Source organism: Schistocerca gregaria, chromosome 11, assembly GCF_023897955.1.
Source record: "Schistocerca gregaria isolate iqSchGreg1 chromosome 11, iqSchGreg1.2, whole genome shotgun sequence".
Taxonomy (NCBI): domain Eukaryota; kingdom Metazoa; phylum Arthropoda; class Insecta; order Orthoptera; family Acrididae; genus Schistocerca; species Schistocerca gregaria.
Window position 1 is genome coordinate 742,632 of NC_064930.1, and position 72,089 is coordinate 814,720.

Sequence of the window (72,089 nt, forward strand, 5' to 3'; positions counted from 1 at the left end):
TTCCTGGGAGACCAGTAGTAGTTTTCGAAATACATTTGGAGGCATTCTGTAATCTGTGGACGTTCAGAGTGTTGATGAAACACAGAAATTGCATCGGTATTGAATACAACACACACCACGAGCACTTTTCTCCATGGGAGTAATGTCTCAAACTGTCTACGCTTTTATCGATTCCTGGGAGACCAGTAGTAGTTTTCGAAATACATTTGGAGGCATTCTGTAATCTGTGGACGTTCAGAGTGTTGATGAAACACAGAAATTGCATCGGTATTGAATACAACACGCACCACGAGCACTTTTCTCCATGGGAGTAATGTCTCAAACTGTCTACGCTTTTATCGATTCCTGGGAGACCAGTAGTAGTTTTCGAAACACAATTGGAGGCATTCTGTAATCTGTGGACGTTCAGAGTGTTGATGAAACACAGAAATTGCATCGGTATTGAATACAACACGCACCACGAGCACTTTTCTCCATGGGAGTAATGTCTCAAACTGTCTACGCTTTTATCGATTCCTGGGAGACCAGTAGTAGTTTTCGAAATACATTTGGAGGCATTCTGTAATCTGTGGACGTTCAGAGTGTTGATGAAACACAGAAATTGCATCGGTATTGAATACAACACGCACCACGAGCACTTTTCTCCATGGGAGTAATGTCTCAAACTGTCTACGCTTTTATCGATTCCTGGGAGACCAGTAGTAGTTTTCGAATCACAATTGGAGGCATTCTGTAATCTGTAGACGTTCAGAGTGTTGATGAAACACAGAAATTGCATCGGTATTGAATACAACACGCACCACGAGCACTTTTCTCCATGGGAGTAATGTCTCAAACTGTCTACGCTTTTATCGATTCCTGGGAGACCAGTAGTAGTTTTCGAAATACATTTGGAGGCATTCTGTGATCTGTGGACGTTCAGAGTGTTGATGAAACACAGAAATTGCATCGGTATTGAATACAACACGCACCACGAGCACTTTTCTCCATGGGAGTAATGTCTCAAACTGTCTACGCTTTTATCGATTCCTGGGAGACCAGTAGTAGTTTTCGAAATACATTTGGAGGCATTCTGTAATCTGTGGACGTTCAGAGTGTTGATGAAACACAGAAATTGCATCGGTATTGAATACAACACGCACCACGAGCACTTTTCTCCATGGGAGTAATGTCTCAAACTGTCTACGCTTTTATCGATTCCTGGGAGACCAGTAGTAGTTTCCGAAACACAATTGGAGGCATTCTGTCATCTGTAGACGTTCAGAGTGTTGATGAAACACAGAAATTGCATCGGTATTGAATACAACACGCACCACGAGCACTTTTCTCCATGGGAGTAATGTCTCAAACTGTCTACGCTTTTATCGATTCCTGGGAGACCAGTAGTAGTTTTCGAAATACATTTGGAGGCATTCTGTAATCTGTGGACGTTCAGAGTGTTGATGAAACACAGAAATTGCATCGGTATTTAATACAACACGCACCACGAGCACTTTTCTCCATGGGAGTAATGTCTCAAACTGTCTACGCTTTTATCGATTCCTGGGAGACCAGTAGTAGTTTTCGAAATACATTTGGAGGCATTCTGTAATCTGTGGACGTTCAGAGTGTTGATGAAACACAGAAATTGCATCGGTATTGAATACAACACGCACCACGAGCACTTTTCTCCATGGGAGTAATGTCTCAAACTGTCTACGCTTTTATCGATTCCTGGGAGACCAGTAGTAGTTTTCGAAACACAATTGGAGGCATTCTGTAATCTGTAGACGTTCAGAGTGTTGATGAAACACAGAAATTGCATCGGTATTGAATACAACACGCACCACGAGCACTTTTCTCCATGGGAGTAATGTCTCAAACTGTCTACGCTTTTATCGATTCCTGGGAGACCAGTAGTAGTTTTCGAAACACAATTAGAGGCATTCTGTAATCTGTAGACGTTCAGAGTGTTGATGAAACACAGAAATTGCATCGGTATTGAATACAACACGCACCACGAGCACTTTTCTCCATGGGAGTAATGTCTCAAACTGTCTACGCTTTTATCGATTCCTGGGAGACCAGTAGTAGTTTTCGAAATACATTTGGAGGCATTCTGTAATCTGTGGACGTTCATAGTGTTGATGAAACACAGAAATTGCATCGGTATTGAATACAACACGCACCACGAGCACTTTTCTCCATGGGAGTAATGTCTCTAACTGTCTACGCTTTTATCGATTCCTGGGAGACCAGTAGTAGTTTTCGAAATACATTTGGAGGCATTCTGAAATCTGTGGACGTTCAGAGTGTTGATGAAACACAGAAATTGCATCGGTATTGAATACAACACGCACCACGAGCACTTTTCTCCATGGGAGTAATGTCTCAAACTGTCTACGATTTTATCGATTCCTGGGAGACCAGTAGTAGTTTTCGAAATACATTTTGAGGCATTCTGTAATCTGTGGACGTTCAGAGTGTTGATGAAACACAGAAATTGCATCGGTATTGAATACAACACGCACCATGCGCATTTTTCTCCATGGGAGTAATGTCTCAAACTGTCTACGCTTTTATCGATTCCTGGGAGACCAGTAGTAGTTTTCGAAATACATTTGGAGGCATTCTGTAATCTGTGGACGTTCAGAGTGTTGATGAAACACAGAAATTGCATCGGTATTGAATACAACACACACCACGAGCACTTTTCTCCATGGGAGTAATGTCTCAAACTGTCTACGCTTTTATCGATTCCTGGGAGACCAGTAGTAGTTTTCGAAATACATTTGGAGGCATTCTGTAATCTGTGGACGTTCAGAGTGTTGATGAAACACAGAAATTGCATCGGTATTTAATACAACACGCACCACGAGCACTTTTCTCCATGGGAGTAATGTCTCAAACTGTCTACGCTTTTATCGATTCCTGGGAGACCAGTAGTAGTTTTCGAAACACAATTGGAAGCATTCTGTAATCTGTGGACGTTCAGAGTGTTGATGAAACACAGAAATTGCATCGGTATTGAATACAACACGCACCACGAGCACTTTTCTCCATGGGAGTAATGTCTCAAACTGTCTACGCTTTTATCGATTCCTGGGAGACCAGTAGTAGTTTTCGAAATACATTTGGAGGCATTCTGTAATCTGTGGACGTTCAGAGTGTTGATGAAACACAGAAATTGCATCGGTATTTAATACAACACGCACCACGAGCACTTTTCTCCATGGGAGTAATGTCTCAAACTGTCTACGCTTTTATCGATTCCTGGGAGACCAGTAGTAGTTTTCGAAACACAATTGGAAGCATTCTGTAATCTGTGGACGTTCAGAGTGTTGATGAAACACAGAAATTGCATCGGTATTGAATACAACACGCACCACGAGCACTTTTCTCCATGGGAGTAATGTCTCAAACTGTCTACGCTTTTATCGATTCCTGGGAGACCAGTAGTAGTTTTCGAAATACATTTGGAGGCATTCTGTAATCTGTGGACGTTCAGAGTGTTGATGAAACACAGAAATTGCATCGGTATTGAATACAACACGCACCACGAGCACTTTTCTCCATGGGAGTAATGTCTCAAACTGTCTACGCTTTTATCGATTCCTGGGAGACCAGTAGTAGTTTTCGAAATACATTTGGAGGCATTCTGTAATCTGTGGACGTTCAGAGTGTTGATGAAACACAGAAATTGCATCGGTATTGAATACAACACGCACCACGAGCACTTTTCTCCATGGGAGTAATGTCTCAAACTGTCTACGCTTTTATCGATTCCTGGGAGACCAGTAGTAGTTTTCGAAATACATTTGGAGGCATTCTGTAATCTGTGGACGTTCAGAGTGTTGATGAAACACAGAAATTGCATCGGTATTGAATACAACACGCACCACGAGCACTTTTCTCCATGGGAGTAATGTCTCAAACTGTCTACGCTTTTATCGATTCCTGGGAGACCAGTAGTAGTTTTCGAAACACAATTGGAGGCATTCTGTCATCTGTAGACGTTCAGAGTGTTGATGAAACACAGAAATTGCATCGGTATTGAATACAACACGCACCACGAGCACTTTTCTCCATGGGAGTAATGTCTCAAACTGTCTACGCTTTTATCGATTTCTGGGAGACCAGTAGTAGTTTTCGAAATACATTTGGAGGCATTCTGTAATCTGTGGACGTTCAGAGTGTTGATGAAACACAGAAATTGCATCGGTATTGAATACAACACACACCACGAGCACTTTTCTCCATGGGAGTAATGTCTCAAACTGTCTACGCTTTTATCGATTCCTGGGAGACCAGTAGTAGTTTTCGAAATACATTTGGAGGCATTCTGTAATCTGTGGACGTTCAGAGTGTTGATGAAACACAGAAATTGCATCGGTATTTAATACAACACGCACCACGAGCACTTTTCTCCATGGGAGTAATGTCTCAAACTGTCTACGCTTTTATCGATTCCTGGGAGACCAGTAGTAGTTTTCGAAACACAATTGGAAGCATTCTGTAATCTGTGGACGTTCAGAGTGTTGATGAAACACAGAAATTGCATCGGTATTGAATACAACACGCACCACGAGCACTTTTCTCCATGGGAGTAATGTCTCAAACTGTCTACGCTTTTATCGATTCCTGGGAGACCAGTAGTAGTTTTCGAAATACATTTGGAGGCATTCTGTAATCTGTGGACGTTCAGAGTGTTGATGAAACACAGAAATTGCATCGGTATTTAATACAACACGCACCACGAGCACTTTTCTCCATGGGAGTAATGTCTCAAACTGTCTACGCTTTTATCGATTCCTGGGAGACCAGTAGTAGTTTTCGAAACACAATTGGAAGCATTCTGTAATCTGTGGACGTTCAGAGTGTTGATGAAACACAGAAATTGCATCGGTATTGAATACAACACGCACCACGAGCACTTTTCTCCATGGGAGTAATGTCTCAAACTGTCTACGCTTTTATCGATTCCTGGGAGACCAGTAGTAGTTTTCGAAATACATTTGGAGGCATTCTGTAATCTGTGGACGTTCAGAGTGTTGATGAAACACAGAAATTGCATCGGTATTGAATACAACACGCACCACGAGCACTTTTCTCCATGGGAGTAATGTCTCAAACTGTCTACGCTTTTATCGATTCCTGGGAGACCAGTAGTAGTTTTCGAAATACATTTGGAGGCATTCTGTAATCTGTGGACGTTCAGAGTGTTGATGAAACACAGAAATTGCATCGGTATTGAATACAACACGCACCACGAGCACTTTTCTCCATGGGAGTAATGTCTCAAACTGTCTACGCTTTTATCGATTCCTGGGAGACCAGTAGTAGTTTTCGAAATACATTTGGAGGCATTCTGTAATCTGTGGACGTTCAGAGTGTTGATGAAACACAGAAATTGCATCGGTATTGAATACAACACGCACCACGAGCACTTTTCTCCATGGGAGTAATGTCTCAAACTGTCTACGCTTTTATCGATTCCTGGGAGACCAGTAGTAGTTTTCGAAACACAATTGGAGGCATTCTGTCATCTGTAGACGTTCAGAGTGTTGATGAAACACAGAAATTGCATCGGTATTGAATACAACACGCACCACGAGCACTTTTCTCCATGGGAGTAATGTCTCAAACTGTCTACGCTTTTATCGATTTCTGGGAGACCAGTAGTAGTTTTCGAAATACATTTGGAGGCATTCTGTAATCTGTGGACGTTCAGAGTGTTGATGAAACACAGAAATTGCATCGGTATTGAATACAACACGCACCACGAGCACTTTTCTCCATGGGAGTAATGTCTCAAACTGTCTACGCTTTTATCGATTCCTGGGAGACCAGTAGTAGTTTTCGAAATACATTTGGAGGCATTCTGTAATCTGTGGACGTTCAGAGTGTTGATGAAACACAGAAATTGCATCGGTATTGAATACAACACGCACCACGAGCACTTTTCTCCATGGGAGTAATGTCTCAAACTGTCTACGCTTTTATCGATTCCTGGGAGACCAGTAGTAGTTTTCGAAACACAATTGGAGGCATTCTGTAATCTGTAGACTTCAGAGTGTTGATGAAACACAGAAATTGCATCGGTATTGAATACAACACGCACCACGAGCACTTTTCTCCATGGGAGTAATGTCTCAAACTGTCTACGCTTTTATCGATTCCTGGGAGACCAGTAGTAGTTTTCGAAACACAATTAGAGGCATTCTGTAATCTGTAGACGTTCAGAGTGTTGATGAAACACAGAAATTGCATCGGTATTGAATACAACACGCACCACGAGCACTTTTCTCCATGGGAGTAATGTCTCAAACTGTGTACGCTTTTATCGATTCCTGGGAGACCAGTAGTAGTTTTCGAAATACATTTGGAGGCATTCTGTAATCTGTGGACGTTCAGAGTGTTGATGAAACACAGAAATTGCATCGGTATTGAATACAACACGCACCACGAGCACTTTTCTCCATGGGAGTAATGTCTCAAACTGTCTACGCTTTTATCGATTCCTGGGAGACCAGTAGTAGTTTTCGAAATACATTTGGAGGCATTCTGTAATCTGTGGACGTTCAGAGTGTTGATGAAACACAGAAATTGCATCGGTATTGAATACAACACGCACCACGAGCACTTTTCTCCATGGGAGTAATGTCTCAAACTGTCTACGCTTTTATCGATTCCTGGGAGACCAGTAGTAGTTTTCGAAACACAATTAGAGGCATTCTGTAATCTGTAGACGTTCAGAGTGTTGATGAAACACAGAAATTGCATCGGTATTGAATACAACACGCACCACGAGCACTTTTCTCCATGGGAGTAATGTCTCAAACTGTGTACGCTTTTATCGATTCCTGGGAGACCAGTAGTAGTTTTCGAAATACATTTGGAGGCATTCTGTAATCTGTGGACGTTCAGAGTGTTGATGAAACACAGAAATTGCATCGGTATTGAATACAACACGCACCACGAGCACTTTTCTCCATGGGAGTAATGTCTCAAACTGTCTACGCTTTTATCGATTCCTGGGAGACCAGTAGTAGTTTTCGAAATACATTTGGAGGCATTCTGTAATCTGTGGACGTTCAGAGTGTTGATGAAACACAGAAATTGCATCGGTATTTAATACAACACGCACCACGAGCACTTTTCTCCATGGGAGTAATGTCTCAAACTGTCTACGCTTTTATCGATTCCTGGGAGACCAGTAGTAGTTTTCGAAACACAATTGGAAGCATTCTGTAATCTGTGGACGTTCAGAGTGTTGATGAAACACAGAAATTGCATCGGTATTGAATACAACACGCACCACGAGCACTTTTCTCCATGGGAGTAATGTCTCAAACTGTCTACGCTTTTATCGATTCCTGGGAAACCAGTAGTAGTTTTCGAAATACATTTGGAGGCATTCTGTAATCTGTGGACGTTCAGAGTGATGATGAAACACAGAAATTGCATCGGTATTTAATACAACACGCACCACGAGCACTTTTCTCCATGGGAGTAATGTCTCAAACTGTCTACGCTTTTATCGATTCCTGGGAGACCAGTAGTAGTTTTCGAAACACAATTGGAAGCATTCTGTAATCTGTGGACGTTCAGAGTGTTGATGAAACACAGAAATTGCATCGGTATTGAATACAACACGCACCACGAGCACTTTTCTCCATGGGAGTAATGTCTCAAACTGTCTACGCTTTTATCGATTCCTGGGAGACCAGTAGTAGTTTTCGAAATACATTTGGAGGCATTCTGTAATCTGTGGACGTTCAGAGTGTTGATGAAACACAGAAATTGCATCGGTATTGAATACAACACGCACCACGAGCACTTTTCTCCATGGGAGTAATGTCTCAAACTGTCTACGCTTTTATCGATTCCTGGGAGACCAGTAGTAGTTTTCGAAATACATTTGGAGGCATTCTGTAATCTGTGGACGTTCAGAGTGTTGATGAAACACAGAAATTGCATCGGTATTGAATACAACACGCACCACGAGCACTTTTCTCCATGGGAGTAATGTCTCAAACTGTCTACGCTTTTATCGATTCCTGGGAGACCAGTAGTAGTTGTTGAAATACATTTGGAGGCATTCTGTAATCTGTGGACGTTCAGAGTGTTGATGAAACACAGAAATTGCATCGGTATTGAATACAACACGCACCACGAGCACTTTTCTCCATGGGAGTAATGTCTCAAACTGTCTACGCTTTTATCGATTCCTGGGAGACCAGTAGTAGTTTTCGAAACACAATTGGAGGCATTCTGTCATCTGTAGACGTTCAGAGTGTTGATGAAACACAGAAATTGCATCGGTATTGAATACAACACGCACCACGAGCACTTTTCTCCATGGGAGTAATGTCTCAAACTGTCTACGCTTTTATCGATTTCTGGGAGACCAGTAGTAGTTTTCGAAATACATTTGGAGGCATTCTGTAATCTGTGGACGTTCAGAGTGTTGATGAAACACAGAAATTGCATCGGTATTGAATACAACACGCACCACGAGCACTTTTCTCCATGGGAGTAATGTCTCAAACTGTCTACGCTTTTATCGATTCCTGGGAGACCAGTAGTAGTTTTCGAAATACATTTGGAGGCATTCTGTAATCTGTGGACGTTCAGAGTGTTGATGAAACACAGAAATTGCATCGGTATTGAATACAACACGCACCACGAGCACTTTTCTCCATGGGAGTAATGTCTCAAACTGTCTACGCTTTTATCGATTCCTGGGAGACCAGTAGTAGTTTTCGAAACACAATTGGAGGCATTCTGTAATCTGTAGACTTCAGAGTGTTGATGAAACACAGAAATTGCATCGGTATTGAATACAACACGCACCACGAGCACTTTTCTCCATGGGAGTAATGTCTCAAACTGTCTACGCTTTTATCGATTCCTGGGAGACCAGTAGTAGTTTTCGAAACACAATTAGAGGCATTCTGTAATCTGTAGACGTTCAGAGTGTTGATGAAACACAGAAATTGCATCGGTATTGAATACAACACGCACCACGAGCACTTTTCTCCATGGGAGTAATGTCTCAAACTGTCTACGCTTTTATCGATTCCTGGGAGACCAGTAGTAGTTTTCGAAATACATTTGGAGGCATTCTGTAATCTGTGGACGTTCAGAGTGTTGATGAAACACAGAAATTGCATCGGTATTGAATACAACACGCACCACGAGCACTTTTCTCCATGGGAGTAATGTCTCAAACTGTCTACGCTTTTATCGATTCCTGGGAGACCAGTAGTAGTTTTCGAAATACATTTGGAGGCATTCTGTAATCTGTGGACGTTCAGAGTGTTGATGAAACACAGAAATTGCATCGGTATTGAATACAACACGCACCACGAGCACTTTTCTCCATGGGAGTAATGTCTCAAACTGTCTACGCTTTTATCGATTCCTGGGAGACCAGTAGTAGTTTTCGAAATACATTTGGAGGCATTCTGTAATCTGTGGACGTTCAGAGTGTTGATGAAACACAGAAATTGCATCGGTATTGAATACAACACGCACCACGAGCACTTTTCTCCATGGGAGTAATGTCTCAAACTGTCTACGCTTTTATCGATTCCTGGGAGACCAGTAGTAGTTTTCGAAATACATTTGGAGGCATTCTGTAATCTGTGGACGTTCAGAGTGTTGATGAAACACAGAAATTGCATCGGTATTGAATACAACACGCACCACGAGCACTTTTCTCCATGGGAGTAATGTCTCAAACTGTCTACGCTTTTATCGATTCCTGGGAGACCAGTAGTAGTTTTCGAAACACAATTGGAGGCATTCTGTAATCTGTAGACTTCAGAGTGTTGATGAAACACAGAAATTGCATCGGTATTGAATACAACACGCACCACGAGCACTTTTCTCCATGGGAGTAATGTCTCAAACTGTCTACGCTTTTATCGATTCCTGGGAGACCAGTAGTAGTTTTCGAAACACAATTAGAGGCATTCTGTAATCTGTAGACGTTCAGAGTGTTGATGAAACACAGAAATTGCATCGGTATTGAATACAACACGCACCACGAGCACTTTTCTCCATGGGAGTAATGTCTCAAACTGTCTACGCTTTTATCGATTCCTGGGAGACCAGTAGTAGTTTTCGAAATACATTTGGAGGCATTCTGTAATCTGTGGACGTTCAGAGTGTTGATGAAACACAGAAATTGCATCGGTATTGAATACAACACGCACCACGAGCACTTTTCTCCATGGGAGTAATGTCTCAAACTGTCTACGCTTTTATCGATTCCTGGGAGACCAGTAGTAGTTTTCGAAATACATTTGGAGGCATTCTGTAATCTGTGGACGTTCAGAGTGTTGATGAAACACAGAAATTGCATCGGTATTGAATACAACACGCACCACGAGCACTTTTCTCCATGGGAGTAATGTCTCAAACTGTCTACGCTTTTATCGATTCCTGGGAGACCAGTAGTAGTTTTCGAAATACATTTGGAGGCATTCTGTAATCTGTGGACGTTCAGAGTGTTGATGAAACACAGAAATTGCATCGGTATTGAATACAACACGCACCACGAGCACTTTTCTCCATGGGGGTAATGTCTCAAACTGTCTACGCTTTTATCGATTCCTGGGAGACCAGTAGTAGTTTTCGAAATACATTTGGAGGCATTCTGTAATCTGTGGACGTTCAGAGTGTTGATGAAACACAGAAATTGCATAGGTATTGAATACAACACGCACCACGAGCACTTTTCTCCATGGGAGTAATGTCTCAAACTGTCTACGCTTTTATCGATTCCTGGGAGACCAGTAGTAGTTTTCGAAATACATTTGGAGGCATTCTGTAATCTGTGGACGTTCAGAGTGTTGATGAAACACAGAAATTGCATCGGTATTGAATACAACACGCACCACGAGCACTTTTCTCCATGGGAGTAATGTCTCAAACTGTCTACGCTTTTATCGATTCCTGGGAGACCAGTAGTAGTTTTCGAAATACATTTGGAGGCATTCTGTAATCTGAGGACGTTCAGAGTGTTGATGAAACACAGAAATTGCATCGGTATTGAATACAACACGCACCACGAGCACTTTTCTCCATGGGAGTAATGTCTCAAACTGTCTACGCTTTTATCGATTCCTGGGAGACCAGTAGTAGTTTTCGAAATACATTTGGAGGCATTCTGTAATCTGTGGACGTTCAGAGTGTTGATGAAACACAGAAATTGCATCGGTATTGAATACAACACGCACCACGAGCACTTTTCTCCATGGGGGTAATGTCTCAAACTGTCTACGCTTTTATCGATTCCTGGGAGACCAGTAGTAGTTTTCGAAATACATTTGGAGGCATTCTGTAATCTGTGGACGTTCAGAGTGTTGATGAAACACAGAAATTGCATCGGTATTGAATACAACACGCACAACGAGCACTTTTCTCCATGGGAGTAATGTCTCAAACTGTCTACGCTTTTATCGATTCCTGGGAGACCAGTAGTAGTTTTTGAAATACATTTGGAGGCATTCGGTAATCTGTGGACGTTCAGAGTGTTGATGAAACACAGAAATTGCATCGGTATTGAATACAACACGCACCACGAGCACTTTTCTCCATGGGAGTAATGTCTCAAACTGTCTACGCTTTTATCGATTCCTGGGAGACCAGTAGTAGTTTTCGAAACACAATTGGAGGCATTCTGTAATCTGTAGACGTTCAGAGTGTTGATGAAACACAGAAATTGCATCGGTATTGAATACAACACGCACCACGAGCACTTTTCTCCATGGGAGTAATGTCTCAAACTGTCTACGCTTTTATCGATTCCTGGGAGACCAGTACTAGTTTTCGAAACACAATTGGAAGCATTCTGTAATCTGTGGACGTTCCGAGTGTTGATGAAACACAGAAATTGCATCGGTATTGAATACAACACGCACCACGAGCACTTTTCTCCATGGGAGTAATGTCTCAAACTGTCTACGCTTTTATCGATTCCTGGGAGACCAGTAGTAGTTTTCGAAACACAATTGGAAGCATTCTGTAATCTGTGGACGTTCAGAGTGTTGATGAACCACAGAAATTGCATCGGTATTGAATACAACATGCACCACGAGCACTTTTCTCCATGGGAGTAATGTCTCAAACTGTCTACGCTTTTATCGATTCCTGGGAGACCAGTAGTAGTTTTCGAAACACAATTGGAAGCATTCTGTAATCTGTGGACGTTCCGAGTGTTGATGAAACACAGAAATTGCATCGGTATTGAATACAACACGCACCACGAGCACTTTTCTCCATGGGAGTAATGTCTCAAACTGTCTACGCTTTTATCGATTCCTGGGAGACCAGTAGTAGTTTTCGAAACACAATTGGAAGCATTCTGTAATCTGTGGACGTTCAGAGTGTTGATGAACCACAGAAATTGCATCGGTATTGAATACAACATGCACCACGAGCACTTTTCTCCATGGGAGTAATGTCTCAAACTGTCTACGCTTTTATCGATTCCTGGGAGACCAGTAGTAGTTTTCGAAACACAATTGGAAGCATTCTGTAATCTGTGGACGTTCAGAGTGTTGATGAAACACAGAAATTGCATCGGTATTGAATACAACACGCACCACGAGCACTTTTCTCCATGGGAGTAATGTCTCAAACTGTCTACGCTTTTATCGATTCCTGGGAGACCAGTACTAGTTTTCGAAACACAATTGGAAGCATTCTGTAATCTGTGGACGTTCAGAGTGTTGATGAAACACAGAAATTGCATCGGTATTGAATACAACACGCACCACGAGCACTTTTCTGCATGGGAGTAATGTCTCAAACTGTCTACGCTTTTATCGATTCCTGGGAGACCAGTAGTAGTTTTCGAAATACATTTGGAGGCATTCTGTAACCTGTGGACGTTCAGAGTGTTGATGAAACACAGAAATTGCATCGGTATTGAATACAACACGAACCACGAGCACTTTTCTCCATGGGAGTAATGTCTCAAACTGTCTACGCTTTTATCGATTCCTGGGAAACCAGTAGTAGTTTTCGAAACACAATTGGAGGCATTCTGTAATCTGCAGACGTTCAGAGTGTTGATGAAACACAGAAATTGCATCGGTATTGAATACAACACGCACCACGAGCACTTTTCTCCATGGGAGTAATGTCTCAAACTGTCTACGCTTTTATCGATTCCTGGGAGACCAGTAGTAGTTTTCGAAACACAATTGGAAGCATTCTGTAATCTGTGGACGTTCAGAGTGTTGATGAACCACAGAAATTGCATCGGTATTGAATACAACATGCACCACGAGCACTTTTCTCCATGGGAGTAATGTCTCAAACTGTCTACGCTTTTATCGATTCCTGGGAGACCAGTAGTAGTTTTCGAAACACAATTGGAAGCATTCTGTAATCTGTGGACGTTCAGAGTGTTGATGAAACACAGAAATTGCATCGGTATTGAATACAACACGCACCACGAGCACTTTTCTCCATGGGAGTAATGTCTCAAACTGTCTACGCTTTTATCGATTCCTGGGAGACCAGTAGTAGTTTTCGAAACACAATTGGAAGCATTCTGTAATCTGTGGACGTTCAGAGTGTTGATTAAACACAGAAATTGCATCGGTATTGAATACAACACGCACCACGAGCACTTTTCTCCATGGGAGTAATGTCTCAAACTGTCTACGCTTTTATCGATTCCTGGGAGACCAGTAGTAGTTTTCGAAACACAATTGGAAGCATTCTGTAATCTGTGGACGTTCAGAGTGTTGATGAAACACAGAAATTACATCGGTATTGAATACAACACTCACCACGAGCACTTTTCTCACATGGGAGTAATGTCTCAAACTGTCTACGCTTTTATCGATTCCTGGGAGACCAGTAGTAGTTTTCGAAACACAATTGGAAGCATTCTGTAATCTGTGGACCTTCAGAGTGTTGATGAAACACAGAAATTGCATCGGTATTGAATACAACACGCACCACGAGCACTTTTCTCCATGGGAGTAATGTCTCAAACTGTCTACGCTTTTATCGATTCCTGGGAGACCAGTAGTAGTTTTCGAAACACAATTGGAAGCATTCTGTAATCTGTGGACGTTCAGAGTGTTGATGAAACACAGAAATTGCATCGGTATTGAATACAACACGCACCACGAGCACTTTTCTCCATGGGAGTAATGTCTCAAACTGTCTACGCTTTTATCGATTCCTGGGAGACCAGTAGTAGTTTTCGAAATACATTTGGAGGCATTCTGTAATCTGTGGACGTTCAGAGTGTTGATGAAACACAGAAATTGCATCGGTATTGAATACAACACGCACCACGAGCACTTTTCTCCATGGGAGTAATGTCTCAAACTGTCTACGCTTTTATCGATTCCTGGGAGACCAGTAGTAGTTTTTGAAATACATTTGGAGGCATTCGGTAATCTGTGGACGTTCAGAGTGTTGATGAAACACAGAAATTGCATCGGTATTGAATACAACACGCACCACGAGCACTTTTCTCCATGGGAGTAATGTCTCAAACTGTCTACGCTTTTATCGATTCCTGGGAGACCAGTAGTAGTTTTCGAAACACAATTGGAGGCATTCTGTAATCTGTAGACGTTCAGAGTGTTGATGAAACACAGAAATTGCATCGGTATTGAATACAACACGCACCACGAGCACTTTTCTCCATGGGAGTAATGTCTCAAACTGTCTACGCTTTTATCGATTCCTGGGAGACCAGTACTAGTTTTCGAAACACAATTGGAAGCATTCTGTAATCTGTGGACGTTCCGAGTGTTGATGAAACACAGAAATTGCATCGGTATTGAATACAACACGCACCACGAGCACTTTTCTCCATGGGAGTAATGTCTCAAACTGTCTACGCTTTTATCGATTCCTGGGAGACCAGTAGTAGTTTTCGAAACACAATTGGAAGCATTCTGTAATCTGTGGACGTTCAGAGTGTTGATGAACCACAGAAATTGCATCGGTATTGAATACAACATGCACCACGAGCACTTTTCTCCATGGGAGTAATGTCTCAAACTGTCTACGCTTTTATCGATTCCTGGGAGACCAGTAGTAGTTTTCGAAACACAATTGGAAGCATTCTGTAATCTGTGGACGTTCAGAGTGTTGATGAAACACAGAAATTGCATCGGTATTGAATACAACACGCACCACGAGCACTTTTCTCCATGGGAGTAATGTCTCAAACTGTCTACGCTTTTATCGATTCCTGGGAGACCAGTACTAGTTTTCGAAACACAATTGGAAGCATTCTGTAATCTGTGGACGTTCAGAGTGTTGATGAAACACAGAAATTGCATCGGTATTGAATACAACACGCACCACGAGCACTTTTCTGCATGGGAGTAATGTCTCAAACTGTCTACGCTTTTATCGATTCCTGGGAGACCAGTAGTAGTTTTCGAAATACATTTGGAGGCATTCTGTAACCTGTGGACGTTCAGAGTGTTGATGAAACACAGAAATTGCATCGGTATTGAATACAACACGAACCACGAGCACTTTTCTCCATGGGAGTAATGTCTCAAACTGTCTACGCTTTTATCGATTCCTGGGAAACCAGTAGTAGTTTTCGAAACACAATTGGAGGCATTCTGTAATCTGCAGACGTTCAGAGTGTTGATGAAACACAGAAATTGCATCGGTATTGAATACAACACGCACCACGAGCACTTTTCTCCATGGGAGTAATGTCTCAAACTGTCTACGCTTTTATCGATTCCTGGGAGACCAGTAGTAGTTTTCGAAACACAATTGGAAGCATTCTGTAATCTGTGGACGTTCAGAGTGTTGATGAACCACAGAAATTGCATCGGTATTGAATACAACATGCACCACGAGCACTTTTCTCCATGGGAGTAATGTCTCAAACTGTCTACGCTTTTATCGATTCCTGGGAGACCAGTAGTAGTTTTCGAAACACAATTGGAAGCATTCTGTAATCTGTGGACGTTCAGAGTGTTGATGAAACACAGAAATTGCATCGGTATTGAATACAACACGCACCACGAGCACTTTTCTCCATGGGAGTAATGTCTCAAACTGTCTACGCTTTTATCGATTCCTGGGAGACCAGTAGTAGTTTTCGAAACACAATTGGAAGCATTCTGTAATCTGTGGACGTTCAGAGTGTTGATTAAACACAGAAATTGCATCGGTATTGAATACAACACGCACCACGAGCACTTTTCTCCATGGGAGTAATGTCTCAAACTGTCTACGCTTTTATCGATTCCTGGGAGACCAGTAGTAGTTTTCGAAACACAATTGGAAGCATTCTGTAATCTGTGGACGTTCAGAGTGTTGATGAAACACAGAAATTACATCGGTATTGAATACAACACTCACCACGAGCACTTTTCTCACATGGGAGTAATGTCTCAAACTGTCTACGCTTTTATCGATTCCTGGGAGACCAGTAGTAGTTTTCGAAACACAATTGGAAGCATTCTGTAATCTGTGGACGTTCAGAGTGTTGATGAACCACAGAAATTGCATCGGTATTGAATACAACATGCACCACGAGCACTTTTCTCCATGGGAGTAATGTCTCAAACTGTCTACGCTTTTATCGATTCCTGGGAGACCAGTAGTAGTTTTCGAAACACAATTGGAAGCATTCTGTAATCTGTGGACGTTCAGAGTGTTGATGAAACACAGAAATTGCATCGGTATTGAATACAACACGCACCACGAGCACTTTTCTCCATGGGAGTAATGTCTCAAACTGTCTACGCTTTTATCGATTCCTGGGAGACCAGTAGTAGTTTTCGAAACACAATTGGAAGCATTCTGTAATCTGTGGACGTTCAGAGTGTTGATTAAACACAGAAATTGCATCGGTATTGAATACAACACGCACCACGAGCACTTTTCTCCATGGGAGTAATGTCTCAAACTGTCTACGCTTTTATCGATTCCTGGGAGACCAGTAGTAGTTTTCGAAACACAATTGGAAGCATTCTGTAATCTGTGGACGTTCAGAGTGTTGATGAAACACAGAAATTACATCGGTATTGAATACAACACTCACCACGAGCACTTTTCTCACATGGGAGTAATGTCTCAAACTGTCTACGCTTTTATCGATTCCTGGGAGACCAGTAGTAGTTTTCGAAACACAATTGGAAGCATTCTGTAATCTGTGGACCTTCAGAGTGTTGATGAAACACAGAAATTGCATCGGTATTGAATACAACACGCACCACGAGCACTTTTCTCCATGGGAGTAATGTCTCAAACTGTCTACGCTTTTATCGATTCCTGGGAGACCAGTAGTAGCTTTCGAAATACATTTGGAGGCATTCTGTAATCTGTGGACGTTCAGAGTGTTGATGAAACACAGAAATTGCATCGGTATTGAATACAACACGCACCACGAGCACTTTTCTCCATGGGGGTAATGTCTCAAACTGTCTACGCTTTTATCGATTCCTGGGAGACCAGTAGTAGTTTTCGAAATACATTTGGAGGCATTCTGTAATCTGTGGACGTTCAGAGTGTTGATGAAACACAGAAATTGCATCGGTATTGAATACAACACGCACCACGAGCACTTTTCTCCATGGGAGTAATGTCTCAAACTGTCTACGCCTTTATCGATTCCTGGGAGACCAGTAGTAGTTTTTGAAATACATTTGGAGGCATTCGGTAATCTGTGGACGTTCAGAGTGTTGATGAAACACAGAAATTGCATCGGTATTGAATACAACACGCACCACGAGCACTTTTCTCCATGGGAGTAATGTCTCAAACTGTCTACGCTTTTATCGATTCCTGGGAGACCAGTAGTAGTTTTCGAAACACAATTGGAGGCATTCTGTAATCTGTAGACGTTCAGAGTGTTGATGAAACACAGAAATTGCATCGGTATTGAATACAACACGCACCACGAGCACTTTTCTCCATGGGAGTAATGTCTCAAACTGTCTACGCTTTTATCGATTCCTGGGAGACCAGTACTAGTTTTCGAAACACAATTGGAAGCATTCTGTAATCTGTGGACGTTCCGAGTGTTGATGAAACACAGAAATTGCATCGGTATTGAATACAACACGCACCACGAGCACTTTTCTCCATGGGAGTAATGTCTCAAACTGTCTACGCTTTTATCGATTCCTGGGAGACCAGTAGTAGTTTTCGAAACACAATTGGAAGCATTCTGTAATCTGTGGACGTTCAGAGTGTTGATGAACCACAGAAATTGCATCGGTATTGAATACAACATGCACCACGAGCACTTTTCTCCATGGGAGTAATGTCTCAAACTGTCTACGCTTTTATCGATTCCTGGGAGACCAGTAGTAGTTTTCGAAACACAATTGGAAGCATTCTGTAATCTGTGGACGTTCAGAGTGTTGATGAAACACAGAAATTGCATCGGTATTGAATACAACACGCACCACGAGCACTTTTCTCCATGGGAGTAATGTCTCAAACTGTCTACGCTTTTATCGATTCCTGGGAGACCAGTACTAGTTTTCGAAACACAATTGGAAGCATTCTGTAATCTGTGGACGTTCAGAGTGTTGATGAAACACAGAAATTGCATCGGTATTGAATACAACACGCACCACGAGCACTTTTCTGCATGGGAGTAATGTCTCAAACTGTCTACGCTTTTATCGATTCCTGGGAGACCAGTAGTAGTTTTCGAAATACATTTGGAGGCATTCTGTAACCTGTGGACGTTCAGAGTGTTGATGAAACACAGAAATTGCATCGGTATTGAATACAACACGAACCACGAGCACTTTTCTCCATGGGAGTAATGTCTCAAACTGTCTACGCTTTTATCGATTCCTGGGAAACCAGTAGTAGTTTTCGAAACACAATTGGAGGCATTCTGTAATCTGCAGACGTTCAGAGTGTTGATGAAACACAGAAATTGCATCGGTATTGAATACAACACGCACCACGAGCACTTTTCTCCATGGGAGTAATGTCTCAAACTGTCTACGCTTTTATCGATTCCTGGGAGACCAGTAGTAGTTTTCGAAACACAATTGGAAGCATTCTGTAATCTGTGGACGTTCAGAGTGTTGATGAACCACAGAAATTGCATCGGTATTGAATACAACATGCACCACGAGCACTTTTCTCCATGGGAGTAATGTCTCAAACTGTCTACGCTTTTATCGATTCCTGGGAGACCAGTAGTAGTTTTCGAAACACAATTGGAAGCATTCTGTAATCTGTGGACGTTCAGAGTGTTGATGAAACACAGAAATTGCATCGGTATTGAATACAACACGCACCACGAGCACTTTTCTCCATGGGAGTAATGTCTCAAACTGTCTACGCTTTTATCGATTCCTGGGAGACCAGTAGTAGTTTTCGAAACACAATTGGAAGCATTCTGTAATCTGTGGACGTTCAGAGTGTTGATTAAACACAGAAATTGCATCGGTATTGAATACAACACGCACCACGAGCACTTTTCTCCATGGGAGTAATGTCTCAAACTGTCTACGCTTTTATCGATTCCTGGGAGACCAGTAGTAGTTTTCGAAACACAATTGGAAGCATTCTGTAATCTGTGGACGTTCAGAGTGTTGATGAAACACAGAAATTACATCGGTATTGAATACAACACTCACCACGAGCACTTTTCTCACATGGGAGTAATGTCTCAAACTGTCTACGATTTTATCGATTCCTGGGAGACCAGTAGTAGTTTTCGAAACCCAATTGGAAGCATTCTGTAATCTGTGGACCTTCAGAGTGTTGATGAAACACAGAAATTGCATCGGTATTGAATACAACACGCACCACGAGCACTTTTCTCCATGGGAGTAATGTCTCAAACTGTCTACGCTTTTATCGATTCCTGGGAGACCAGTAGTAGTTTTCGAAACACAATTGGAAGCATTCTGTAATCTGTGGACGTTCAGAGTGTTGATGAAACACAGAAATTGCATCGGTATTGAATACAACACGCACCACGAGCACTTTTCTCCATGGGAGTAATGTCTCAAACTGTCTACGCTTTTATCGATTCCTGGGAGACCAGTAGTAGTTTTCGAAATACATTTGGAGGCATTCTGTAATCTGTGGACGTTCAGAGTGTTGATGAAACACAGAAATTGCATCGGTATTGAATACAACATGCACCACGAGCACTTTTCTCCATGGGAGTAATGTCTCAAACTGTCTACGCTTTTATCGATTCCTGGGAGACCAGTAGTAGTTTTCGAAACACAATTGGAAGCATTCTGTAATCTGTGGACGTTCAGAGTGTTGATGAAACACAGAAATTGCATCGGTATTGAATACAACACGCACCACGAGCACTTTTCTCCATGGGAGTAATGTCTCAAACTGTCTACGCTTTTATCGATTCCTGGGAGACCAGTAGTAGTTTTCGAAACACAATTGGAAGCATTCTGTAATCTGTGGACGTTCAGAGTGTTGATGAAACACAGAAATTGCATCGGTATTGAATACAACACGCACCACGAGCACTTTTCTCCATGGGAGTAATGTCTCAAACTGTCTACGCTTTTATCGATTCCTGGGAGACCAGTAGTAGTTTTCGAAATACATTTGGAGGCATTCTGTAATCTGTGGACGTTCAGAGTGTTGATGAAACACAGAAATTGCATCGCTATTGAATACAACACGCACCACGAGCACTTTTCTCCATGGGAGTAATGTCTCAAACTGTCTACGCTTTTATCGATTCCTGGGAGACCAGTAGTAGTTTTCGAAATACATTTGGAGGCATTCTGTAATCTGTGGACGTTCACAGTGTTGATGAAACACAGAAATTGCATCGGTATTGAATACAACACGCACCACGAGCACTTTTCTCCATGGGAGTAATGTCTCAAACTGTCTACGCTTTTATCGATTCCTGGGAGACCAGTAGTAGTTTTCGAAATACATTTGGAGGCATTCTGTAATCTGTGGACGTTCAGAGTGTTGATGAAACACAGAAATTGCATCGGTATTGAATACAACACGCACCACGAGCACTTTTCTCCATGGGAGTAATGTCTCAAACTGTCTACGCTTTTATCGATTCCTGGGAGACCAGTAGTAGTTTTCGAAATACATTTGGAGGCATTCTGTAAACTGTGGACGTTCAGAGTGTTGATGAAACACAGAAATTGCATCGGTATTGAATACAACACGCACCACGAGCACTTTTCTCCATGGGAGTAATGTCTCAAACTGTCTACGCTTTTATCGATTCCTGGGAGACCAGTAGTAGTTTTCGAAACACAATTGGAAGCATTCTGTAATCTGTGGACGTTCAGAGTGTTGATGAACCACAGAAATTGCATCGGTATTGAATACAACATGCACCACGAGCACTTTTCTCCATGGGAGTAATGTCTCAAACTGTCTACGCTTTTATCGATTCCTGGGAGACCAGTAGTAGTTTTCGAAACACAATTGGAAGCATTCTGTAATCTGTGGACGTTCAGAGTGTTGATGAAACACAGAAATTGCATCGGTATTGAATACAACACGCACCACGAGCACTTTTCTCCATGGGAGTAATGTCTCAAACTGTCTACGCTTTTATCGATTCCTGGGAGACCAGTACTAGTTTTCGAAACACAATTGGAAGCATTCTGTAATCTGTGGACGTTCAGAGTGTTGATGAAACACAGAAATTGCATCGGTATTGAATACAACACGCACCACGAGCACTTTTCTGCATGGGAGTAATGTCTCAAACTGTCTACGCTTTTATCGATTCCTGGGAGACCAGTAGTAGTTTTCGAAATACATTTGGAGGCATTCTGTAACCTGTGGACGTTCAGAGTGTTGATGAAACACAGAAATTGCATCGGTATTGAATACAACACGAACCACGAGCACTTTTCTCCATGGGAGTAATGTCTCAAACTGTCTACGCTTTTATCGATTCCTGGGAAACCAGTAGTAGTTTTCGAAACACAATTGGAGGCATTCTGTAATCTGCAGACGTTCAGAGTGTTGATGAAACACAGAAATTGCATCGGTATTGAATACAACACGCACCACGAGCACTTTTCTCCATGGGAGTAATGTCTCAAACTGTCTACGCTTTTATCGATTCCTGGGAGACCAGTAGTAGTTTTCGAAACACAATTGGAAGCATTCTGTAATCTGTGGACGTTCAGAGTGTTGATGAACCACAGAAATTGCATCGGTATTGAATACAACATGCACCACGAGCACTTTTCTCCATGGGAGTAATGTCTCAAACTGTCTACGCTTTTATCGATTCCTGGGAGACCAGTAGTAGTTTTCGAAACACAATTGGAAGCATTCTGTAATCTGTGGACGTTCAGAGTGTTGATGAAACACAGAAATTGCATCGGTATTGAATACAACACGCACCACGAGCACTTTTCTCCATGGGAGTAATGTCTCAAACTGTCTACGCTTTTATCGATTCCTGGGAGACCAGTAGTAGTTTTCGAAACACAATTGGAAGCATTCTGTAATCTGTGGACGTTCAGAGTGTTGATTAAACACAGAAATTGCATCGGTATTGAATACAACACGCACCACGAGCACTTTTCTCCATGGGAGTAATGTCTCAAACTGTCTACGCTTTTATCGATTCCTGGGAGACCAGTAGTAGTTTTCGAAACACAATTGGAAGCATTCTGTAATCTGTGGACGTTCAGAGTGTTGATGAAACACAGAAATTACATCGGTATTGAATACAACACTCACCACGAGCACTTTTCTCACATGGGAGTAATGTCTCAAACTGTCTACGCTTTTATCGATTCCTGGGAGACCAGTAGTAGTTTTCGAAACACAATTGGAAGCATTCTGTAATCTGTGGACCTTCAGAGTGTTGATGAAACACAGAAATTGCATCGGTATTGAATACAACACGCACCACGAGCACTTTTCTCCATGGGAGTAATGTCTCAAACTGTCTACGCTTTTATCGATTCCTGGGAGACCAGTAGTAGTTTTCGAAACACAATTGGAAGCATTCTGTAATCTGTGGACGTTCAGAGTGTTGATGAAACACAGAAATTGCATCGGTATTGAATACAACACGCACCACGAGCACTTTTCTCCATGGGAGTAATGTCTCAAACTGTCTACGCTTTTATCGATTCCTGGGAGACCAGTAGTAGTTTTCGAAATACATTTGGAGGCATTCTGTAATCTGTGGACGTTCAGAGTGTTGATGAAACACAGAAATTGCATCGGTATTGAATACAACATGCACCACGAGCACTTTTCTCCATGGGAGTAATGTCTCAAACTGTCTACGCTTTTATCGATTCCTGGGAGACCAGTAGTAGTTTTCGAAACACAATTGGAAGCATTCTGTAATCTGTGGACGTTCAGAGTGTTGATGAAACACAGAAATTGCATCGGTATTGAATACAACACGCACCACGAGCACTTTTCTCCATGGGAGTAATGTCTCAAACTGTCTACGCTTTTATCGATTCCTGGGAGACCAGTAGTAGTTTTCGAAACACAATTGGAAGCATTCTGTAATCTGTGGACGTTCAGAGTGTTGATGAAACACAGAAATTGCATCGGTATTGAATACAACACGCACCACGAGCACTTTTCTCCATGGGAGTAATGTCTCAAACTGTCTACGCTTTTATCGATTCCTGGGAGACCAGTAGTAGTTTTCGAAATACATTTGGAGGCATTCTGTAATCTGTGGACGTTCAGAGTGTTGACGAAACACAGAAATTGCATCGCTATTGAATACAACACGCACCACGAGCACTTTTCTCCATGGGAGTAATGTCTCAAACTGTCTACGCTTTTATCGATTCCTGGGAGACCAGTAGTAGTTTTCGAAATACATTTGGAGGCATTCTGTAATCTGTGGACGTTCACAGTGTTGATGAAACACAGAAATTGCATCGGTATTGAATACAACACGCACCACGAGCACTTTTCTCCATGGGAGTAATGTCTCAAACTGTCTACGCTTTTATCGATTCCTGGGAGACCAGTAGTAGTTTTCGAAATACATTTGGAGGCATTCTGTAATCTGTGGACGTTCAGAGTGTTGATGAAACACAGAAATTGCATCGGTATTGAATACAACACGCACCACGAGCACTTTTCTCCATGGGAGTAATGTCTCAAACTGTCTACGCTTTTATCGATTCCTGGGAGACCAGTAGTAGTTTTCGAAATACATTTGGAGGCATTCTGTAAACTGTGGACGTTCAGAGTGTTGATGAAACACAGAAATTGCATCGGTATTGAATACAACACGCACCACGAGCACTTTTCTCCATGGGAGTAATGTCTCAAACTGTCTACGCTTTTATCGATTCCTGGGAGACCAGTAGTAGTTTTCGAAATACATTTGGAGGCATTCTGTAATCTGTGGACGTTCAGAGTGTTGATGAAACACAGAAATTGCATCGGTATTGAATACAACACGCACCACGAGCACTTTTCTCCATGGGAGTAATGTCTCAAACTGTCTACGCTTTTATCGATTCCTGGGAGACCAGTAGTAGTTTTCGAAATACATTTGGAGGCATTCTGTAATCTGTGGACGTTCAGAGTGTTGATGAAACACAGAAATTGCATCGGTATTGAATACAACACGCACCACGAGCACTTTTCTCCATGGGAGTAATGTCTCAAACTGTCTACGCTTTTATCGATTCCTGGGAGTCCAGTAGTAGTTTTCGAAATACATTTGGAGGCATTCTGTAATCTGTGGACGTTCAGAGTGTTGATGAAACACAGAAATTGCATCGGTATTGAATACAACACGCACCACGAGCACTTTTCTCCATGGGAGTAATGTCTCAAACTGTCTACGCTTTTATCGACTCCTGGGAGACCAGTAGTAGTTTTCGAAACACAATTGGAAGCATTCTGTAATCTGTGGACGTTCAGAGTGTTGATGAAACACAGAAATTGCATCGGTATTGAATACAACACGCACCACGAGAACTTTTCTCCATGGGAGTAATGTCTCAAACTGTCTACGCTTTTATCGATTCCTGGGAGACCAGTAGTAGTTTTCGAAATACATTTGGAGGCATTCTGTAATCTGTGGACGTTCAGAGTGTTGATGAAACACAGAAATTGCATCGGTATTGAATACAACACGCACCACGAGCACTTTTCTCCATGGGAGTAATGTCTCAAACTGTCTACGCTTTTATCGCTTCCTGGGAGACCAGTAGTAGTTTTCGAAACACAATTGGAAGCATTCTGTAATCTGTGGACGTTCAGAGTGTTGATGAAACACAGAAATTGCATCGGTATTGAATACAACACGCACCACGAGCACTTTTCTCCATGGGAGTAATGTCTCAAACTGTCTACGCTTTTATCGATTCCTGGGAGACCAGTAGTAGTTTTCGAAATACATTTGGAGGCATTCTGTAATCTGTGGACGTTCAGAGTGTTGATGAAACACAGAAATTGCATCGGTATTGAATACAACACGCACCACGAGCACTTTTCTCCATGGGAGTAATGTCTCAAACTGTCTACGCTTTTATCGATTCCTGGGAGACCAGTAGTAGTTTTCGAAATACATTTGGAGGCATTCTGTAATCTGTGGACGTTCAGAGTGTTGATGAAACACAGAAATTGCATCGGTATTGAATACAACACGCACCACGAGCACTTTTCTCCATGGGAGTAATGTCTCAAACTGTCTACGCTTTTATCGATTCCTGGGAGACCAGTAGTAGTTTTCGAAATACATTTGGAGGCATTCTGTAATCTGTGGACGTTCAGAGTGTTGATGAAACACAGAAATTGCATCGGTATTGAATACAACACGCACCACGAGCACTTTTCTCCATGGGAGTAATGTCTCAAACTGTCTACGCTTTGATCGATTCCTGGGAGACCAGTAGTAGTTTTCGACATACATTTGGAGGCATTCTGTAATCTGTGGACGTTCAGAGTGTTGATGAAACACAGAAATTGCATCGGTATTGAATACAACACGCACCACGAGCACTTTTCTCCATGGGAGTAATGTCTCAAACTGTCTACGCTTTTATCGATTCCTGGGAGACCAGTAGTAGTTTTCGAAACACAATTGGAAGCATTCTGTAATCTGTGGACGTTCAGAGTGTTGATGAAACACAGAAATTGCATCGGTATTGAATACAACACGCACCACGAGCACTTTTCTCCATGGGAGTAATGTCTCAAACTGTCTACGCTTTTATCGATTCCTGGGAGACCAGTAGTAGTTTTCGAAATACATTTGGAGGCATTCTGTAATCTGTGGACGTTCAGAGTGTTGATGAAACACAGAAATTGCATCGGTATTGAATACAACACGCACCACGAGCACTTTTCTCCATGGGAGTAATGTCTCAAACTGTCTACGCTTTTATCGATTCCTGGGAGACCAGTAGTAGTTTTCGAAATACATTTGGAGGCATTCTGTAATCTGTGGACGTTCAGAGTGTTGATGAAACACAGAAATTGCATCGGTATTGAATACAACACGCACCACGAGCACTTTTCTCCATGGGAGTAATGTCTCAAACTGTCTACGCTTTTATCGATTCCTGGGAGACCAGTAGTAGTTTTCGAAATACATTTGGAGGCATTCTGTAATCTGTGGACGTTCAGAGTGTTGATGAAACACAGAAATTGCATCGGTATTGAATACAACACGCACCACGAGCACTTTTCTCCATGGGAGTAATGTCTCAAACTTTCTACGCTTTGATCGATTCCTGGGAGACCAGTAGTAGTTTTCGACATACATTTGGAGGCATTCTGTAATCTGTGGACGTTCAGAGTGTTGATGAAACACAGAAATTGCATCGGTATTGAATACAACACGCACCACGAGCACTTTTCTCCATGGGAGTAATGTCTCAAACTGTCTACGCTTTTATCGATTCCTGGGAGACCAGTAGTAGTTTTCGAAATACATTGGAGGCATTCTGTAATCTGTGGACGTTCAGAGTGTTGATGAAACACAGAAATTGCATCGGTATTGAATACAACACGCACCACGAGCACTTTTCTCCATGGGAGTAATGTCTCAAACTGTCTACGCTTTTATCGATTCCTGGGAGACCAGTAGTAGTTTTCGAAATACATTTGGAGGCATTCTGTAATCTGTGGACGTTCAGAGTGTTGATGAAACACAGAAATTGCATCGGTATTGAATACAACACGCACCACGAGCACTTTTCTCCATGGGAGCAATGTCTCAAACTGTCTACGCTTTTATCGATTCCTGGGAGACCAGTAGTAGTTTTCGAAACACAATTGGAAGCATTCTGTAATCTGTGGACGTTCAGAGTGTTGATGAAACACAGAAATTGCATCGTTATTGAATACAACACGCACCACGAGCACTTTTCTCCATGGGAGTAATGTCTCAAACTGTCTACGCTTTTATCGATTCCTGGGAGACCAGTAGTAGTTTTCGAAATACATTTGGAGGCATTCTGTAATCTGTGGACGTTCAGAGTGTTGATGAAACACAGAAATTGCATCGGTATTGAATACAACACGCACCACGAGCACTTTTCTCCATGGGAGTACTGTCTCAAACTGTCTACGCTTTTATCGATTCCTGGGAGACCAGTAGTAGTTTTCGAAATACATTTGGAGGCATTCTGTAATCTGTGGACGTTCAGAGTGTTGATGAAACACAGAAATTGCATCGGTATTGAATACAACACGCACCACGAACACTTTTCTCCATGGGAGTAATGTCTCAAACTGTCTACGCTTTTATCGATTCCAGGGAGACCAGTAGTAGTTTTCGAAACACAATTGGAAGCATTCTGTAATCTGTGGACGTTCAGAGTGTTGATGAAACACAGAAATTGCATCGGTATTGAATACAACACGTACCACGAGCACTTTTCTCCATGGGAGTAATGTCTCAAACTGTCTACGCTTTTATCGATTCCTGGGAGACCAGTAGTAGTTTTCGAAATACATTTGGAGGCATTCTGTAATCTGTGGACGTTCAGAGTGTTGATGAAACACAGAAATTGCATCGGTATTGAATACAACACGCACCACGAGCACTTTTCTCCATGGGAGTAATGTCTCAAACTGTCTACGCTTTTATCGATTCCTGGGAGACCAGTAGTAGTTTTCGAAATACATTTGGAGGCATTCTGTAATCTGTGGACGTTCAGAGTGTTGATGAAACACAGAAATTGCATCGGTATTGAATACAACACGCACCACGAGCACTTTTCTCCATGGGAGTAATGTCTCAAACTGTCTACGCTTTTATCGATTCCTGGGAGACCAGTAGTAGTTTTCGAAATACATTTGGAGGCATTCTGTAATCTGTGGACGTTCAGAGTGTTGATGAAACACAGAAATTGCATCGGTATTGAATACAACACGCACCACGAGCACTTTTCTCCATGGGAGTAATGTCTCAAACTGTCTACGCTTTTATCGATTCCTGGGAGACCAGTAGTAGTTTTCGAAATACATTTGGAGGCATTCTGTAATCTGTGGACGTTCAGAGTGTTGATGAAACACAGAAATTGCATCGGTATTGAATACAACACGCACCACGAGCACTTTTCTCCATGGGAGTAATGTCTCAAACTGTCTACGCTTTTATCGCTTCCTGGGAGACCAGTAGTAGTTTTCGAAACACAATTGGAAGCATTCTGTAATCTGTGGACGTTCAGAGTGTTGATGAAACACAGAAATTGCATCGGTATTGAATACAACACGCACCACGAGCACTTTTCTCCATGGGAGTAATGTCTCAAACTGTCTACGCTTTTATCGATTCCTGGGAGACCAGTAGTAGTTTTCGAAATACATTTGGAGGCATTCTGTAATCTGTGGACGTTCAGAGTGTTGATGAAACACAGAAATTGCATCGGTATTGAATACAACACGCACCACGAGCACTTTTCTCCATGGGAGTAATGTCTCAAACTGTCTACGCTTTTATCGATTCCTGGGAGACCAGTAGTAGTTTTCGAAATACATTTGGAGGCATTCTGTAATCTGTGGACGTTCAGAGTGTTGATGAAACACAGAAATTGCATCGGTATTGAATACAACACGCACCACGAGCACTTTTCTCCATGGGAGTAATGTCTCAAACTGTCTACGCTTTTATCGATTCCTGGGAGACCAGTAGTAGTTTTCGAAATACATTTGGAGGCATTCTGTAATCTGTGGACGTTCAGAGTGTTGATGAAACACAGAAATTGCATCGGTATTGAATACAACACGCACCACGAGCACTTTTCTCCATGGGAGCAATGTCTCAAACTGTCTACGCTTTTATCGATTCCTGGGAGACCAGTAGTAGTTTTCGAAACACAATTGGAAGCATTCTGTAATCTGTGGACGTTCAGAGTGTTGATGAAACACAGAAATTGCATCGTTATTGAATACAACACGCACCACGAGCACTTTTCTCCATGGGAGTAATGTCTCAAACTGTCTACGCTTTTATCGATTCCTGGGAGACCAGTAGTAGTTTTCGAAATACATTTGGAGGCATTCTGTAATCTGTGGACGTTCAGAGTGTTGATGAAACACAGAAATTGCATCGGTATTGAATACAACACGCACCACGAGCACTTTTCTCCATGGGAGTACTGTCTCAAACTGTCTACGCTTTTATCGATTCCTGGGAGACCAGTAGTAGTTTTCGAAATACATTTGGAGGCATTCTGTAATCTGTGGACGTTCAGAGTGTTGATGAAACACAGAAATTGCATCGGTATTGAATACAACACGCACCACGAACACTTTTCTCCATGGGAGTAATGTCTCAAACTGTCTACGCTTTTATCGATTCCAGGGAGACCAGTAGTAGTTTTCGAAACACAATTGGAAGCATTCTGTAATCTGTGGACGTTCAGAGTGTTGATGAAACACAGAAATTGCATCGGTATTGAATACAACACGTACCACGAGCACTTTTCTCCATGGGAGTAATGTCTCAAACTGTCTACGCTTTTATCGATTCCTGGGAGACCAGTAGTAGTTTTCGAAATACATTTGGAGGCATTCTGTAATCTGTGGACGTTCAGAGTGTTGATGAAACACAGAAATTGCATCGGTATTGAATACAACACGCACCACGAGCACTTTTCTCCATGGGAGTAATGTCTCAAACTGTCTACGCTTTTATCGATTCCTGGGAGACCAGTAGTAGTTTTCGAAATACATTTGGAGGCATTCTGTAATCTGTGGACGTTCAGAGTGTTGATGAAACACAGAAATTGCATCGGTATTGAATACAACACGCACCACGAGCACTTTTCTCCATGGGAGTAATGTCTCAAACTGTCTACGCTTTTATCGATTCCTGGGAGACCAGTAGTAGTTTTCGAAATACATTTGGAGGCATTCTGTAATCTGTGGACGTTCAGAGTGTTGATGAAACACAGAAATTGCATCGGTATTGAATACAACACGCACCACGAGCACTTTTCTCCATGGGAGTAATGTCTCAAACTGTCTACGCTTTTATCGATTCCTGGGAGACCAGTAGTAGTTTTCGAAATACATTTGGAGGCATTCTGTAATCTGTGGACGTTCAGAGTGTTGATGAAACACAGAAATTGCATCGGTATTGAATACAACACGCACCACGAGCACTTTTCTCCATGGGAGTAATGTCTCAAACTGTCTACGCTTTTATCGCTTCCTGGGAGACCAGTAGTAGTTTTCGAAACACAATTGGAAGCATTCTGTAATCTGTGGACGTTCAGAGTGTTGATGAAACACAGAAATTGCATCGGTATTGAATACAACACGCACCACGAGCACTTTTCTCCATGGGAGTAATGTCTCAAACTGTCTACGCTTTTATCGATTCCTGGGAGACCAGTAGTAGTTTTCGAAATACATTTGGAGGCATTCTGTAATCTGTGGACGTTCAGAGTGTTGATGAAACACAGAAATTGCATCGGTATTGAATACAACACGCACCACGAGCACTTTTCTCCATGGGAGTAATGTCTCAAACTGTCTACGCTTTTATCGATTCCTGGGAGACCAGTAGTAGTTTTCGAAATACATTTGGAGGCATTCTGTAATCTGTGGACGTTCAGAGTGTTGATGAAACACAGAAATTGCATCGGTATTGAATACAACACGCACCACGAGCACTTTTCTCCATGGGAGTAATGTCTCAAACTGTCTACGCTTTTATCGCTTCCTGGGAGACCAGTAGTAGTTTTCGAAACACAATTGGAAGCATTCTGTAATCTGTGGACGTTCAGAGTGTTGATGAAACACAGAAATTGCATCGGTATTGAATACAAGACGCACCACGAGCACTTTTCTCCATGGGAGTAATGTCTCAAACTGTCTACGCTTTTATCGATTCCTGGGAGACCAGTAGTAGTTTTCGAAATACATTTGGAGGCATTCTGTAATCTGTGGACGTTCAAAGTGTTGATGAAACACAGAAATTGCATCGGTATTGAATACAACACGCACCACGAGCACTTTTCTCCATGGGAGTAATGTCTCAAACTGTCTACGCTTTTATCGATTCCTGGGAGACCAGTAGTAGTTTTCGAAATACATTTGGAGGCATTCTGTAATCTTTGGCTGTTCAGAGTGTTGATGAAACACAGAAATTGCATCGCTATTGAATACAACACCCACCACGAGCACTTTTCTCCATGGGAGTAATGTCTCAAACTGTCTACGCTTTTATCGATTCCTGGGAGACCAGTAGTAGTTTTCGAAATACATTTGGAGGCATTCTGTAATCTGTGGACGTTCAGAGTGTTGATGAAACACAGAAATTGCATCGGTATTGAATACAACACGCACCACGAGCACTTTTCTCCATGGGAGTAATGTCTCAAACTGTCTACGCTTTTATCGATTCCTGGGAGACCAGTAGTAGTTTTCGAAATACATTTGGAGGAATTCTGTAATCTGTGGACGTTCAGAGTGTTGATGAAACACAGAAATTGCATCGGTATTGAATACAACACGCACCACGAGCACTTTTCTCCATGGGAGTAATGTCTCAAACTGTCTACGCTTTTATCGATTCCTGGGAGACCAGTAGTAGTTTTCGAAATACATTTGGAGGCATTCTGTAATCTGTGGACGTTCAGAGTGTTGATGAAACACAGAAATTGCATCGGTATTGAATACAACACGCACCACGAGCACTTTTCTCCATGGGAGTAATGTCTCAAACTGTATACGCTTTTATCGATTCCTGGGAGACCAGTAGTAGTTTTAGAAATACATTTGGAGGCATTCTGTAATCTGTGGACGTTCAGAGTGTTGATGAAACACAGAAATTGCATCGGTATTGAGTACAACACCCACCACGAGCACTTTTCTCCATGGGAGTAATGTCTCAAACTGTCTACGCTTTTATCGATTCCTGGGAGACCAGTAGTAGTTTTCGAAACACAATTAGAAGCATTCTGTAATCTGTGGACGTTCAGAGTGTTGATGAAACACAGAAATTGCATCGGTATTGAATACAACACGCACCACGAGCACTTTTCTCCATGGGAGTAATGTCTCAAACTTTCTACGCTTTTATCGATTCCTGGGAGACCAGTAGTAGTTTTCGAAATACATTTGGAGGCATTCTGTAATCTGTGGACGTTCAGAGTGTTGATGAAACACAGAAATTGCATCGGTATTAAATACAACACGCACCACGAGCACTTTTCTCCATGGGAGTAATGTCTCAAACTGTCTACGCTTTTATCGATTCCTGGGAGACCAGTAGTAGTTTTCGAAATACATTTGGAGGCATTCTGTAATCTGTGGACGTTCAGAGTGTTGATGAAACACAGAAATTGCATCGGTATTGAATACAACACGCACCACGAGCACTTTTCTCCATGGGAGTAATGTCTTAAACTGTCTACGCTTTTATCGATTCCTGGGATACCAGTAGTAGTTTTCGAAATACATTTGGAGGCATTCTGTAATCTGTGGACGTTCAGAGAGTTGATGAAACACAGAAATTGCATCGGTATTGAATACAACACGCACCACGAGCACTTTTCTCCATGGGAGTAATGTCTCAAACTGTCTACGCTTTTATCGATTCCTGGGAGACCAGTAGTAGTTTTCGAAATACATTTGGAGGCATTCTGTAATCTGTGGACGTTCAGAGTGTTGATGAAACACAGAAATTGCATCGGTATTGAATACAACACGCACCACGAGCACTTTTCTCCATGGGAGTAATGTCTCAAACTGTCTACGCTTTTATCGATTCCTGGGAGACCAGTAGTAGTTTTCGAAATACATTTGGAGGCATTCTGTAATCTGTGGACGTTCAGAGTGTTGATGAAACACAGAAATTGCATCGGTATTGAATACAACACGCACCACGAGCACTTTTCTCCATGGGAGTAATGTCTCAAACTGTCTACGCTTTTATCGATTCCTGGGAGACCAGTAGTAGTTTTCGAAATACATTTGGAGGCATTCTGTAATCTGTGGACGTTCAGAGTGTTGATGAAACACAGAAATTGCATCGGTATTGAATACAACACGCACCACGAGCACTTTTCTCCATGGGAGTAATGTCTCAAACTGTCTACGCTTTTATCGATTCCTGGGAGACCAGTAGTAGTTTTCGAAACACAATTGGAAGCATTCTGTAATCTGTGAACGTTCAGAGTGTTGATGAAACACAGAAATTGCATCGGTATTGAATACAACACGCACCACGAGCACTTCTCTCCATGGGAGTAATGTCTCAAACTGTCTACGCTTTTATCGATTCCTGGGAGACCAGTAGTAGTTTTCGAAATACATTTGGAGGCATTCTGTAATCTGTGGACGTTCAGAGTGTTGATGAAACACAGAAATTGCATCGGTATTGAATACAACACGCACCACGAGCACTTTTCTCCATGGGAGTAATGTCTCAAACTGTCTACGCTTTTATCGATTCCTGGGAGACCAGTAGTAGTTTTCGAAATACATTTGGAGGCATTCTGTAATCTGTGGCTGTTCAGAGTGTTGATGAAACACAGAAATTGCATCGCTATTGAATACAACACCCACCACGAGCACTTTTCTCCATGGGAGTAATGTCTCAAACTGTCTACGCTTTTATCGATTCCTGGGAGACCAGTAGTAGTTTTCGAAATACATTTGGAGGCATTCTGTAATCTGTGGACGTTCAGAGTGTTGATGAAACACAGAAATTGCATCGGTATTGAATACAACACGCACCACGAGCACTTTTCTCCATGGGAGTAATGTCTCAAACTGTCTACGCTTTTATCGATTCCTGGGAGACCAGTAGTAGTTTTCGAAATACATTTGGAGGAATTCTGTAATCTGTGGACGTTCAGAGTGTTGATGAAACACAGAAATTGCATCGGTATTGAATACAACACGCACCACGAGCACTTTTCTCCATGGGAGTAATGTCTCAAACTGTCTACGCTTTTATCGATTCCTGGGAGACCAGTAGTAGTTTTCGAAATACATTTGGAGGCATTCTGTAATCTGTGGACGTTCAGAGTGTTGATGAAACACAGAAATTGCATCGGTATTGAATACAACACGCACCACAAGCACTTTTCTCCATGGGAGTAATGTCTCAAACTGTCTACGCTTTTATCGATTCCTGGGAGACCAGTAGTAGTTTTCGAAATACATTTGGAGGCATTCTGTAATCTGTGGACGTTCAGAGTGTTGATGAAACACAGAAATTGCATCGGTATTGAATACAACACGCACCACGAGCACTTTTCTCCATGGGAGTAATGTCTCAAACTGTCTACGCTTTTATCGATTCCTGGGAGACCAGTAGTAGTTTTCGAAATACATTTGGAGGCATTCTGTAATCTGTGGACGTTCAGAGTGTTGATGAAACACAGAAATTGCATCGGTATTGAATACAACACGCACCACGAGCACTTTTCTCCATGGGAGTAATGTCTCAAACTGTATACGCTTTTATCGATTCCTGGGAGACCAGTAGTAGTTTTAGAAATACATTTGGAGGCATTCTGTAATCTGTGGACGTTCAGAGTGTTGATGAAACACAGAAATTGCATCGGTATTGAGTACAACACCCACCACGAGCACTTTTCTCCATGGGAGTAATGTCTCAAACTGTCTACGCTTTTATCGATTCCTGGGAGACCAGTAGTAGTTTTCGAAACACAATTAGAAGCATTCTGTAATCTGTGGACGTTCAGAGTGTTGATGAAACACAGAAATTGCATCGGTATTGAATACAACACGCACCACGAGCACTTTTCTCCATGGGAGTAATGTCTCAAACTTTCTACGCTTTTATCGATTCCTGGGAGACCAGTAGTAGTTTTCGAAATACATTTGGAGGCATTCTGTAATCTGTGGACGTTCAGAGTGTTGATGAAACACAGAAATTGCATCGGTATTAAATACAACACGCACCACGAGCACTTTTCTCCATGGGAGTAATGTCTCAAACTGTCTACGCTTTTATCGATTCCTGGGAGACCAGTAGTAGTTTTCGAAATACATTTGGAGGCATTCTGTAATCTGTGGACGTTCAGAGTGTTGATGAAACACAGAAATTGCATCGGTATTGAATACAACACGCACCACGAGCACTTTTCTCCATGGGAGTAATGTCTTAAACTGTCTACGCTTTTATCGATTCCTGGGAGACCAGTAGTAGTTTTCGAAATACATTTGGAGGCATTCTGTAATCTGTGGACGTTCAGAGAGTTGATGAAACACAGAAATTGCATCGGTATTGAATACAACACGCACCACGAGCACTTTTCTCCATGGGAGTAATGTCTCAAACTGTCTACGCTTTTATCGATTCCTGGGAGACCAGTAGTAGTTTTCGAAATACATTTGGAGGCATTCTGTAATCTGTGGACGTTCAGAGTGTTGATGAAACACAGAAATTGCATCGGTATTGAATACAACACGCACCACGAGCACTTTTCTCCATGGGAGTAATGTCTCAAACTGTCTACGCTTTTATCGATTCCTGGGAGACCAGTAGTAGTTTTCGAAATACATTTGGAGGCATTCTGTAATCTGTGGACGTTCAGAGTGTTGATGAAACACAGAAATTGCATCGGTATTGAATACAACACGCACCACGAGCACTTTTCTCCATGGGAGTAATGTCTCAAACTGTCTACGCTTTTATCGATTCCTGGGAGACCAGTAGTAGTTTTCGAAATACATTTGGAGGCATTCTGTAATCTGTGGACGTTCAGAGTGTTGATGAAACACAGAAATTGCATCGGTATTGAATACAACACGCACCACGAGCACTTTTCTCCATGGGAGTAATGTCTCAAACTGTCTACGCTTTTATCGATTCCTGGGAGACCAGTAGTAGTTTTCGAAACACAATTGGAAGCATTCTGTAATCTGTGAACGTTCAGAGTGTTGATGAAACACAGAAATTGCATCGGTATTGAATACAACACGCACCACGAGCACTTCTCTCCATGGGAGTAATGTCTCAAACTGTCTACGCTTTTATCGATTCCTGGGAGACCAGTAGTAGTTTTCGAAATACATTTGGAGGCATTCTGTAATCTGTGGACGTTCAGAGTGTTGATGAAACACAGAAATTGCATCGGTATTGAATACAACACGCACCACGAGCACTTTTCTCCATGGGAGTAATGTCTCAAACTGTCTACGCTTTTATCGATTCCTGGGAGACCAGTAGTAGTTTTCGAAATACATTTGGAGGCATTCTGTAATCTGTTGACGTTCAGAGTGTTGATGAAACACAGAAATTGCATCGGTATTGAATACAACACGCACCACGAGCACTTTTCTCCATGGGAGTAATGTCTCAAACTGTCTACGCTTTTATAGATTCCTGGGAGACCAGTAGTAGTTTTCGAAATACATTTGGAGGCATTCTGTAATCTGTGGACGTTCAGAGTGTTGATGAAACACAGAAATTGCATCGGTATTGAATACAACACGCACCACGAGCACTTTTCTCCATGGGAGTAATGTCTCAAACTGTCTACGCTTTTATCGATTCCTGGGAGACCAGTAGTAGTTTTCGAAACACAATTGGAAGCATTCTGTAATCTGTGGACGTTCAGAGTGTTGATGAAACACAGAAATTGCATCGGTATTGAATACAACACGCACCACGAGCACTTTTCTCCATGGGTGTAATGTCTCAAACTGTCTACGCTTTTATCGATTCCTGGGAGACCAGTAGTAGTTTTCGAAACACAATTAGAAGCATTCTGTAATCTGTGGACGTTCAGAGTGTTGATGAAACACAGAAATTGCATCGGTATTGAATACAACACGCACCACGAGCACTTTTCTCCATGGGAGTAATGTCTCAAACTGTCTACGCTTTTATCGATTCCCGGGAGACCAGTAGTAGTTTTCGAAATACATTTGATGGCATTCTGTAATCTGTGGACGTTCAGAGTGTAGATGAAACACAGAAATTGCATCGGTATTGAATACAACACGCACCACGAGCACTTTTCTCCATGGGAGTAATGTCTCAAACTGTCTACGCTTTTATCGATTCCTGGGAGACCAGTAGTAGTTTTCGAAACACAATTGGAAGCATTCTGTAATCTGTGGACGTTCAGAGTGTTGATGAAACACAGAAATTGCATCGGTATTGAATACAACACGCACCACGAGCACTTTTCTCCATGGGAGTAATGTCTCAAACTGTCTACGCTTTTATCGATTCCTGGGACACCAGTAGTAGTTTTCGAAATACATTTGGAGGCATTCTGTAATCTGTGGACGTTCAGAGTGTTGATGAAACACAGAAATTGCATCGGTATTGAATACAACACGCACCACGAGCACTTTTCTCCATGGGAGTAATGTCTCAAACTGTCTACGCTTTTATCGATTCCTGGGAGACCAGTAGTAGTTTTCGAAATACATTTGGAGGCATTCTGTAATCTGTGGACGTTCAGAGTGTTGATGAAACACAGAAATTGCATCGGTATTGAATACAACACGCACCACGAGCACTTTTCTCCATGGGAGTAATGTCTCAAACTGTCTACGCTTTTATCGATTCCTGGGAGACCAGTAGTAGTTTTCGAAATACATTTGGAGGCATTCTGTAATCTGTTGACGTTCAGAGTGTTGATGAAACACAGAAATTTCATCGGTATTGAATACAACACGCACCACGAGCACTTTTCTCCATGGGAGTAATGTCTCAAACTGTCTACGCTTTTATCGATTCCCGGGAGACCAGTAGTAGTTTTCGAAATACATTTGGAGGCATTCTGTAATCTGTTGACGTTCAGAGTGTTGATGAAACACAGAAATTGCATCGGTATTGAATACAACACGCACCACGAGCACTTTTCTCCATGGGAGTAATGTCTCAAACTGTCTACGCTTTTATCGATTCCTGGGAGACCAGTAGTAGTTTTCGAAACACAATTGGAAGCATTCTGTAATCTGTGGACGTTCAGAGTGTTGATGAAACACAGAAATTGCATCGGTATTGAATACAACACGCACCACGAGCACTTTTCTCCATGGGAGTAATGTCTCAAACTGTCTACGCTTTTATAGATTCCTGGGAGACCAGTAGTAGTTTTCGAAATACATTTGGAGGCATTCTGTAATCTGTGGACGTTCAGAGTGTTGATGAAACACAGAAATTGCATCGGTATTGAATACAACACGCACCACGAGCACTTTTCTCCATGGGAGTAATGTCTCAAACTGTCTACGCTTTTATCGATTCCTGGGAGACCAGTAGTAGTTTTCGAAACACAATTGGAAGCATTCTGTAATCTGTGGACGTTCAGAGTGTTGATGAAACACAGAAATTGCATCGGTATTGAATACAACACGCACCACGAGCACTTTTCTCCATGGGAGTAATGTCTCAAACTGTCTACGCTTTTATCGATTCCTGGGTGACCAGTAGTAGTTTTCGAAATACATTTGGAGGCATTCTGTAATCTGTGGACGTTCAGAGTGTTGATGAAACACAGAAATTGCATCGGTATTGAATACAACACGCACCACGAGCACTTTTCTCCATGGGAGTAATGTCTCAAACTGTCTACGCTTTTATCGATTCCTGGGATACCAGTAGTAGTTTTCGAAATACATTTGGAGGCATTCTGTAATCTGTGGACGTTCACAGTGTTGATGAAACACAGAAATTGCATCGGTATTGAATACAACACGCACCACGAGCACTTTTCTCCATGGGAGTAATGTCTCAAACTGTCTACGCTTTTATCGATTCCTGGGAGACCAGTTGTAGTTTTCGAAACACAATTGGAAGCATTCTGTAAACTGTGGACGTTCAGAGTGTTGATGAAACACAGAAATTGCATCGGTATTGAATACAACACGCACCACGAGCACTTTTCTCCATGGGAGTAATGTCTCAAACTGTCTACGCTTTTATCGATTCCTGGGAGACCAGTAGTAGTTTTCGAAATACATTTGGAGGCATTCTGTAATCTGTGGACGTTCAGAGTGTTGATGAAACACAGAAATTGCATCGGTATTGAATACAACACGCACCACGAGCACTTTTCTCCATGGGAGTAATGTCTCAAACTGTCTACGCTTTTATCGATTCCTGGGAGACCAGTAGTAGTTTTCGAAATACATTTGGAGGCATTCTCTAATCTGTGGACGTTCAGAGTGTTGATGAAACACAGAAATTGCATCGGTATTGAATACAACACGCACCACGAGCACTTTTCTCCATGGGAGTAATGTCTCAAACTGTCTACGCTTTTATCGATTCCTGGGAGACCAGTAGTAGTTTTCGAAATACATTTGGAGGCATTCTGTAATCTGTGGACGTTCAGAGTGTTGATGAAACACAGAAATTGCATCGGTATTGAATACAACACGCACCACGAGCACTTTTCTCCATGGGAGTAATGTCTCAAACTGTCTACGCTTTTATCGATTCCTGGGAGACCAGTAGTAGTTTTCGAAATACATTTGGAGGCATTCTGTAATCTGTGGACGTTCAGAGTGTTGATGAAACACAGAAATTGCATCGGTATTGAATACAACACGCACCACGAGCACTTTTCTCCATGGGAGTAATGTCTCAAACTGTCTACGCTTTTATCGATTCCTGGGACACCAGTAGTAGTTTTCGAAATACATTTGGAGGCATTCTGTAATCTGTGGACGTTCAGAGTGTTGATGAAACACAGAAATTGCATCGGTATTGAATACAACACGCACCACGAGCACTTTTCTCCATGGGAGTAATGTCTCAAACTGTCTACGCTTTTATCGATTCCTGGGAGACCAGTAGTAGTTTTCGAAACACAATTGGAAGCTTTCTGTAATCTGTGGACGTTCAGAGTGTTGATGAAACACAGAAATTGCATCGGTATTGAATACAACACGCACCACGAGCACTTTTCTCCATGGGAGTAATGTCTCAAACTGTCTACGCTTTTATCGATTCCTGGGAGACCAGTAGTAGTTTTCGAAACACAATTGGAAGCATTCTGTAATCTGTGGACGTTCAGAGTGTTGATGAAACACAGAAATTGCATCGGTATTGAATGCAACACGCACCACGAGCACTTTTCTCCATGGGAGTAATGTCTCAAACTGTCTACGCTTTTATCGATTCCTGGGAGACCAGTAGTAGTTTTCGAAACACAATTGGAAGCATTCTGTAATCTGTGGACGTTCAGAGTGTTGATGAAACACAGAAATTGCATCGGTATTGAATACAACACGCACCACGAGCACTTTTCTCCATGGGAGTAATGTCTCAAACTGTCTACGCTTTTATCGATTCCTGGGAGACCAGTAGTAGTTTTCGAAATACATTTGGAGGCATTCTGTAATCTTTGGACGTTCAGAGTGTTGATGAAACACAGAAATTGCATCGGTATTGAGTGCAACACGCACCACGAGCACTTTTCTCCATGGGAGTAATGTCTCAAACTGTATACGCTTTTATCGATTCCTGGGAGACCAGTAGTAGTTTTCGAAACACAATTGGAAGCATTCTGTAATCTGTGGACGTTCAGAGTGTTGATGAAACACAGAAATTGCATCGGTATTGAATACAACACGCACCACGAGCACTTTTCTCCATAGGAGTAATGTCTCAAACTGTCTACGCTTTTATAGATTCCTGGGAGACCAGTAGTAGTTTTCGAAATACATTTGGAGGCATTCTGTAATCTGTGGACGTTCAGAGTGTTGATGAAACACAGAAATTGCATCGGTATTGAATACAACACGCACCACGAGCACTTTTCTCCATGGGAGTAATGTCTCAAACTGTCTACGCTTTTATCGATTCCTGGGAGACCAGTAGTAGTTTTCGAAACACAATTGGAAGCATTCTGTAATCTGTGGACGTTCAGAGTGTTGATGAAACACAGAAATTGCATCGGTATTGAATACAACACGCACCACGAGCACTTTTCTCCATGGGAGTAATGTCTCAAACTGTCTACGCTTTTATCGATTCCTGGGAGACCAGTAGTAGTTTTCGAAATACATTTGGAGGCATTCTGTAATCTGTGGACGTTCAGAGTGTTGATGAAACACAGAAATTGCATCGGTATTGAATACAACACGCACCACGAGCACTTTTCTCCATGGGAGTAATGTCTCAAACTGTCTACGCTTTTATCGATTCCTGGGAGACCAGTAGTAGTTTTCGAAATACATTTGGAGGCATTCTGTAATCTGTGGACGTTCAGAGTGTAGATGAAACACAGAAATTGCATCGGTATTGAATACAACACGCACCACGAGCACTTTTCTCCATGGGAGTAATGTCTCAAACTGTCTACGCTTTTATCGATTCCTGGGAGACCAGTAGTAGTATTCGAAACACAATTGGAAGCATTCTGTAATCTGTGGACGTTCAGAGTGTTGATGAAACACAGAAATTGCATCGGTATTGAGTACAACACGCACCACGAGCACTTTTCTCCATGGGAGTAATGTCTCAAACTGTCTACGCTTTTATCGATTCCTGGGTGACCAGTAGTAGTTTTCGAAATACATTTGGATGCATTCTGTAATCTGTGGACGTTCAGAGTGTTGATGAAACACAGAAATTGCATCGGTATTGAATACAACACGCACCACGAGCACTTTTCTCCATGGGAGTAATGTCTCCAACTGTCTACGCTTTTATCGATTCCTGGGAGACCAGTAGTCGTTTTCGAAATACATTTGGAGGCATTCTGTAATCTGTGGACGTTCAGAGTGTTGATGAAACACAGAAATTGCATCGGTATTGAATACAACACGCACCACGAGCACTTTTCTCCATGGGAGTAATGTCTCAAACTGTCTACGCTTTTATCGATTCCTGGGAGACCAGTAGTAGTTTTCGAAATACATTTGGAGGCATTCTGTAATCTGTGGACGTTCAGAGTGTTGATGAAACACAGAAATTGCATCGGTATTGAATACAACACGCACCACGAGCACTTTTCTCCATGGGAGTAATGTCTCAAACTGTCTACGCTTTTATCGATTCCTGGGAGACCAGTAGTAGTTTTCGAAATACATTTGGAGGCATTCTGTAATCTGTGGACGTTCAGAGTGTTGATGAAACACAGAAATTGCATCGGTATTGAATACAACACGCACCACGAGCACTTTTCTCCATGGGAGTAATGTCTCAAACTGTCTACGCTTTTATCGATTCCTGGGAGACCAGTAGTAGTTTTCGAAATACATTTGGAGGCATTCTGTAATCTGTGGACGTTCAGAGTGTTGATGAAACACAGAAATTGCATCGGTATTGAATACAACACGCACCACGAGCACTTTTCTCCATGGGAGTAATGTCTCAAACTGTCTACGCTTTTATCGATTCCTGGGAGACCAGTGGTAGTTTTCGAAATACATTTGGAGGCATTCTGTAATCTGTGGACGTTCAGAGTGTTGATGAAACACAGAAATTGCATCGGTATTGAATACAACACGCACCACGAGCACTTTTCTCCATGGGAGTAATGTCTCAAACTGTCTACGCTTTTATCGATTCCTGGGAGACCAGTAGTAGTTTTCGAAACACAATTGGAAGCATTCTGTAATCTGTGGACGTTCAGAGTGTTGATGAAACACAGAAATTGCATCGGTATTGAATACAACACGCTCCACGAGCACTTTTCTCCATGGGAGTAATGTCTCAAACTGTCTACGCTTTTATCGATTCCTGGGTGACCAGTAGTAGTTTTCGAAATACATTTGGAGGCATTCTGTAATCTGTGGACGTTCAGAGTGTTGATGAAACACAGAAATTGCATCGGTATTGAATACAACACGCACCACGAGCACTTTTCTCCATGGGAGTAATGTCTCAAACTGTCTACGCTTTTATCGATTCCTGGGTGACCAGTAGTAGTTTTCGAAATACATTTGGAGGCATTCTGTAATCTGTGGACGTTCAGAGTGTTGATGAAACACAGAAATTGCATCGGTATTGAATACAACACGCACCACGAGCACTTTTCTCCATGGGAGTAATGTCTCAAACTGTCTACGCTTTTATCGATTCCTGGGAGACCAGTAGTAGTTTTCGAAACACAATTGGAAGCATTCTGTAATCTGTGGACGTTCAGAGTGTTGATGAAACACAGAAATTGCATCGGTATTGAATACAACACGCACCACGAGCACTTTTCTCCATGGGAGTAATGTCTCAAACTGTCTACGCTTTTATCGATTCCTGGGAGACCAGTAGTAGTTTTCGAAATACATTTGGAGGCATTCTGTAATCTGTGGACGTTCAGAGTGTTGATGAAACACAGAAATTGCATCGGTATTGAATACAACACGCACCACGAGCACTTTTCTCCATGGGAGTAATGTCTCAAACTGTCTACGCTTTTATCGATTCCTGGGAGACCAGTAGTAGTTTTCGAAATACATTTGGAGGCATTCTGTAATCTGTGGACGTTCAGAGTGTTGATGAAACACAGAAATTGCATCGGTATTGAATACAACACGCACCACGAGCACTTTTCTCCATGGGAGTAATGTCTCAAACTGTCTACGCTTTTATCGATTCCTGGGAGACCAGTAGTAGTTTTCGAAATACATTTGGAGGCATTCTGTAATCTGTGGACGTTCAGAGTGTTGATGAAACACAGAAATTGCATCGGTATTGAATACAACACGCACCACGAGCACTTTTCTCCATGGGAGTAATGTCTCAAACTGTCTACGCTTTTATCGATTCCTGGGAGACCAGTAGTAGTTTTCGAAATACATTTGGAGGCATTCTGTAATCTGTGGACGTTCAGAGTGTTGATGAAACACAGAAATTGCATCGGTATTGAATACAACACGCACCACGAGCACTTTTCTCCATGGGAGTAATGTCTCAAACTGTCTACGCTTTTATCGATTCCTGGGAGACCAGTAGTAGTTTTCGAAATACATTTGGAGGCATTCTGTAATCTGTGGACGTTCAGAGTGTTGATGAAACACAGAAATTGCATCGGTATTGAATACAACACGCACCACGAGCACTTTTCTCCATGGGAGTAATGTCTCAAACTGTCTACGCTTTTATCGATTCCTGGGAGACCAGTAGTAGTTTTCGAAGCACAATTGGAAGCATTCTGTAATCTGTGGACGTTCAGAGTGTTGATGAAACACAGAAATTGCATCGGTATTGAATACAACACGCACCACGAGCACTTTTCTCCATGGGAGTAATGTCTCAAACTGTCTACGCTTTTATCGATTCCTGGGAGACCAGTAGTAGTTTTCGAAATACATTTGGAGGCATTCTGTAATCTGTGGACGTTCAGAGTGTTGATGAAACACAGAAATTGCATCGGTATTGAATACAACACGCACCACGAGCACTTTTCTCCATGGGAGTAATGTCTCAAACTGTCTACGCTTTTATCGATTCCTGGGAGACCAGTAGTAGTTTTCGAAACACAATTGGAAGCATTCTGTAATCTGTGGACGTTCAGAGTGTTGATGAAACACAGAAATTGCATCGGTATTGAATACAACACGCACCACGAGCACTTTTCTCCATGGGAGTAATGTCTCAAACTGTCTACGCTTTTATCGATTCCTGGGAGACCAGTGGTAGTTTTCGAAATACATTTGGAGGCATTCTGTAATCTGTGGACGTTCAGAGTGTTGATGAAACACAGAAATTGCATCGGTATTGAATACAACACGCACCACGAGCACTTTTCTCCATGGGAGTAATGTCTCAAACTGTCTACGCTTTTATCGATTCCTGGGAGACCAGTAGTAGTTTTCGAAACACAATTGGATGCATTCTGTAATCTGTGGACGTTCAGAGTGTTGATGAAACACAGAAATTGCATCGGTATTGAATACAACACGCACCACGAGCACTTTTCTCCATGGGAGTAATGTCTCAAACTGTCTACGCTTTTATCGATTCCTGGGAGACCAGTAGTAGTTTTCGAAATACATTTGGAGGCATTCTGTAATCTGTGGACGTTCAGAGTGTTGATGAAACACAGAAATTGCATCGGTATTGAATACAACACGCACCACGAGCACTTTTCTCCATGGGAGTAATGTCTCAAACTGTCTACGCTTTTATCGATTCCTGGGAGACCAGTAGTAGTTTTCGAAATACATTTGGAGGCATTCTGTAATCTGTGGACGTTCAGAGTGTAGATGAAACACAGAAATTGCATCGGTATTGAATACAACACGCACCACGAGCACTTTTCTCCATGGGAGTAATGTCTCAAACTGTCTACGCTTTTATCGATTCCTGGGAGACCAGTAGTAGTTTTCGAAACACAATTGGAAGCATTCTGTAATCTGTGGACGTTCAGAGTGTTGATGAAACACAGAAATTGCATCGGTATTGAATACAACACGCACCACGAGCACTTTTCTCCATGGGAGTAATGTCTCAAACTGTCTACGCTTTTATCGATTCCTGGGAGACCAGTAGTAGTTTTCGAAATACATTTGGAGGCATTCTGTAATCTGTGGACGTTCAGAGTGTTGATGAAACACAGAAATTGCATCGGTATTGAATACAACACGCACCACGAGCACTTTTCTCCATGGGAGTAATGTCTCAAACTGTCTACGCTTTTATCGATTCCTGGGAGACCAGTAGTCGTTTTCGAAATACATTTGGAGGCATTCTGTAATCTGTGGACGTTCAGAGTGTTGATGAAACACAGAAATTGCATCGGTATTGAATACAACACGCACCACGAGCACTTTTCTCCATGGGAGTAATGTCTCAAACTGTCTACGCTTTTATCGATTCCTGGGAGACCAGTAGTAGTTTTCGAAACACAATTGGAAGCATTCTGTAATCTGTGGACGTTCCGAGTGTTGATGAAACACAGAAATTGCATCGGTATTGAATACAACACGCACCACGAGCACTTTTCTCCATGGGAGTAATGTCTCAAACTGTCTACGCTTTTATCGATTCCTGGGAGACCAGTAGTAGTTTTCGAAATACATTTGGAGGCATTCTGTAATCTGTGGACGTTCAGAGTGTTGATGAAACACAGAAATTGCATCGGTATTGAATACAACACGCACCACGAGCACTTTTCTCCATGGGAGTAATGTCTCAAACTGTCTACGCTTTTATCGATTCCTGGGAGACCAGTAGTAGTTTTCGAAATACATTTGGAGGCATTCTGTAATCTGTGGACGTTCAGAGTGTTGATGAAACACAGAAATTGCATCGGTATTGAATACAACACGCACCACGAGCACTTTTCTCCATGGGAGTAATGTCTCAAACTGTCTACGCTTTTATCGATTCCTGGGAGACCAGTAGTAGTTTTCGAAATACATTTGGAGGCATTCTGTAATCTGTGGACGTTCAGAGTGTTGATGAAACACAGAAATTGCATCGGTATTGAATACAACACGCACCACGAGCACTTTTCTCCATGGGAGTAATGTCTCAAACTGTCTACGCTTTTATCGATTCCTGGGAGACCAGTAGTAGTTTTCGAAATACATTTGGAGGCATTCTGTAATCTGTGGACGTTCAGAGTGTTGATGAAACACAGAAATTGCATCGGTATTGAATACAACACGCACCACGAGCACTTTTCTCCATGGGAGTAATGTCTCAAACTGTCTACGCTTTTATCGATTCCTGGGAGACCAGTAGTAGTTTTCGAAACACAATTGGAAGCATTCTGTAATCTGTGGACGTTCAGAGTGTTGATGAAACACAGAAATTGCATCGGTATTGAATACAACACGCACCACGAGCACTTTTCTCCATGGGAGTAATGTCTCAAACTGTCTACGCTTTTATCGATTCCTGGGAGACCAGTAGTAGTTTTCGAAATACATTTGGAGGCATTCTGTAATCTGTGGACGTTCAGAATGTTGATGAAACACAGAAATTGCATCGGTATTGAATACAACACGCACCACGAGCACTTTTCTCCATGGGAGTAATGTCTCAAACTGTCTACGCTTTTATCGATTCCTGGGAGACCAGTAGTAGTTTTCGAAATACATTTGGAGGCATTCTGTAATCTGTGGACGTTCAGAGTGTTGATGAAACACAGAAATTGCATCGGTATTGAATACAACACGCACCACGAGCACTTTTCTCCATGGGAGTAATGTCTCAAACTGTCTACGCTTTTATCGATTCCTGGGAGACCAGTAGTAGTTTTCGAAATACATTTGGAGGCATTCTGTAATCTGTGGACGTTCAGAGTGTTGATGAAACACAGAAATTGCATCGGTATTGAATACAACACGCACCACGAGCACTTTTCTCCATGGGAGTAATGTCTCAAACTGTCTACGCTTTTATCGATTCCTGGGAGACCAGTAGTAGTTTTCGAAATACATTTGTAGGCATTCTGTAATCTGTGGACGTTCAGAGTGTTGATGAAACACAGAAATTGCATCGGTATTGAATACAACACGCACCACGAGCACTTTTCTCCATGGGAGTAATGTCTCAAACTGTCTACGCTTTTATCGATTCCTGGGAGACCAGTAGTAGTTTTCGAAATACATTTGGAGGCATTCTGTAATCTGTGGACGTTCAGAGTGTTGATGAAACACAGAAATTGCATCGGTATTGAATACAACACGCACCACGAGCACTTTTCTCCATGGGAGTAATGTCTCAAACTGTCTACGCTTTTATCGATTCCTGGGAGACCAGTAGTAGTTTTCGAAACACAATTGGAAGCATTCTGTAATCTGTGGACGTTCAGAGTGTTGATGAAACACAGAAATTGCATCGGTATTGAATACAACACGCACCACGAGCACTTTTCTCCATGGGAGTAATGTCTCAAACTGTCTACGCTTTTATCGATTCCTGGGAGACCAGTGGTAGTTTTCGAAATACATTTGGAGGCATTCTGTAATCTGAGGACGTTCAGAGTGTTGATGAAACACAGAAATTGCATCGGTATTGAATACAACACGCACCACGAGCACTTTTCTCCATGGGAGTAATGTCTCAAACTGTCTACGCTTTTATCGATTCCTGGGAGACCAGTAGTAGTTTTCGAAATACATTTGGAGGCATTCTGTAATCTGTGGACGTTCAGAGTGTTGATGAAACACAGAAATTGCATCGGTATTGAATACAACACGCACCACGAGCACTTTTCTCCATGGGAGTAATGTCTCAAACTGTCTACGCTTTTATCGATTCCTGGGAGACCAGTAGTAGTTTTCGAAACACAATTGGAAGCATTCTGTAATCTGTGGACGTTCAGGGTGTTGATGAAACACAGAAATTGCATCGGTATTGAATACAACACGCACCACGAGCACTTTTCTCCATGGGAGTAATGTCTCAAACTGTCTACGCTTTTATCGAATCCTGGGAGACCAGTAGTAGTTTTCGAAATACATTTGGAGGCATTCTGTAATCTGTGTACGTTCAGAATGTTGATGAAACACAGAAATTGCATCGGTATTGAATACAACACGCACCACGAGCACTTTTCTCCATGGGAGTAATGTCTCAAACTGTCTACGCTTTTATCGATTCCTGGGAGACCAGTAGTAGTTTTCGAAATACATTTGGAGGCATTCTGTAATCTGTGGACGTTCAGAGTGTTGATGAAACACAGAAATTGCATCGGTATTGAATACAACACGCACCACGAGCACTTTTCTCCATGGGAGTAATGTCTCAAACTGTCTACGCTTTTATCGATTCCTGGGAGACCAGTAGTAGTTTTCGAAATACATTTGTAGGCATTCTGTAATCTGTGGACGTTCAGAGTGTTGATGAAACACAGAAATTGCATCGGTATTGAATACAACACGCACCACGAGCACTTTTCTCCATGGGAGTAATGTCTCAAACTGTCTACGCTTTTATCGATTCCTGGGAGACCAGTAGTAGTTTTCGAAATACATTTGGAGGCATTCTGTAATCTGTGGACGTTCAGAGTGTTGATGAAACACAGAAATTGCATCGGTATTGAATACAACACGCACCACGAGCACTTTTCTCCATGGGAGTAATGTCTCAAACTGTCTACGCTTTTATCGATTCCTGGGAGACCAGTAGTAGTTTTCGAAATACATTTGGAGGCATTCTGTAATCTGTGGACGTTCAGAGTGTTGATGAAACACAGAAATTGCATCGGTATTGAATACAACACGCACCACGAGCACTTTTCTCCATGGGAGTAATGTCTCAAACTGTCTACGCTTTTATCGATTCCTGGGAGACCAGTAGTAGTTTTCGAAACACAATTGGAAGCATTCTGTAATCTGTGGACGTTCAGAGTGTTGATGAAACACAGAAATTGCATCGGTATTGAATACAACACGCACCACGAGCACTTTTCTCCATGGGAGTAATGTCTCAAACTGTCTACGCTTTTATCGATTCCTGGGAGACCAGTAGTAGTTTTCGAAATACATTTGGAGGCATTCTGTAATCTGTGGACGTTCAGAGTGTTGATGAAACACAGAAATTGCATCGGTATTGAATACAACACGCACCACGAGCACTTTTCTCCATGGGAGTAATGTCTCAAACTGTCTACGCTTTTATCGATTCCTGGGAGACCAGTAGTAGTTTTCGAAATACATTTGGAGGCATTCTGTAATCTGTGGACGTTCAGAGTGTTGATGAAACACAGAAATTGCATCGGTATTGAATACAACACGCACCACGAGCACTTTTCTCCATGGAAGTAATGTCTCAAACTGTCTACGCTTTTATCGATTCCTGGGAGACCAGTAGTAGTTTTCGAAATACATTTGGAGGCATTCTGTAATCTGTGGACGTTCAGAGTGTTGATGAAACACAGAAATTGCATCGGTATTGAATACAACACGCACCACGAGCACTTTTCTCCATGGGAGTAATGTCTCAAACTGTCTACGCTTTTATCGATTCCTGGGAGACCAGTAGTAGTTTTCGAAATACATTTGGAGGCATTCTGTAATCTGTGGACGTTCAGAGTGTTGATGAAACACAGAAATTGCATCGGTATTGAATACAACACGCACCACGAGCACTTTTCTCCATGGGAGTAATGTCTCAAACTGTCTACGCTTTTATCGATTCCTGGGAGACCAGTAGTAGTTTTCGAAATACATTTGGAGGCATTCTGTAATCTGTGGACGTTCAGAGTGTTGATGAAACACAGAAATTGCATCGGTATTGAATACAACACGCACCACGAGCACTTTTCTCCATGGAAGTAATGTCTCAAACTGTCTACGCTTTTATCGATTCCTGGGAGACCAGTAGTAGTTTTCGAAATACATTTGGAGGCATTCTGTAATCTGTGGACGTTCAGAGTGTTGATGAAACACAGAAATTGCATCGGTATTGAATACAACACGCACCACGAGCACTTTTCTCCATGGGAGTAATGTCTCAAACTGTCTACGCTTTTATCGATTCCTGGGAGACCAGTAGTAGTTTTCGAAATACATTTGGAGGCATTCTGTAATCTGTGGACGTTCAGAGTTTTGATGAAACACAGAAATTGCATCGGTATTGAATACAACACGCACCACGAGCACTTTTCTCCATGGGAGTAATGTCTCAAACTGTCTACGCTTTTATCGATTCCTGGGGGACCAGTAGAAGTTTTCGAAACACAATTGGAAGCATTCTGTAATCTGTGGACGTTCAGAGTGTTGATGAAACACAGAAATTGCATCGGTATTGAATACAACACGCACCACGAGCACTTTTCTCCATGGGAGTAATGTCTCAAACTGTCTACGCTTTTATCGATTCCTGGGAGACCAGTAGTAGTTTTCGAAATACATTTGGAGGCATTCTGTAATCTGTGGACGTTCAGAGTGTTGATGAAACACAGAAATTGCATCGGTATTGAATACAACACGCACCACGAGCACTTTTCTCCATGGGAGTAATGTCTCAAACTGTCTACGCTTTTATCGATTCCTGGGAGACCAGTAGTAGTTTTCGAAATTCATTTGGAGGCATTCTGTAATCTGTGGACGTTCAGAGTGTTGATGAAACACAGAAATTGCATCGGTATTGAATACAACACGCACCACGAGCACTTTTCTCCATGGGAGTAATGTCTCAAACTGTCTACGCTTTTATCGATTCCTGGGAGACCAGTAGTAGTTTTCGAAACACAATTGGAAGCATTCTGTAATCTGTGGACGTTCAGAGTGTTGATGAAACACAGAAATTGCATCGGTATTGAATACAACACGCACCACGAGCACTTTTCTCCATGGGAGTAATGTCTCAAACTGTCTACGCTTTTATCGATTCCTGGGAGACCAGTAGTAGTTTTCGAAATACATTTGGAGGCATTCTGTAATCTGTGGACGTTCAGAGTGTTGATGAAACACAGAAATTGCATCGGTATTGAATACAACACGCACCACGAGCACTTTTCTCCATGGGAGTAATGTCTCAAACTGTCTACGCTTTTATCGATTCCTGGGAGACCAGTAGTAGTTTTCGAAATACATTTGGAGGCATTCTGTAATCTGTGGACGTTCAGAGTGTTGATGAAACACAGAAATTGCATCGGTATTGAATACAACACGCACCACGAGCACTTTTCTCCATGGGAGTAATGTCTCAAACTGTCTACGCTTTTATCGATTCCTGGGAGACCAGTAGTAGTTTTCGAAACACAATTGGAAGCATTCTGTAATCTGTGGACGTTCAGAGTGTTGATGAAACACAGAAATTGCATCGGTATTGAATACAACACGCACCACGAGCACTTTTCTCCATGGGAGTAATGTCTCAAACTGTCTACGCTTTTATCGATTCCTGGGAGACCAGTGGTAGTTTTCGAAATACATTTGGAGGCATTCTGTAATCTGAGGACGTTCAGAGTGTTGATGAAACACAGAAAGTGCATCGGTATTGAATACAACACGCACCACGAGCACTTTTCTCCATGGGAGTAATGTTTCAAACTGTCTACGCTTTTATCGATTCCTGGGAGACCAGTAGTAGTTTTCGAAATACATTTGGAGGCATTCTGTAATCTGTGGACGTTCAGAGTGTTGATGAAACACAGAAATTGCATCGGTATTGAATACAACACGCACCACGAGCACTTTTCTCCATGGGAGTAATGTCTCAAACTGCCTACGCTTTTATCGATTCCTGGGAGACCAGTAGTAGTTTTCGAAACACAATTGGAAGCATTCTGTAATCTGTGGACGTTCAGGGTGTTGATGAAACACAGAAATTGCATCGGTATTGAATACAACACGCACCACGAGCACTTTTCTCCATGGGAGTAATGTCTCAAACTGTCTACGCTTTTATCGATTCCTGGGAGACCAGTAGTAGTTTTCGAAATACATTTGGAGGCATTCTGTAATCTGTGGACGTTCAGAGTGTTGATGAAACACAGAAATTGCATCGGTATTGAATACAACACGCACCACGAGCACTTTTCTCCATGGGAGTAATGTCTCAAACTGTCTACGCTTTTATCGATTCCTGGGAGACCAGTAGTAGTTTTCGAAATACATTTGGAGGCATTCTGTAATCTGTGGACGTTCAGAGTGTTGATGAAACACAGAAATTGCATCGGTATTGAATACAACACGCACCACGAGCACTTTTCTCCATGGGAGTAATGTCTCAAACTGTCTACGCTTTTATCGATTCCTGGGAGACCAGTAGTAGTTTTCGAAACACAATTGGAAGCATCCTGTAATCTGTGGACGTTCAGAGTGTTGATGAAACACAGAAATTGCATCGGTATTGAATACAACACGCACCACGAGCACTTTTCTCCATGGGAGTAATGTCTCAAACTGTCTACGCTTTTATCGATTCCTGGGAGACCAGTGGTAGTTTTCGAAATACATTTGGAGGCATTCTGTAATCTGAGGACGTTCAGAGTGTTGATGAAACACAGAAATTGCATCGGTATTGAATACAACACGCACCACGAGCACTTTTCTCCATGGGAGTAATGTCTCAAACTGTCTACGCTTTTATCGATTCCTGGGAGACCAGTAGTAGTTTTCGAAATACATTTGGAGGCATTCTGTAATCTGTGGACGTTCAGAGTGTTGATGAAACACAGAAATTGCATCGGTATTGAATACAACACGCACCACGAGCACTTTTCTCCATGGGAGTAATGTCTCAAACTGTCTACGCTTTTATCGATTCCTGGGAGACCAGTAGTAGTTTTCGAAACACAATTGGAAGCATTCTGTAATCTGTGGACGTTCAGGGTGTTGATGAAACACAGAAATTGCATCGGTATTGAATACAACACGCACCACGAGCACTTTTCTCCATGGGAGTAATGTCTCAAACTGTCTACGCTTTTATCGATTCCTGGGAGACCAGTAGTAGTTTTCGAAATACATTTGGAGGCATTCTGTATTCTGTGGACGTTCAGAGTGTTGATGAAACACAGAAATTGCATCGGTATTGAATACAACACGCACCACGAGCACTTTTCTCCATGGGAGTAATGTCTCAAACTGTCTACGCTTTTATCGATTCCTGGGAGACCAGTAGTAGTTTTCGAAATACATTTGGAGGCATTCTGTAATCTGTGGACGTTCAGAGTGTTGATGAAACACAGAAATTGCATCGGTATTGAATACAACACGCACCACGAGCACTTTTCTCCATGGGAGTAATGTCTCAAACTGTCTACGCTTTTATCGATTCCTGGGAGACCAGTAGTAGTTTTCGAAATACATTTGTAGGCATTCTGTAATCTGTGGACGTTCAGAGTGTTGATGAAACACAGAAATTGCATCGGTATTGAATACAACACGCACCACGAGCACTTTTCTCCATGGGAGTAATGTCTCAAACTGTCTACGCTTTTATCGATTCCTGGGAGACCAGTAGTAGTTTTCGAAATACATTTGGAGGCATTCTGTAATCTGTGGACGTTCAGAGTGTTGATGAAACACAGAAATTGCATCGGTATTGAATACAACACGCACCACGAGCACTTTTCTCCATGGGAGTAATGTCTCAAACTGTCTACGCTTTTATCGATTCCTGGGAGACCAGTAGTAGTTTTCGAAATACATTTGGAGGCATTCTGTAATCTGTGGACGTTCAGAGTGTTGATGAAACACAGAAATTGCATCGGTATTGAATACAACACGCACCACGAGCACTTTTCTCCATGGGAGTAATGTCTCAAACTGTCTACGCTTTTATCGATTCCTGGGAGACCAGTAGTAGTTTTCGAAACACAATTGGAAGCATTCTGTAATCTGTGGACGTTCAGAGTGTTGATGAAACACAGAAATTGCTTCGGTATTGAATACAACACGCACCACGAGCACTTTTCTCCATGGGAGTAATGTCTCAAACTGTCTACGCTTTTATCGATTCCTGGGAGACCAGTAGTAGTTTTCGAAACACAATTGGAAGCATTCTGTAATCTGTGGACGTTCAGAGTGTTGATGAAACACAGAAATTGCATCGGTATTGAATACAACACGCACCACGAGCACTTTTCTCCATGGGAGTAATGTCTCAAACTGTCTACGCTTTTATCGATTCCTGGGAGACCAGTAGTAGTTTTCGAAATACATTTGGAGGCATTCTGTAATCTGTGGACGTTCAGAGTGTTGATGAAACACAGAAATTGCATCGGTATTGAATACAACACGCACCACGAGCACTTTTCTCCATGGGAGTAATGTCTCAAACTGTCTACGCTTTTATCGATTCCTGGGAGACCAGTAGTAGTTTTCGAAACACAATTGGAAGCATTCTGTAATCTGTGGACGTTCAGAGTGTTGATGAAACACAGAAATTGCATCGGTATTGAATACAACACGCACCACGAGCACTTTTCTCCATGGGAGTAATGTCTCAAACTGTCTACGCTTTTATCGATTCCTGGGAGACCAGTAGTAGTTTTCGAAATACATTTGGAGGCATTCTGTAATCTGTGGACGTTCAGAGTGTTGATGAAACACAGAAATTGCATCGGTATTGAATACAACACGCACCACGAGCACTTTTCTCCATGGGAGTAATGTCTCAAACTGTCTACGCTTTTATCGATTCCTGGGAGACCAGTAGAAGTTTTCGAAACACAATTGGAAGCATTCTGTAATCTGTGGACGTTCAGAGTGTTGATGAAACACAGAAATTGCATCGGTATTGAATACAACACGCACCACGAGCACTTTTCTCCATGGGAGTAATGTCTCAAACTGTCTACGCTTTTATCGATTCCTGGGAGACCAGTAGTAGTTTTCGAAATACATTTGGAGGCATTCTGTAATCTGTGGACGTTCAGAGTGTTGATGAAACACAGAAATTGCATCGGTATTGAATACAACACGCACCACGAGCACTTTTCTCCATGGGAGTAATGTCTCAAACTGTCTACGCTTTTATCGATTCCTGGGAGACCAGTAGTAGTTTTCGAAATACATTTGGAGGCATTCTGTAATCTGTGGACGTTCAGAGTGTTGATGAAACACAGAAATTGCATCGGTATTGAATACAACACGCACCACGAGCACTTTTCTCCATGGGAGTAATGTCTCAAACTGTCTACGCTTTTATCGATTCCTGGGAGACCAGTAGTAGTTTTCGAAATACATTTGGAGGCATTCTGTAATCTGTGGACGTTCAGAGTGTTGATGAAACACAGAAATTGCATCGGTATTGAATACAACACGCACCACGAGCACTTTTCTCCATGGGAGTAATGTCTCAAACTGTCTACGCTTTTATCGATTCCTGGGAGACCAGTAGTAGTTTTCGAAATACATTTGGAGGCATTCTGTAATCTGTGGACGTTCAGAGTGTTGATGAAACACAGAAATTGCATCGGTATTGAATACAACACGCACCACGAGCACTTTTCTCCATGGGAGTAATGTCTCAAACTGTCTACGCTTTTATCGATTCCTGGGAGACCAGTAGTAGTTTTCGAAATACATTTGGAGGCATTCTGTAATCTGTGGACGTTCAGAGTGTTGATGAAACACAGAAATTGCATCGGTATTGAATACAACACGCACCACGAGCACTTTTCTCCATGGGAGTAATGTCTCAAACTGTCTACGCTTTTATCGATTCCTGGGAGACCAGTAGTAGTTTTCGAAACACAGTTGGAAGCATTCTGTAATCTGTGGACGTTCAGAGTGTTGATGAAACACAGAAATTGCATCGGTATTGAATACAACACGCACCACGAGCACTTTTCTCCATGGGAGTAATGTCTCAAACTGTCTACGCTTTTATCGATTCCTGGGAGACCAGTAGTAGTTTTCGAAATACATTTGGAGGCATTCTGTAATCTGTGGACGTTCAGAGTGTTGATGAAACACAGAAATTGCATCGGTATTGAATACAACACGCACCACGAGCACTTTTCTCCATGGGAGTAATGTCTCAAACTGTCTACGCTTTTATCGATTCCTGGGAGACCAGTAGTAGTTTTCGAAACACAATTGGAAGCATTCTGTAATCTGTGGACGTTCAGAGTGTTGATGAAACACAGAAATTGCATCGGTATTGAATACAACACGCACCACGAGCACTTTTCTCCATGGGAGTAATGTCTCAAACTGTCTACGCTTTTATCGATTCCTGGGAGACCAGTAGTAGTTTTCGAAATACATTTGGAGGCATTCTGTAATCTGTGGACGTTCAGAGTGTTGATGAAACACAGAAATTGCATCGGTATTGAATACAACACGCACCACGAGCACTTTTCTCCATGGGAGTAATGTCTCAAACTGTCTACGCTTTTATCGATTCCTGGGAGACCAGTAGTAGTTTTCGAAACACAATTGGAAGCATTCTGTAATCTGTGGACGTTCAGAGTGTTGATGAAACACAGAAATTGCATCGGTATTGAATACAACACGCACCACGAGCACTTTTCTCCATGGGAGTAATGTCTCAAACTGTCTACGCTTTTATCGATTCCTGGGAGACCAGTAGTAGTTTTCGAAATACATTTGGAGGCATTCTGTAATCTGTGGACGTTCAGAGTGTTGATGAAACACAGAAATTGCATCTTTATTGAATACAACACGCACCACGAGCACTTTTCTCCATGGGAGTAATGTCTCAAACTGTCTACGCTTTTATCGATTCCTGGGAGACCAGTAGAAGTTTTCGAAACACAATTGGAAGCATTCTGTAATCTGTGGACGTTCAGAGTGTTGATGAAACACAGAAATTGCATCGGTATTGAATACAACACGCACCACGAGCACTTTTCTCCATGGGAGTAATGTCTCAAACTGTCTACGCTTTTATCGATTCCTGGGAGACCAGTAGTAGTTTTCGAAATACATTTGGAGGCATTCTGTAATCTGTGGACGTTCAGAGTGTTGATGAAACACAGAAATTGCATCGGTATTGAATACAACACGCACCACGAGCACTTTTCTCCATGGGAGTAATGTCTCAAACTGTCTACGCTTTTATCGATTCCTGGGAGACCAGTAGAAGTTTTCGAAACACAATTGGAAGCATTCTGTAATCTGTGGACGTTCAGAGTGTTGATGAAACACAGAAATTGCATCGGTATTGAATACAACACGCACCACGAGCACTTTTCTCCATGGGAGTAATGTCTCAAACTGTCTACGCTTTTATCGATTCCTGGGAGACCAGTAGTAGTTTTCGAAATACATTTGGAGGCATTCTGTAATCTGTGGACGTTCAGAGTGTTGATGAAACACAGAAATTGCATCGGTATTGAATACAACACGCACCACGAGCACTTTTCTCCATGGGAGTAATGTCTCAAACTGTCTACGCTTTTATCGATTCCTGGGAGACCAGTAGTAGTTTTCGAAATACATTTGGAGGCATTCTGTAATCTGTGGACGTTCAGAGTGTTGATGAAACACAGAAATTGCATCGGTATTGAATACAACACGCACCACGAGCACTTTTCTCCATGGGAGTAATGTCTCAAACTGTCTACGCTTTTATCGATTCCTGGGAGACCAGTAGTAGTTTTCGAAATACATTTGGAGGCATTCTGTAATCTGTGGACGTTCAGAGTGTTGATGAAACACAGAAATTGCATCGGAATTGAATAAAACACGCACCACGAGCACTTTTCTCCATGGGAGTAATGTCTCAAACTGTCTACGCTTTTATCGATTCCTGGGAGACCAGTAGTAGTTTTCGAAACACAATTGGAAGCATTCTGTAATCTGTGGACGTTCAGAGTGTTGATGAAACACAGAAATTGCATCGGTATTGAATACAACACGCACCACGAGCACTTTTCTCCATGGGAGTAATGTCTCAAACTGTCTACGCTTTTATCGATTCCTGGGAGACCAGTGGTAGTTTTCGAAATACATTTGGAGGCATTCTGTAATCTGAGGACGTTCAGAGTGTTGATGAAACACAGAAATTGCATCGGTATTGAATACAACACGCACCACGAGCACTTTTCTCCATGGGAGTAATGTCTCAAACTGTCTACGCTTTTATCGATTCCTGGGAGACCAGTAGTAGTTTTCGAAATACATTTGGAGGCATTCTGTAATCTGTGGACGTTCAGAGTGTTGATGAAACACAGAAATTGCATCGGTATTGAATACAACACGCACCACGAGCACTTTTCTCCATGGGAGTAATGTCTCAAACTGTCTACGCTTTTATCGATTCCTGGGAGACCAGTAGTAGTTTTCGAAACACAATTGGAAGCATTCTGTAATCTGTGGACGTTCAGAGTGTTGATGAAACACACAAATTGCATCGGTATTGAATACAACACGCACCACGAGCACTTTTCTCCATGGGAGTAATGTCTCAAACTGTCTACGCTTTTATCGATTCCTGGGAGACCAGTAGTAGTTTTCGAAATACATTTGGAGGCATTCTGTAATCTGTGGACGTTCAGAGTGTTGATGAAACACAGAAATTGCATCGGTATTGAATACAACACGCACCACGAGCACTTTTCTCCATGGGAGTAATGTCTCAAACTGTCTACGCTTTTATCGATTCCTGGGAGACCAGTAGTAGTTTTCGAAACACAATTGGAAGCATTCTGTAATCTGTGGACGTTCAGAGTGTTGATGAAACACAGAAATTGCATCGGTATTGAATACAACACGCACCACGAGCACTTTTCTCCATGGGAGTAGTGTCTCAAACTGTCTACGCTTTTATCGATTCCTGGGAGACCAGTAGTAGTTTTCGAAATACATTTGGAGGCATTCTGTAATCTGTGGACGTTCAGAGTGTTGATGAAACACAGAAATTGCATCGGTATTGAATACAACACGCACCACGAGCACTTTTCTCCATGGGAGTAATGTCTCAAACTGTCTACGCTTTTATCGATTCCTGGGAGACCAGTAGTAGTTTTCGAAACACAATTGGAAGCATTCTGTAATCTGTGGACGTTCAGAGTGTTGATGAAACACAGAAATTGCATCGGTATTGAATACAACACGCACCACGAGCACTTTTCTCCATGGGAGTAATGTCTCAAACTGTCTACGCTTTTATCGATTCCTGGGAGACCAGTAGTAGTTTTCGAAATACATTTGGAGGCATTCTGTAATCTGTGGACGTTCAGAGTGTTGATGAAACACAGAAATTGCATCGGTATTGAATACAACACGCACCACGAGCACTTTTCTCCATGGGAGTAATGTCTCAAACTGTCTACGCTTTTATCGATTCCTGGGAGACCAGTAGAAGTTTTCGAAACACAATTGGAAGCATTCTGTAATCTGTGGACGTTCAGAGTGTTGATGAAACACAGAAATTGCATCGGTATTGAATACAACACGCACCACGAGCACTTTTCTCCATGGGAGTAATGTCTCAAACTGTCTACGCTTTTATCGATTCCTGGGAGACCAGTAGTAGTTTTCGAAATACATTTGGAGGCATTCTGTAATCTGTGGACGTTCAGAGTGTTGATGAAACACAGAAATTGCATCGGTATTGAATACAACACGCACCACGAGCACTTTTCTCCATGGGAGTAATGTCTCAAACTGTGTACGCTTTTATCGATTCCTGGGAGACCAGTGGTAGTTTTCGAAATACATTTGGAGGCATTCTGTAATCTGAGGACGTTCAGAGTGTTGATGAAACACAGAAATTGCATCGGTATTGAATACAACACGCACCACGAGCACTTTTCTCCATGGGAGTAATGTCTCAAACTGTCTACGCTTTTATCGATTCCTGGGAGACCAGTAGTAGTTTTCGAAATACATTTGGAGGCATTCTGTAATCTGTGGACGTTCAGAGTGTTGATGAAACACAGAAATTGCATCGGTATTGAATACAACACGCACCATGAGCACTTTTCTCCATGGGAGTAATGTCTCAAACTGTCTACGCTTTTATCGATTCCTGGGAGACCAGTAGTAGTTTTCGAAACACAATTGGAAGCATTCTGTAATCTGTGGACGTTCAGAGTGTTGATGAAACACAGAAATTGCATCGGTATTGAATACAACACGCACCACGAGCACTTTTCTCCATGGGAGTAATGTCTCAAACTGTCTACGCTTTTATCGATTCCTGGGAGACCAGTAGTAGTTTTCGAAATACATTTGGAGGCATTCTGTAATCTGTGGACGTTCAGAGTGTTGATGAAACACAGAAATTGCATCGGTATTGAATACAACACGCACCACGAGCACTTTTCTCCATGGGAGTAATGTCTCAAAGTCTCTACGCTTTTATCGATTCCTGGGAGACCAGTAGTAGTTTTCGAAACACATTTGGAGGCATTCTGTAATCTGTGGACGTTCAGAGTGTTGATGAAACACAGAAATTGCATCGGTATTGAATACAACACGCACCACGAGCACTTTTCTCCATGGGAGTAATGTCTCAAACTGTCTACGCTTTTATCGATTCCTGGGAGACCAGTAGTAGTTTTCGAAACACAATTGGAAGCATTCTGTAATCTGTGGACGTTCAGAGTGTTGATGAAACACAGAAATTGCATCGGTATTGAATACAACACGCACCACGAGCACTTTTCTCCATGGGAGTAATGTCTCAAACTGTCTACGCTTTTATCGATTCCTGGGAGACCAGTAGTAGTTTTCGAAATACATTTGGAGGCATTCTGTAATCTGTGGACGTTCAGAGTGTTGATGAAACACAGAAATTGCATCGGTATTGAATACAACACGCACCACGAGCACTTTTCTCCATGGGAGTAATGTCTCAAACTGTCTACGCTTTTATCGATTCCTGGGAGACCAGTAGTAGTTTTCGAAATACAGTTGGAGGCATTCTGTAATCTGTGGACGTTCAGAGTGTTGATGAAACACAGAAATTGCATCGGTATTGAATACAACACGCACCACGAGCACTTTTCTCCATGGGAGTAATGTCTCAAACTGTCTACGCTTTTATCGATTCCTGGGAGACCAGTAGTAGTTTTCGAAATACATTTGGAGGCATTCTGTAATCTGTGGACGTTCAGAGTGTTGATGAAACACAGAAATTGCATCGGTATTGAATACAACACGCACCACGAGCACTTTTCTCCATGGGAGTAATGTCTCAAACTGTCTACGCTTTTATCGATTCCTGGGAGACCAGTAGTAGTTTTCGAAATACATTTGGAGGCATTCTGTAATCTGTGGACGTTCAGAGTGTTGATGAAACACAGAAATTGCATCGGTATTGAATACAACACGCACCACGAGCACTTTTCTCCATGGGAGTAATGTCTCAAACTGTCTACGCTTTTATCGATTCCTGGGAGACCAGTAGTAGTTTTCGAAATACATTTGGAGGCATTCTGTAATCTGTGGACGTTCAGAGTGTTGATGAAACACAGAAATTGCATCGGTATTGAATACAACACGCACCACGAGCACTTTTCTCCATGGGAGTAATGTCTCAAACTGTCTACGCTTTTATCCATTCCTGGGAGACCAGTAGTAGTTTTCGAAATACATTTGGAGGCATTCTGTAATCTGTGGACGTTCAGAGTGTTGATGAAACACAGAAATTGCATCGGTATTGAATACAACACGCACCACGAGCACTTTTCTCCATGGGAGTAATGTCTCAAACTGTCTACGCTTTTATCGATTCCTGGGAGACCAGTAGTAGTTTTCGAAATACATTTGGAGGCATTCTGTAATCTGTGGACGTTCAGAGTGTTGATGAAACACAGAAATTGCATCGGTATTGAATACAACACGCACCACGAGCACTTTTCTCCATGGGAGTAATGTCTCAAACTGTCTACGCTTTTATCGATTCCTGGGAGACCAGTAGTAGTTTTCGAAACACAATTTGAAGCATTCTGTAATCTGTGGACGTTCAGAGTGTTGATGAAACACAGAAATTGCATCGGTATTGAATACAACACCCACCACGAGCACTTTTCTCCATGGGAGTAATGTCTCAAACTGTCTACGCTTTTATCGATTCCTGGGAGACCAGTAGTAGTTTTCGAAATACATTTGGAGGCATTCTGTAATCTGTGGACGTTCAGAGTGTTGATGAAACACAGAAATTGCATCGGTATTGAATACAACACGCACCACGAGCACTTTTCTCCATGGGAGTAATGTCTCAAACTGTCTACGCTTTTATCGATTCCTGGGAGACCAGTAGTAGTTTTCGAAATACATTTGGAGGCATTCTGTAATCTGTGGACGTTCAGAGTGTTGATGAAACACAGAAATTGCATCGGTATTGAATACAACACGCACCACGAGCACTTTTCTCCATGGGAGTAATGTCTCAAACTGTCTACGCTTTTATCGATTCCTGGGAGACCAGTAGTAGTTTTCGAAATACATTTGGAGGCATTCTGTAATCTGTGGACGTTCAGAGTGTTGATGAAACACAGAAATTGCATCGGTATTGAATACAACACGCACCACGAGCACTTTTCTCCATGGGAGTAATGTCTCAAACTGTCTACGCTTTTATCGATTCCTGGGAGACCAGTAGTAGTTTTCGAAATACATTTGGAGGCATTCTGTAATCTGTGGACGTTCAGAGTGTTGATGAAACACAGAAATTGCATCGGTATTGAATACAACACGCACCACGAGCACTTTTCTCCATGGGAGTAATGTCTCAAACTGTCTACGCTTTTATCGATTCCTGGGAGACCAGTAGTAGTTTTCGAAACACAATTGGAAGCATTCTGTAATCTGTGGACGTTCAGAGTGTTGATGAAACACAGAAATTGCATCGGTATTGAATACAACACGCACCACGAGCACTTTTCTCCATGGAAGTAATGTCTCAAACTGTCTACGCTTTTATCGATTCCTGGGAGACCAGTAGTAGTTTTCGAAATACATTTGGAGGCATTCTGTAATCTGTGGACGTTCAGAGTGTTGATGAAACACAGAAATTGCATCGGTATTGAATACAACACGCACCACGAGCACTTTTCTCCATGGGAGTAATGTCTCAAACTGTCTACGCTTTTATCGATTCTTGGGAGACCAGTAGTAGTTTTTGAAACACAATTGGAAGCATTCTGTAATCTGTGGACGTTCAGAGTGTTGATGAAACACAGAAATTGCATCGGTATTGAATACAACACGCACCACGAGCACTTTTCTCCATGGGAGTAATGTCTCAAACTGTCTACGCTTTTATCGATTCCTGGGAGACCAGTAGTAGTTTTCGAATTACATTTGGAGGCATTCTGTAATCTGTGGACGTTCAGAGTGTTGATGAAACACAGAAATTGCATCGGTATTGAATACAACACGCACCACGAGCACTTTTCTCCATGGGAGTAATGTCTCAAACTGTCTACGCTTTTATCGATTCCTGGGAGACCAGTAGTAGTTTTCGAAATACATTTGGAGGCATTCTGTAATCTGTGGACGTTCAGAGTGTTGATGAAACACAGAAATTGCATCGGTATTGAATACAACACGCACCACGAGCACTTTTCTCCATGGGAGTAATGTCTCAAACTGTCTACGCTTTTATCGATTCCTGGGAGACCAGTAGTAGTTTTCGAAATACATTTGGAGGCATTCTGTAATCTGTGGACGTTCAGAGTGTTGATGAAACACAGAAATTGCATCGGTATTGAACACAACACGCACCACGAGCACTTTTCTCCATGGGAGTAATGTCTCAAACTGTCTACGCTTTTATCGATTCCTGGGAGACCAGTAGTAGTTTTCGAAATACATTTGGAGGCATTCTGTAATCTGTGGACGTTCAGAGTGTTGATGAAACACAGAAATTGCATCGGTATTGAATACAACACGCACCACGAGCACTTTTCTTCATGGGAGTAATGTCTCAAACTGTCTACGCTTTTATCGATTCCTGGGAGACCAGTAGTAGTTTTCGAAACACAATTGGAAGCATTCTGTAATCTGTGGAGATTCAGAGTGTTGATGAAATCAGAAATTGCATCGGTATTGAATACAACACGCACCACGAGCACTTTTCTCCATGGGAGTAATGTCTCAAACTGTCTACGCTTTTATCGATTCCTGGGAGACCAGTAGTAGTTTTCGAAATACATTTGGAGGCATTCTGTAATCTGTGGACGTTCAGAGTGTTGATGAAACACAGAAATTGCATCGGTATTGAATACAACACGCACCACGAGCACTTTTCTCCATGGGAGTAATGTCTCAAACTGTCTACGCTTTTATCGATTCCTGGGACCAGTAGTAGTTTTCGAAATACATTTGGAGGCATTCTGTAATCTGTGGACGTTCAGAGTGTTGATGAAACACAGAAATTGCATCGGTATTGAATACAACACGCACCACGAGCACTTTTCTTCATGGGAGTAATGTCTCAAACTGTCTACGCTTTTATCGATTCCTGGGAGACCAGTAGTAGTTTTCGAAACACAATTGGAAGCATTCTGTAATCTGTGGAGGTTCAGAGTGTTGATGAAATCAGAAATTGCATCGGTATTGAATACAACACGCACCACGAGCACTTTTCTCCATGGGAGTAATGTCTCAAACTGTCTACGCTTTTATCGATTCCTGGGAGACCAGTAGTAGTTTTCGAAATACATTTGGAGGCATTCTGTAATCTGTGGACGTTCAGAGTGTTGATGAAACACAGAAATTGCATCGGTATTGAATACAACACGCACCACGAGCACTTTTCTCCATGGGAGTAATGTCTCAAACTGTCTACGCTTTTATCGATTCCTGGGAGACCAGTAGTAGTTTTCGAAACACAATTGGAAGCATTCTGTAATCTGTGGAGGTTCAGAGTATTGATGAAATCAGAAATTGCATCGGTATTGAATACAACACGCACCACGAGCACTTTTCTCCATGGGAGTAATGTCTCAAACTGTCTACGCTTGTATCGATTCCTGGGAGACCAGTAGTAGTTTTCGAAATACATTTGGAGGCCTTCTGTAATCTGTGGACGTTCAGAGTGTTGATGAAACACAGAAATTGCATCGGTATTGAATACAACACGCACCACGAGCACTTTTCTCCATGGGAGTAATGTCTCAAACTGTCTACGCTTTTATCGATTCCTGGGAGACCAGTAGTAGTTTTCGAAACACAATTGGAAGCATTCTGTAATCTGTGGACGTTCAGAGTGTTGATGAAACACAGAAATTGCATCGGTATTGAATACAACACGCACCACGAGCACTTTTCTCCATGGGAGTAATGTCTCAAACTGTCTACGCTTTTATCGATTCCTGGGAGACTAGTAGTAGTTTTCGAAATACATTTGGCGGCATTCTGTAATCTGTGGACGTTCAGAGTGTTGATGAAACACAGAAATTGCATCGGTATTGAATACAACACGCACCACGAGCACTTTTCTCCATGGGAGTAATGTCTCAAACTGTCTACGCTTTTATCGATTCCTGGGAGACCAGTAGTAGTTTTCGAAACACAATTGGAAGCATTCTGTAATCTGTGGACGTTCAGAGTGTTGATGAAACACAGAAATTGCATCGGTATTGAATACAACACGCACCACGAGCACTTTTCTCCATGGGAGTAATGTCTCAAACTGTCTACGCTTGTATCGATTCCTGGGAGACCAGTAGTAGTTTTCGAAATACATTTGGAGGCCTTCTGTAATCTGTGGACGTTCAGAGTGTTGATGAAACACAGAAATTGCATCGGTATTGAATACAACACGCACCACGAGCACTTTTCTCCATGGGAGTAATGTCTCAAACTGTCTACGCTTTTATCGATTCCTGGGAGACCAGTAGTAGTTTTCGAAACACAATTGGAAGCATTCTGTAATCTGTGGACGTTCAGAGTGTTGATGAAACACAGAAATTGCATCGGTATTGAATACAACACGCACCACGAGCACTTTTCTCCATGGGAGTAATGTCTCAAACTGTCTACGCTTTTATCGATTCCTGGGAGACCAGTAGTAGTTTTCGAAATACATTTGGAGGCATTCAGTAATCTGTGGACGTTCCGAGTGTTGATGAAACACAGAAATTGCATCGGTATTGAATACAACACGCACCACGAGCACTTTTCTCCATGGGAGTAATGTCTCAAACTGTCTACGCTTTTATCGATTCCTGGGAGACCAGTAGTAGTTTTCGAAATACATTTGGAGGCATTCTGTAATCTGTGGACGTTCAGAGTGTTGATGAAACAAAGAAATTGCATCGGTATTGAATACAACACGCACCACGAGCACTTTTCTCCATGGGAGTAATGTCTCAAACTGTCTACGCTTTTATCGATTCCTGGGAGACCAGTAGTAGTTTTCGAAATACATTTGGAGGCATTCTGTAATCTGTGGACGTTCAGAGTGTTGATGAAACACAGAAATTGCATCGGTATTGAATACAACACGACCCACGAGCACTTTTCTCCATGGGAGTAATGTCTCAAACTGTCTACGCTTTTATCGATTCCTGGGAGACCAGTAGTAGTTTTCGAAATACATTTGGAGGCATTCTGTAATCTGTGGACGTTCAGAGTGTTGATGAAACACAGAAATTGCATCGGTATTGAATACAACACGCACCACGAGCACTTTTCTCCATGGGAGTAATGTCTCAAACTGTCTACGCTTTTATCGATTCCTGGGAGACCAGTAGTAGTTTTCGAAATACATTTGGAGGCATTCTGTAATCTGTGGACGTTCAGAGTGTTGATGAAACAAAGAAATTGCATCGGTATTGAATACAACACGCACCACGAGCACTTTTCTCCATGGGAGTATTGTCTCAAACTGTCTACGCTTTTATCGATTCCTGGGAGACCAGTAGCAGTTTTCTAAACACAATTGGAAGCATTCTGTAATCTGTGGACGTTCAGAGTGTTGATGAAACACAGAAATTGCATCGGTATTGAATACAACACGCACCACGAGCACTTTTCTCCATGGGAGTAATGTCTCAAACTGTCTACGCTTTTATCGATTCCTGGGAGACCAGTAGTAGTTTTCGAAATACATTTGGAGGCATTCTGTAATCTGTGGACGTTCAGAGTGTTGATGAAACACAGAAATTGCATCGGTATTGAATACAACACGCACCACGAGCACTTTTCTCCATGGGAGTAATGTCTCAAACTGTCTACGCTTTTATCGATTCCTGGGAGACCAGTAGTAGTTTTCGAAATACATTTGGAGGCATTCTGTAATCTGTGGACGTTCCGAGTGTTGATGAAACACAGAAATTGCATCGGTATTGAATACAACACGCACCACGAGCACTTTTCTCCATGGGAGTAATGTCTCAAACTGTCTACGCTTTTATCGATTCCTGGGAGACCAGTAGTAGTTTTCGAAATACATTTGGAGGCATTCTGTAATCTGTGGACGTTCAGAGTGTTGATGAAACACAGAAATTTCATCGGTATTGAATACAACACGCACCACGAGCACTTTTCTCCATGGGAGTAATGTCTCAAACTGTGTACGCTTTCATCGATTCCTGGGAGACCAGTAGTAGTTTTCGAAATACATTTGGAGGCATTCTGTAATCTGTGGACGTTCAGAGTGTTGATGAAACACAGAAATTGCATCGGTATTGAATACAACACGCACGCTGAGCACTTTTCTCCATGGGAGTAATGTCTCAAACTGTCTACGCTTTATCGATTCCTGGGAGACCAGTAGTAGTTTTCGAAACACAATTGGAGGCATTCTGTAATCTGTAGACGTTCAGAGTGTTGATGAAACACAGAAATTGCATCGGTATTGAATACAACACGCACCACGAGCACTTTTCTCCATGGGAGTAATGTCTCAAACTGTCTACGCTTTTATCGATTCCTGGGAGACCAGTAGTAGTTTTCGAAATACATTTGGAGGCATTGTGTAATCTGTGGACGTTCAGAGTGTTGATGAAACACAGAAATTGCATCGGTATTGAATACAACACGCACCACGAGCACTTTTCTCCATGGGAGTAATGTCTCAAACTGTCTACGCTTTTATCGATTCCAGGGAGACCAGTAGTAGTTTTCGAAATACATTTGGAGGCATTCTGTAATCTGTGGACGTTCAGAGTGTTGATGAAACACAGAAATTGCATCGGTATTGAATACAACACGCACCACGAGCACTTTTCTCCATGGGAGTAATGTCTCAAACTGTCTACGCTTTTATCGATTCCAGGGAGACCAGTAGTAGTTTTCGAAATACATTTGGAGGCATTCTGTAATCTGTGGACGTTCAGAGTGTTGATGAAACACAGAAATTGCATCGGTATTGAATACAACACGCACCACGAGCACTTTTCTCCATGGGAGTAATGTCTCAAACTGTCTACGTTTTTATCGATTCCTGGGAGACCAGTAGTAGTTTTCGAAACACAATTGGAAGCATTCTGTAATCTGTGGACGTTCAGAGTGTTGATGAAACACAGAAATTGCATCGGTATTGAATACAACACGCACCACGAGCACTTTTCTCCATGGGAGTAATGTCTCAAACTGTCTACGCTTTTATCGATTCCTGGGAGACCAGTAGTAGTTTTCGAAATACATTTGGAGGCATTCTGTAATCTGTGGACGTTCAGAGTGTTGATGAAACACAGAAATTGCATCGGTATTGAATACAACACGCACCACGAGCACTTTTCTCCATGGGAGTAATGTCTCAAACTGTCTACGCTTTTATCGATTCCTGGGAGACCAGTAGTAGTTTTCGAAATACATTTGGAGGCATTCTGTAATCTGTGGACGTTCAGAGTGTTGATGAAACACAGAAATTGCATCGGTATTGAATACAACACGCACCACGAGCACTTTTCTCCATGGGAGTAATGTCTCAAACTGTCTACGCTTTTATCGATTCCTGGGAGACCAGTAGTAGTTTTCGAAATACATTTGGAGGCATTCTGTAATCTGTGGACGTTCAGAGTGTTGATGAAACACAGAAATTGCATCGTTATTGAGTACAACACGCACCACGAGCACTTTTCTCCATGGGAGTAATGTCTCAAACTGTCTACGTTTTTATCGATTCCTGGGAGACCAGTAGTAGTTTTCGAAACACAATTGGAAGCATTCTGTAATCTGTGGACGTTCAGAGTGTTGATGAAACACAGAAATTGCATCGGTATTGAATACAACACGCACCACGAGCACTTTTCTCCATGGGAGTAATGTCTCAAACTGTCTACGCTTTTATCGATTCCTGGGAGACCAGTAGTAGTTTTCGAAATACATTTGGAGGCATTCTGTAATCTGTGGACGTTCAGAGTGTTGATGAAACACAGAAATTGCATCGGTATTGAATACAACACGCACCACGAGCACTTTTCTCCATGGGAGTAATGTCTCAAACTGTGTACGCTTTTATCGATTCCTGGGAGACCAGTAGTAGTTTTCGAAATACATTTGGAGGCATTCTGTAATCTGTGGACGTTCAGAGTGTTGATGAAACACAGAAATTGCATCGGTATTGAATACAACACGCACCACGAGCACTTTTCTCCATTGGAGTAATGTCTCAAACTGTCTACGCTTTTATCGATTCCAGGGAGACCAGTAGTAGTTTTCGAAATACATTTGGAGGCATTCTGTAATCTGTGGACGTTCAGAGTGTTGATGAAACACAGAAATTGCATCGGTATTGAATACAACACGCACCACGAGCACTTTTCTCCATGGGAGTAATGTCCCAAACTGTCTACGCTTTTATCGATTCCTGGGAGACCAGTAGTAGTTTTCGAAATACATTTGGAGGCATTCTGTAATCTGTGGACGTTCAGAGTGTTGATGAAACACAGAAATTGCATCGGTATTGAATACAACACGCACCACGAGCACTTTTCTCCATGGGAGTAATGTCTCAAACTGTCTACGCTTTTATCGATTCCTGGGAGACCAGTAGTAGTTTTGGAAATACATTTGGAGGCATTCTGTAATCTGTGGACGTTCAGAGTGTTGATGAAACACAGAAATTGCATCGGTATTGATTACAACACGCACCACGAGCACTTTTCTCCATGGGAGTAATGTCTCAAACTGTCTACGCTTTTATCGATTCCAGGGAGACCAGTAGTAGTTTTCGAAATACATTTGGAGGCATTCTGTAATCTGTGGACGTTCAGAGGGTTGATGAAACACAGAAATTGCATCGGTATTGAATACAACACGCACCACGAGCACTTTTCTCCATGGGAGTAATGTCTCAAACTGTCTACGCTTTTATCGATTCCTGGGAGACCAGTAGTAGTTTTCGAAATACATTTGGAGGCATTCTGTAATCTGTGGACGTTCAGAGTGTTGATGAAACACAGAAATTGCATCGGTATTGAATACAACACGCACCACGAGCACTTTTCTCCATGGGAGTAATGTCTCAAACTGTCAACGCTTTTATCGATTCCAGGGAGACCAGTAGTAGTTTTCGAAATACATTTGGAGGCATTCTGTAATCTGTGGACGTTCAGAGGGTTGATGAAACACAGAAATTGCATCGGTATTGAATACAACACGCACCACGAGCACTTTTCTCCATGGGAGTAATGTCTCAAACTGTCTACGCTTTTATCGACTCCTGGGAGACCAGTAGTAGTTTTCGAAATACATTTGGAGGCATTCTGTAATCTGTGGACGTTCAGAGTGTTGATGAAACACAGAAATTGCATCGGTATTGAATACAACACGCACCACGAGCACTTTTCTCCATGGGAGTAATGTCTCAAACTGTCTACGCTTTTATCGATTCCTGGGAGACCAGTAGTAGTTTTCGAAACACAATTGAAAGCATTCTGTAATCTGTGGACGTTCAGAGTGTTGATGAAACACAGAAATTGCATCGGTATTGAATACAACACGCACCACGAGCACTTTTCTCCATGGGAGTAATGTCTCAAACTGTCTACGCTTTTATCGATTCCCGAGAGACCAGTAGTAGTTTTCGAAATACATTTGGAGGCATTCTGTAATCTGTGGACGTTCAGAGTGTTGATGAAACACAGAAATTGCATCGGTATTGAATACAACACGCACCACGAGCACTTTTCTCCATGGGAGTAATGTCTCAAACTGTCTACGCTTTTATCGATTCCTGGGAGACCAGTAGTAGTTTTCGAAATACATTTGGAGGCATTCTGTAATCTGTGGACGTTCCGAGTGTTGGTGAAACACAGAAATTGCATCGGTATTGAATACAACACGCACCACGAGCACTTTTCTCCATGGGAGTAATGTCTCAAACTGTCTACGCTTTTATCGATTCCTGGGAGACCAGTAGTAGTTTTCGAAATACATTTGGAGGCATTCTGTAATCTGTGGACGTTCAGAGTGTTGATGAAACACAGAAATTGCATCGGTATTGA